This window comes from Candoia aspera, chromosome 1, assembly GCF_035149785.1.
Source record: "Candoia aspera isolate rCanAsp1 chromosome 1, rCanAsp1.hap2, whole genome shotgun sequence".
NCBI lineage: Eukaryota > Metazoa > Chordata > Lepidosauria > Squamata > Boidae > Candoia > Candoia aspera.
The window spans coordinates 146,942,080-147,014,168 of NC_086153.1; positions in this window are offsets into that span (position 1 = coordinate 146,942,080).

Below are 72,089 nucleotides of genomic sequence, written 5' to 3' on the forward strand. Positions count from 1 at the left end.
GGATACATTTAATTTTGATATTGGTCTAGTAGCATATGGCAGAGGGTGGTTCTCCAGATGGATGGATGGGACAAAAACTAGAGTGGTTCTTTCTCTCAGTATTGAGAACTGTTCAGTTGATGTGCTCCAGTACAATGTGATACTGACCACCTGAGCTGCCCATTTATAGGATCTCTATCTGCACCTTTCTAAAGCAGTAATCAGGTCAGCTGGCAGGATGACACTGTTCATTTGGACCATGTGCTACAGTGATATGAATCTCTGGCATTGGAGCTGTTCTTGAAAGAGGAATGATCCATAGGAATGTGCAGATCATGTCCATGATAAGAAAGCATGTTCCAATCCATTGGGGGGCTTAATCATAATCTTTTTCTTTTTGTAGAGAATTATGAAAAATCTACATTTATTTCCATTTGAAATTTTCCCTAAGATATTGCAATTTCATCAACTGAAAAGTTTAACAGAAATTCCCATGTATTTTTTTAAAGTAAGCCAAAGATGTATATGATTTGAAGAGGAATCAAGTTCAGCTAGGTTCTAGGTCAGAGTCATTGTTAATGAGAATTCTTGAAGGTAGTTTTTTAAAAGAAACTTCAGTGTCCCCAGCGGAAGGTCTTTAAACATGTGACTGTCTCTTTTTGTACACAGCTTTCAGGCACTTGCACTGCTTTTCAGCTGTGCCTCTCACAAATGCTGCTCGTGTGTGAATTTTTGACCAGGGAAAGACAGATACTGGAAGACTTCATTCACTGTTGCCACCTGTGCTATGGCTGGCTCTTTCAAAGTCATTCCCATGGAAATTCATGGTACATGCTTTATATTCCTAGCTCTGCTTGCATTGATATTTGCTGCAGAATGTTGTTGAGGAAAGAAGCTGTGGATCCTAGCCTAATCTTTCTTTAATGTTGTAATGAGCAAGAGAGAAATGCTGCAGATAAAAAAAAAACAAACTTCACTTGCCAAGCTCTTCTTTTGGATACCGTTTTTCAGAATTGCCTCCAGGAAAGACTGACAGGCTTCCTGGGTACAAAATCATTAAGCTGAGAAAAGGGATGGCAGATGGCTTCATCAGGGAAAGCCATTTTTGATCACTGCTTGCCTTTACATTCAGTGGCAACTAGCAAAGAGAGCGATGGCGGAGAGGGAGGGACGTTTAAGGAAAATAGGACTCGCTCAAAGCAAAGGATGTATGAGCTGTCAAATATTCATATCTGGCTTTCAAGTTTAGTAGTTCTCTTTATTAGTGTTCATTTTTCTCTTTCCAACTATCATTGCGACTTACAAGAAGTTCTGGAGGCATTCTTAACGTCTAGGTAGTTTTGATAGGGGTTAGTTGGCAAGGGATGGTAGGTTAGGAATTCATCAATGAAAACAACAAAAACAACAAAAAAGAGATTACAGAGATATTGGTGGTGCTCCATCTCTCCCTCTCCCTCTCTCCCATTTCTCTTTCCCTTTTGGGCTCTCCCTACAACCTTTTCAGAAGAAGAAATGGTACACAGCTTGTTTGCTTCCCCGTCTGTGGAAGGCCAATGATCATCCTGGTTACTGTATTGTCAACAGATTGTATGAGCCCTTGAGTTTACACCTCCACATAATGAGAAGACAGGACACCCTGGAGAAGATGCTGATGCTGCGGAGAGTGGAGGGCAAAAGGAAGAGGGGCCGACCAAGGGCAAGGTGGATGGATGACATTCTAGAGGTGACGGACTCGTCCCTGGGGGAGCTGGGGGTGTTGACGACCGACAGGAAGCTCTGGCATGGGCTGGTCCATGAAGTCACGAAGAGTCGGAAGCGACTGAACAAATAAACAACAAAAAGAAAAACCAAATGCCACCTTTCCTGCGCTTCCTGGTAGTGATGAAACAGCATTCCTGCCTTTAAGCCAGCACCTTCAGCTACAGAAAAAAGACCCATAGACCACCACCACCCCTCCACCAAATCATTTTAGGGAAGTGAGCAGTGTTTCTCAACCCTGGCAACTTGAAGATGTGTGGTCACTGGGGAGTTCTGGGAGTTGAAGTCCACACATCTTCAAGTTGCCAAGGTTGAGAAACACTGGCCTAGATGATAATATCAGGGGAATGGGAGGGTGCTTAACCTATTTCAGATCCTGCCCTAGGTTCAAGGGCTTGGGGCCGATTTCAGGCTGGTTCAGGGATTTCCAATGGTGGTGGTGAGAATCATCTTGGAACTCATCAATTATAAAATGTGCTTTTTCAAATTGATTGCATGGTATAACAAGCAACAGGGATCCTACCCCATGGGGTTATGATATACCTGCACTGGGATAGGTCATAGAGCTTTCTCCCACGTGGTGCTCTTTAGAAGTCTAAATTTTCCATTCTCAGAATTCCCAGCTAGCTTGCTCAACACCTGCTAGGGAGCTATCAACTTGGAGAAGATTGCTACCACAATCATCCCCTTTCTACTCCAATGGAAGATTTATAAGGTGGTCCAGTATTTAGACCTCTGGTTTCCCTTCCTATGTAAATGAAATTTCAACATCAATCACAAAATGGGAGATTTAACATGTCTAGGGGAAAAAAAAGAGGGGAAAAATGGTAGAAGGAAACTCACAAACAGCCCAGGTAAGGAGCTGTGGAAAAAACCATGAAAACTAGGCAGGAAAAGAATAGCATGGAGTATGAAAGAGAAAAACAGCACTGATTAATTGAAACAGTATAAAGGAGTTCCTTATTATTGCAGTCTTTTGACCTGAGTGGTAACCTTTTATGCATGAGAGGTAAATCTATTTTAAAATCTTTAGAACAAAGAGTGGTACTAAGTCTAACATTGGTTAAATGTGTCTACCAGTTGCATAAAAATACTGAGAGCAGTTTGGTCTAGTGGTTAAGGTTCTGGGCTAGAAACCAGGAGTCTCTGAGTTCTAGTCCTGCCTTAGGCATGAAAGCCGGCTGGGTGACCTTGGGCCAGTCCCTCTCTCTCAGCCCAACTCGGTGCAATGTAGACTAGCCTCTTCGTGGTGCACCCCGGGCAACGTGACTTGTCACGGCTAAATAGTCTACACATCTGGCTGCTGGACCTCACAAGGATTTCCCAGAAAGAAAAAAAGCAGCATTATCACTGAACTGCTATGCCATACGGTTAAATAAATAAATAATACTGCACACAGTCTACATTTTCTAATTTCTATTTTATGTTCATTCAGCTCCTATGATTATCTGTTTTTTTTCCTACTTTCTGTCACAATAAAAGGTTGGGATCAATTATCTCTCTTGTATTCGTAGATCATCAACTCACATTATTACAGTGAAAGAATGAGGAGGAGAGAAAGTTGGAGAAAAAATCTATTTATTCTAATAATTCTAATTGAAACCCATTACTTTTGGCAAAGCTAGTGCTAAGAAACAATCACTTATGGAAAAGAAAATATTGTATTTTGATGGTGAACAGGATGAATTCTAAGTTAAATGTTCCTTCAATGAGAAGGTCGAAATATTTTAAAATATATTTTTATCACTGGTTCTATTCTCTTATCACTAGGCTGGAAAGTTGTAAACCTGTGAAGACAGCTTGGAGATAGCACCAAATGTTTTCATGAAGGTGTTTCTTTTCATGAAGCAGTTTTTAACAGAAGATAAACCTTTGGTTGGTATTAGAAGGTAGAAATCTATGCAATGGTACCTGGCTAATCTCTCTGATACAAAAAGAACAAGCCAGGGCAGATGCCAGTGGAAGTTAAAGTCTACCTCACGTTCTAGGTTACATAGGTCTTGGCTGCATTTTCAATTTGCAGCACAAATTATAACATCTACTGCCTTCAGTTCCACCTCATGTTCTCCCCATTTTAGTCCACACACTCTGCTTATTCATCTCTGGAGACTACTTTGAAATCCCTCTGATTATATCAATTGTAACACAGCTGATCTTCAGCAAAGGATCGTTACCTTGTCGTGGTGCTGGAGCTTGAGCACCTCAATGATGCCATGAGCTAAACCGTGAAGGGCCACCCAAGACGGGAAGGTCATGACAGAGAGGTCAGACTAAATGTGATCCCTGGGGAAGGTAATGGCAACCCACCCCAGTATTCTTGCCGTGAAAACTAAATGGATCAGTACAACCAGAGATATGTCGGTATACCATCGGAAGATGAGACCCCCAGGTCGGAAGATGGTCAAAATGCTACTGGGGAGGAACAGAGGATGAGCTCAACTAGCCCCAGACGTGATGACGCAGCTAGCTCAAAGCCGAAAGGACGGCTAGCGGCCGACGGTGCTGGTGGTGAACGGCGAATCCGATGTTCTAAGGATCAACACACCATTGGAACCTGGAATGTAAGATCTATGAGCCAGGGCAAATTGGATGTGGTTATTGGTGAGATGTCAAGATTAAAGATAGACATTCTGGGCGTCAGTGAACTGAAATGGACTGGAATGGGCCACTTCACATCAAATGACCAACAGATCTACTACTGTGGACAAGAGGACCACAGAAGAAATGGAGTAGCCTTCATAATTAATAGTCAAGTGGCTAAAGCAGTGCTTGGATACAACCCAAAAAACGACAGAATGATCTCAATTCGAATTCAGGGCAAGCCATCTAACATCACAGTGATCCAAATATACGCCCCAACCACAAATGCTGAAGAAGCTGAAGTAGAGCAGTTCTATGAGGATCTGCAGCACCTACTGGACAACACGCCTAAAAGAGATGTTATTTTCATCACAGGAGACTGGAATGCTAAGGTGGGTAGTCAAATGACACCTGGAATTACAGGTAAGCATGGCCTGGGAGAACAAAATGAAGCAGGACATAGGCTGATAGAATTTTGCCAAGACAATTCACTCTGTATAACAAACACTCTCTTCCAACAACCTAAGAGATGGCTTTATACATGGACTTCACCAGATGGACAACACCGAAATCAGATTGATTACATCCTTTGCAGCCAAAGGTGGTGGACATCTGTACAGTCGGTAAAAACAAGGCCTGGAGCTGACTGTAGTTCAGATCACGAACTTCTTCTTGCACAATTTAGGATCAGACTAAAGAGATTAGGGAAGACCCACAGATCAGCTAGATATGAGCTCACTAATATTCCTAAAGAATATGCAGTGGAGGTGAAGAATAGATTTAAGGGACTGGACTTAGTAGATAGGGTCCCGGAAGAACTCTGGACAGAAGTTGGCAGCATTGTTCAGGAGGCGGCAACAAAATACATCCCAAAGAAAGAGAAAACCAAGAAGGCAAAATGGCTGTCTGCTGAGACACTAGAAGTAGCCCAAGAAAGAAGGAAAGCAAAAGGCAACAGTGATAGGGGGAGATATGCCCAATTAAATGCAAAATTCCAGAGGTTAGCCAGAAGAGATAAGGAATTATTTTTAAACAAGCAATGTGCGGAAGTGGAAGAAGACAATAGAATAGGAAGGACAAGAGACCTCTTCCAGAAAATTAGGAACATCGGAGGTAAATTCCAGGCAAAAATGGGTATGATCAAAAACAAAGATGGCAAGGACCTAACAGAAGCAGAAGAGATCAAGAAAAGGTGGCAAGAATATACAGAAGACCTGTATAGGAAGGATAACAATATCGGGGATAGCTTTGATGGTGTGGTCAGTGAGCTAGAGCCAGACATCCTGAAGAGTGAGGTTGAGTGGGCCTTAAGAAGCATTGCTAATAACAAGGCAGCAGGAGATGACGGCATCCCAGCTGAACTGTTCAAAATCTTGCAAGATGATGCTGTCAAGGTAATGCATGCTATATGCCAGCAAATTTGGAAAACACAAGAATGGCCATCAGATTGGAAAAAATCAACTTATATCCCCATACCAAAAAAGGGAAACACTAAAGAATGTTCAAACTATCGAACAGTGGCACTCATTTCACATGCCAGTAAGGTAATGCTCAAGATCCTGCAAGGTAGACTTCAGCAGTTCATGGAGCGAGAATTGCCAGATGTACAAGCTGGGTTTAGAAAAGGCAGAGGAACTAGAGACCAAATTGCCAATATCCGCTGGATAATGGAAAAAGCCAGGGAGTTTCAGAAAAACATCTATTTCTGTTTTATTGACTATTCTAAAGCCTTTGACTGTGTGGACCATAACAAATTGTGGCAAGTTCTTAGTGGTATGGGGATACCAAGTCATCTTGTATGCCTCCTGAAGAATCTGTATAACGACCAAGTAGCAACAGTAAGAACAGACCACGGAACAACGGACTGGTTTAAGATTGGGAAAGGAGTACGGCAGGGCTGTATACTCTCACCCTACCTATTCAACTTGTATGCAGAACACATCATGTGACAAGCTGGGCTTGAGGAATCCAAGGCTGGAGTTAAAATCACTGGAAGAAACATTAACAATCTCAGATATGCAGATGATACCACTTTGATGGCTGAAAGTGAAGAGGAACTGAGGAGCCTTATGATGAAGGTGAAAGAAGAAAGTGCAAAAGCTGGTTTGCAGCTAAACCTCAAAAAAACCAAGATTATGGCAACCAGCTTGATTGATAACTGGCAAATAGAGGGAGAAAATGTAGAAGCAGTGAAAGACTTTGTATTCCTAGGTGCAAAGATTACTGCAGATGCTGACTGCAGTCAGGAAATCAGAAGACGCTTAATCCTTGGGAGAAGAGCAATGACAAATCTCGATAAAATAGTTAAGAGCAGAGACATCACACTGACAACAAAGGCCCGCATAGTTAAAGCAATGGTGTTCCCCATAGTAACATATGGCTGCGAGAGCTGGACCATAAGGAAGGCTGAGCGAAGGAAGATCGATGCTTTTGAACTATGGTGTTGGAGGAAAATTCTGAGAGTGCCTTGGACTGCAAGAAGATCCAACCAGTCCATCCTCCAGGAAATAAAGCCAGACTGCTCACTTGGGGGAATGATATTAAAGGCAAAACTGAAATACTTTGGCCACATAATGAGAAGACAGGACACCCTGGAGAAGATGCTGATGCTAGGGAGAGTGGAAGGCAAAAGGAAGAGGGGCCGACCAAGGGCAAGATGGATGGATGATATTCTAGAGGTGACGGACTCGTCCCTGGGGGAGCTGGGGGTGTTGACAACCAACAGGAAGCTCTGGCGTGGGCTGGTCCATGAAGTCACGAAGAGTCGGAAGCGACTAAACGAATAAACAACAACAACAACACAGCTGATATACTCTGATTCCTTTAGCAAATCAGAATTATCTCCAACCTTTCTGTGTGAAGAAATGTCAAAGGAAATTACACAGGAGGTTTGGGGGAGACGCATGATGGTTTTAGATTTTAAATTTGGGATTTTTTTTTCTTAATATTGCTGGTTGTTTCTTTAAATATGGTTGAAAACTGATTTTATGAACTTGTTGCATGGGAAGGCTTCATTGAAAGGTGGATAAGTAATTCACCCCAGGTAGGAAAGAAGGAAGGAAACTGGGACAGAAATTTCATGTGATGGAGAGAGTAGTAAGTTAATCTGTAGACAAATTCAGGATGCAGAACTCCTGTTCATATACCCGAGGGACAAGAGCTAGGCTTCTCTGATGGCTGCAGCTGATGGTCACTGTTTTTCTACCTGCCACCACACCCCCACAATAAAATATAGCTTTCTGTAACAAAATAGCAAAAAGGGTGTGATGAGTATCCCCTACCTGACTGAATCACAGGCTATTGAAGCTTGTGCTTGTGTATTTCTCCTCCTGAAATGTTTAGATAGAAGCTGACCACCTGATTTAAAACATCTTGGTGAATTAATGGGATGAGCATACACGTTAGGTGCCATTGAGTGGACTTTGACTCCTGGGGTCTTCATCAGTAAATGTTTGTCATCTCAACCTGCCTTCAGGAATAACCTATAGCTCTTCCATGGATGCTCCAGTAATCTCTTTGAATCTATCCACTCACCTTTTCCATTGCCTTCCCTTTCTTTTGTATCCCGCAACCTTCCTAAGTACTGTATTGCACTGTATTATACATATACATATACATATACATATACATATACATATACATATACATATACATATACATATACATATACATATACATGTATATTCATTCTCCATCTTTTACTTGTAATACATGCTAAAACCTACTGGCTAAAGAAACTTACAGCAGTGCATGAATGCCTAGCAACACAGATGCTGATCATGAAATACCCCCACCAGGAAACAGCACCGTCCAACTACTGGCCAATAACCTGCCTCCCCACAACATAGAAAGTCATATCAGGCATCATAGCCACCAAGCTACAAGTACCACCAATGGATAAGACAGGTCCTAAAGAACCAGCTCAATGGGAAGAACAGGATCCATGCCATCAATGTGTATTCCCTGCCAGTCATCAGATATCCTGCCGGTATAGTGAGCTGGCCAAAGGAGGACATGGAGGCTGCCGATGTGAAGACCTGGAAGCTCCTCACAATGTTTGGAGGCCTCCACCCCAAGTCCAACACTCAGAGACTGTACACCAGCTGGAAAGAGGGAGGGCAGAGTCTGGTGCATGTCAAAGCCACTGTCCTGGATGAGACCCAGAGCATCCAGGAGTACATCAGTAAGATGGCACCCAAAGATGAGCTGCTGAGAGAATGCCTGAGGCAGCAGCAGACATGGAAGGAAGATCAAGCAGAGAAGTGCCATGGCAAGACAAGGCCCTGCATGGGATGTACCATCGACAGATAGCTGAGGTGGCTGACATTGGGAAATCCTACCAGTGGCTGGAAAGGGCTGGACTAAAAGACAGCACTGAGGCACTGATCGTAGCAGCACAAGAACAGGCACTAAGCACCAGATCCATAGAAGCAGGGGTCTACCACACTAGACAGGACCCGAGGTGCAGACTGTGCAGAGAGGCCTCAGAGACAGTCCAACACATAGTGGCAGGGTGTAAGATACAGGCAGGAACAGCATACGCTGAACGGCACAACCAAGTAGCTGGCGTTGTGTACAGGAACATCTGCTCAGTGTATGGGCTAGACCCTCCCAAGTCCAGATGGGAGATTCCGCAGAAGGTCATGGAGAATGACAGGGCTAAGATCCTGTGGGACTTCCAGATCCAGATGGACAGGCAGGTACTGACCAATCAACTGGACATTGTGGTAATAGACAGCGGTGGTGATAAATGTAGCGGTGCCAAGTGACAGCAACATCAGGAAGAAGGAGTATGAGAAGCTGGAGAAGTGCCAGAGCCTGAAGGAGGAACTAGGGAGGATGTGGGAAGTGAAGGCCAAAGTGGTCCCAGTGGTGGTAGGAGCACTCAGGGCTGTGACTCCCAAGCTGGGAGAGTGGCTCCAACAGATCCCAGGCACAACATCAGAGCTCTCTGTCCAGAAGAGTGCAGTGCTAGGAACAGCCAAGAGACTGCGCAGAACCCTCAAACTCCCAGGCCTCTGGCAGAGGACCCGAGGTTGAGGAAGACACGTACCACCCATAGGGATAAGATGGGAATTTTTTTCCATCATCCACTTGTAATATATGTTAAAAGTATGTGAATTTTGACTTACTGTTCAACTTCTCAGGGACGCAGCCAGCCTTTATTTTGCCCAGCACTGAATTACTGGTTCTTCCTGTAGTCCATGGTAGTGTTAGTAATCACATCCATAAATTCAATATATGTATCTTCTTTCTCTCACTCTTTCTCAGTGTTCAATTTCCAAATATATTTAAGAAAAAATAAGAGTTTCCCCTCTCCTTTAAAGATAGACTCATGTTTCCTTGCAAAGATCACTGTAGGTTAAGCTGTATGTTATATTCAAAACTCAAAACTTTTAAAAAATAAAACACTGGGATTGTATCATGGCTAACCTTAAACATTTTGCCTTCTCCTGACATCCTAATCTGGATCAGCAGCCTTGTGCCTGCAATTTATATTACCCAAAACTTCTATTAGTCTTATTATGGCAGTTTTTTGGCAACTTGAATTCCAGGCATAGTGGAATTTGAATTTGAGTCTCAGTGGAGCCAAGAGGGAAAACTCTCTAGTTCTGTATATTAGAGTCCTGATCAAGAGCTGTGATTACTTCTGAATAAAATTTAGACAAGTCTGTGTTTTAAAAATTATTTCATTTATATAGACACCCACTTGCTAAGTGAATAATATTTAGTTTTGCCCTCAAAAAAGCCATTCCTGTGCCTTGAAAATCCATTAGGATTTTCTGTTGGGGTTCTCCTTTGACTGTTTTTATTACCTGTGGTGTGGCAGCAAGCTATCAGGACAAATGTCTATGAAGCTTTGCCCAATCAGGGCTCCTTCAGATGTGTTTGGCTACAACTCTCAAGCTTCCCAACCAACATGCAGATTGGGAATTCTGTAGTTGCAGTCTAAACACATCTCAAGAGAATTAGATTGAGAAGGTCTTGCCCGTTTGGAACTGGCACCCTGGCTATGGAATACGCTATCCAGAAAGACTTTTCCTGAGCTTTTTAATCTTTGTGTGTGTGTGTTGTGCTTTTAAGCTATTTAGTGTGGATTCTTAATTGCGTTGACTGGGTTTTTTTTTGCAACAGTTCTTCTTTGTTGCCAAAAAATCTTGTTTGAGAATGCTTTATTATTATTTCAACTTATTTGTTGCTCTGAAATCTTTCAAGAGGACAGAATGAAAGAAAGCAAATATATGACTATTATTATTTATTTGAATTTATTATAGCTGCCCACTCCCATAGACTCTGGTCAGCTTACAAATACAGAAACAAACCAAAACAAACAAACAAAAAAAAAAATTAAAAAACAGTTAAAAACATGCAACCCCATAGGCAGCCCAGACTTAAACAATTAAACCAAATCAGGGCCCACTTAAACACATGAACCTCAGGCCTGAAGCCAATTTAGTAGCCTGCTAAAACCACTGAAATGGAGCAGAGCTTATAACACAGCTGAGAAGCTGGCACAGAAAAAGAATTATCTTAAAATAGTTTCAGTGAGCATGCCAGAGAAACACACGTTATTGCTCTTACACGTTCAGCCCTCCTGAGCATAAAGAATCACATGCTAAGACACATTAGGTTGAGATAAGTAAAAGGAATTTCTTACTGACTTTATTGTTGCTTCTGTTACATCCATCTTGGTGGAAAAGATGAGGTTGCTTTGTTCTTCTTTTCTTTCTAAATACTTAGTTTTGCCCTAAACTCTCAGCCCTACAGCTGCCAAGAGCTGCCTGGAAGAAAGGGGAATTCCAGGCCCACCACACGGTGCCCAGAATGGAGGAGAGCAGCACACATCCCTGTGCTTGCTTCTGGTGGAGAAGAAGGAAGAGCGAAAGAGGAAGTGGGAGTGGCAACAAACAGCTTCCTCAGAGTTGCATCGTGGGACAACTTAATTTACATGTTAATTCACATGCAAATGAGGCATGCTGGATTTGCCAGAACTTCCAACAAGACCTGAGACCAAAACCAGGTCTCACGTGCTTTTCAGAACCCCAGGGGAGATGCCACTGTCCGTATCTCTGGGGGGATGCTGTTCCAGAGGGCAGGGGCTGCGACAGAGAAGGCACTGCATTTTGAACCAGCGGAGGCTTCTGGATGGTCTTCAAGGGCAGCCCCGTGTACAGCACATTGCAATCATCTGCCATCTACAATTTTGTAGGGGCTTATTTACTTGTTTACAATCTGCTGCTTAATTTATTAGATACCTTTTTAAAAAATTGACTGTAAGCTTTTTAATCTAGCAAAGTTACTAGTACATTCAGTATGATCAGATGTGTTTGTACTCCAAATGAAGTTTCGCTATTTGCAGTGGGTTTTTTCTCACTGATAAGCAAACTAAAAATTGCAACCTTAAAATTGCAGCCCTAGTTAATACGGATTATTTTCCCATCTCAGGGGAAAGGGCACATTTATGGGATGTGAAGGCATCTATTGAGTTAGCCTGCTTTTGCTTAATAATGGTTATTTTATTGTATCTATAATATAATAGTAGTAGTAGTAATAAAAATGATGATAATAATAATTAAAAAAATGTAATTCACAGCACTGCACTATGTTCTGATTCAGCTACACTTTGTAGATCTCTCTATTTCTGGGAAGAATGATCGGAAGTGAAAATCTTTTAACAGTGAACAAATGATGTCTTGCAGTTGGAATCACTACTCATATGGGACTTTCATTTGCACTAACTGATAGAACTATCACTTTGATTAGAACTATCACAGTTCCCTACACAGGTATCTGGGTAGAAACAAAGTTGTGCTTTTCCATCTCAACTACACTTTGCATTACAGAACTATTCAATCAATCCTTTCTGTAAGAGCTGACCAATTTCCCACTTTGGACTTCAGCACATCAATATTCACCCTCACCTCTACAGTTGCCAGCTTTTGAAGAACTTTAGCTCATTCTGAGTTCCTTTTTTATCTCCTCAGCTTTATTGAAATGTCATGAACTTTACTTGGGTGAGACCATCTCACATTAGTTCCACTTTAATCATGCTTCTACCATAGTTTCCAAGTCATTTGCAGGAGAAAAAGCAGTTTTAAAATGAGAGATGTGGAAGTCTGGTATGGCATTAAGTTCAAGCAGAAAGATGCACCTCAAAAAGTCCTCTTTATTTTGTAGAGCAAGCCAGGAAGGTGGGTGATGCCAGATATGTTTCTTGGCCATATTTTGAGGTTCATCTAACTTTTTCTGGATTGACAGGGATGTTCTTGTTCGTAAGGACTGAACTGACACACTTAGAAGCCAGCAAACTGCAAGTAGCCCACCAACCTGATATGACAGCCCAGGAGCTTGACCCACTTCATAAAGTAAATTGAAGGAGATTATTGGATCATTAACTGAAGACAGAACCTCTTGAATGGTTTGTTACTTTTCCTGATGGATGCACACCTTGTGGGATCTCTTAAGATAACAAGCCAAATACAGTCTATCAACTTTGTGCTATTGCAAATCTGGTATGTGAACTGAACTTCAAGGCTGCCATGACTACTTGCTAGGCAAGTTTATTATTGGGGAATGGGAAAAGAAAAATCCATAAATTTTGACAATCCAAAGAAAATGAGTAGTTTCAAAATATTACTAAGAAATGTAACAGGCATGACAAATATATTTGTTTCTCTAAATAAACTTTTTTGACTAGATGAACCTCATACTCCCTTCCATCTCCACACTTCAGTGATTCTATTCTTATCTACTTGAATGCCATTTTAGATTTTCTCTGTCTTACCAAGCAAGTATTTTTTTTTTTAATCCATTCAGTCCTGTCCAATTCTCAGAGACTTCCTGGACAAGATCCTGCAGTTTCCTTGGCAAGGTTTTTCAGAGGTGGTTTGCCACTGCCTCCTTCCTAAGTCTGAGAGAAACTGACTGGCCCAAGGTCACCCAGCTGGCTTCATGCCCAAGGCAGGACTAGAACTCCCAGTCTCCTGGTCTCTAGCCTGGTGCCTTAACCACTACACCATACTGGCTCTCAAACAAACAATTACTTGACCAATATTGCCCTATTTTTCAATCCCATATCTGCAATAATTCTATCAAATTGAATGAAAGTAATACGAAAATGCAAACAAATTAATTAATTTAACCTCCTAGATTTGTTGGAGATTAATAAAGGAGCTCCAATATCCTTCTGGGATCTGGTCAAAACAGATCTGGAGATTCAATCAGAATCTCACTAAAACCTAATCTGATTAGTGGACATGCCATTAATTGTACGTCTGAACATACAAACTGATTAAAAACTACATGCCACATAAAATTTAAGTTTGTTCCCGGAATAACAGGAGAAAATGTCATATTCTAACAACGGCTTCTGGGAGAAGACATATTGCATTAGAAAAATAATTTGAGGAAAGAAATAATTTAAGGAAACAAGACCTGAGACACAAAGCAGAATGTTTAGATTTTTCTTTCTTTCCTTCATCCTGTTAGGGATTTGCAGTATGAAAAAATAAGGGACAGAAAAGATAAGGAGGGTGTGAAGTGAATGGAGAAATATTGAAAAGTAAACCCCATGCTGTGGGCCAAATTCACTGAACTTGCTTCAAAGAAGTGTAAATTACTTTTCTATGCCCAGAATGGCAAGGAAGATTTGGGTTCATTAAAATGAGTCACACAGTGACTTTTTCAACCAAAAGCTGTGAAAATATATAACTTCTCCATCTTCTGTTATTGTCATGTAAACAGTTTAAAACAATATTTGGAGCTAGAATATAGACTAATACCTTTTTTAAAAAACGATCTACTTTGAATTTTGGGCTGATTTTACTCGTTCCTTAAATTATACAAATGTGGAAGAGAAGGGATGTAAGCCTGAGTCACATTACTTGTGTTATTGCTGAAACAGGGACTTGTTAAAAGTCACTTATCCTTTATGTAAAGGAAAATCTGGGAACTACCTGAGCTCCATCCTTTACTTTTTTTTTTTTACTAGAACTCATGGTCTCCTAGTTTCTAGCCTGGTGCCTTAACTGCTACACCAACCTGGCTCTTTACTCTAGCTACCCCACAGTAACGAAAATCAAAGTCCATTGCCAATTTCTGCGAGGAGGTTAAAAAAAAATCTACTATAATTTTCAGTGGGAGCACCGTTGGCCCAAACACATCACCACACAGCCCAGACAGGGAATATTGACTAGTGGCCATAGATGCTTCTCTTTCTCCATTCAAGAGCCCACATCAAAATGCAGACCCTGTGCTATCTATAGGTTTCCAACCATTATTTGGAAACAATGTTGACCAAAATTGCCTGGAAATTGGATGGATGGATAAGTGGATAAACAAACAAGCAAGTACGCCAACAAATAAAGTTGGGGAGAGACAATGAGCATTTAGGGGAAAGCAATATACAACAAAAGCATATGTAATTTTTAAAGTGCACATTAGGAAATGGTGCATCCCAAACTCCATAGATTAGTGAAAATTGCATACAAAACGCTATGTTAGTAGAGAAAATTGAGAACACCAATGAATGCTAATTTTCCAGTTGTAATGTCGCTTTTCAAATTAAAAAAAAATCTTTAGATCCCCAGAACAATACATAAAATCTGGACACGGAGCAGATTCAGATTGATCCACACAACCCTAATTTATGTTTATGAGACTGAAAACAACCTGGTTGCTCAACTGATGATATAGTCCAAGTTCAGAAGGAAAAAAAGGGAACTCCCTTAGGCAATGAATTTCCTTTATTTTTCTAAGCCACTTACTGTATGTGGTTCAGTGAAGGGAAATCTACAAGTAAGTGGCAGAGGAGTGTAATGTTAACTATCCCCAACCTATGAAATCCAGATCAGGGCCCTAAATATTTTTCAGAATATAAACAAACACAGAAAGGATGCTGCTTACTATGAATATTATGTAATGTATAGTGTGACCCCAATAAAACATCAGTTCTGGAGAGAATCCATCAAAGGAACTTAGCGGAAGGCATTTGGAATTAGATGGTGTTGAAAAGGAGCATGAAATGTGGATGTCTTTCCTTTCCACATCATGATGCAGCTGTTTCTTACAGGTACGAGGTCTTCATCCTGGTGAATGTAGCAATGTATACTCTCCCTCGTTTCTTGGGGGAGAACTTCCTAGTTCTCTTTAATAGAAAGAAGGAGTTGAATGTGCAGCAAACCCAAACTGTGAGCCAGTTCTTCTCCCCCAAATATGAGGAAGGTAACCCAGGCAAGCCGTAACCCCGTATCCACATGGAAGCATATCTAATGCCCTTATTATGGGCAACTAACTGAAATGAACACATTCACATTTATAGACCCTTGAATTATGTTTCAAGGGAGGAGATAACTACATTGTCTATGCATGTGCAACCACTATCCATTACAGGAGAAACCCAGTGATGTATTTATTCATTATCATTATGGATGAAAAATTGTAGTAGTAAGAACCAGGCGACCAACCATTAACAGTACCATTATATCATCTGCAGTAACAATGATAAATGAGAGGGGATGATCCAGAAATATTAAGTGAAGTCTTGGGTTGAAAATGGTTTTAGATAGATTTTTGATGATCCACAGCAAGGTAGATCTCGTTATTGACAGTGTGATAATAAAGCAATTACTGGGAGTTTCATTTGCCCATAATTATGGGGAAAATTTACCTCTATGTGGATGTTAAACAATTGGGGCTAAAGCTTTCCTTGAAAGAAACTTGGAAGTTGCTTCCCACTTGATATTAAAATGCTCTTTCCTTTTTTTTTTTTTTTGGCTCATCATTAAATGTGTTGAATGCTGTGTTTTTATCTGGGGGGAATATGCAAGACCTGTAATATTTATCAACTGAACAGCTACCCATCTCAGGGCCATTTCTGTTATATGTATTATTTATTTCCTGGCCTTCCTCTCTCATCCTTCCGTGCAAATGTTTCCTTAACAATCATGATTAATAAAACATACAGTATCGCTATGAATGGGGTGAGCCCAGTTCCCAGCCGTAGTTATTTCTATGCAACTGTCACAGGAGAGAATTCATATTGCCCAAAATCACAGCAACAACAGCAACAGCAACAGTTCAACAACTTTTGTCTGGGCTGCAGCCATTTTTATTAATTACATGTTTTTGATGAATTTATTTCACTGCTGACTCTCCTAACCAATCCCTAAGGGATTTTGATGTTCCTGAATGGAACACTGCAGCAATTAAAAAGACATTATACCTGCCATTTTTAATAAGGAATACATACAAACTGCTCTACTCCCCTGCTCATTTTCTCTTTTGTGTTCTGTCTGATTATTCATCTAAAAAGAGAAGAGCAGAGCAGAGCTTAAAAGGTTTTATAAAGCTCTGCTTTATTTATCTAACAAGTAGCATCCATAACATAGTCATTTGAAAACCCAGAATACTAAAAATAGAAAGAATTATGAAAAGCAAGACCATGTTCCTAGGCATGTCTGCTCATCCGTTGTATGCAGGAACATCATTCCCAACTATTTGAGGCTGCAGCTTCAAAGGTCTAAAAAACAAAATCAACCAAGTTAAAAAACGGTTCAAATTACTAAAAAGTTACAGAAAAATTCAGCAGCAAAATCAAAATTTTGTTAACTCAAAAGGTTTTCAGAAAAGTGGCATCTTGAAGCCTGCAGGATGTGGTCAAAAAAAGTCATAATGGCATGACTGAAGCCCCACTCATTTTCATAGGCATCGCCTGGCAGATGTTTGTTCATACTGTACTGTGAGCAGTCACTATCCTGATTTTTTTTTACCACCCCCTGCAGACATTCCTATCTTAATGCCTAGGATAATGTTGTCTAGAGCCAACCCTAGAAAGCTGATAAGACACTAATGGAGCTGAATTAGAACTGGAGTTATGTTTTCTGGCGATCTTTACATAGCCTATTAAATCCAGGTGTTTATTTTACCAAAATGGTATGGCATGAGCCATACAGATCAAGACATACTGTAAGTCTCAAAGAAATGCTTGAATAATCTGATCCTTACAAATTCCAGTGAGAACCATTCAAATCTGCATCTCCCAGCCTTATTGCAAATTAGTAGTAAGACTAGTTATCCACCCACCCACTGTACTTTTTAAATAAAGTTAAGAAAAGTGCTGAAACACATTATTGAAACACATTTTAAAGTTAAGTATTAAAACATTTTTAAAATATGTAGAAGATGTATGTTTAGAAAAATGTAATGTGAAAGCCATTACCTTTGAAAGTCATGTTTAAATACATATTCAAATGCAAATTTTTGAGTAGGTAATGACAGCCATGATAATGATTTTGGCAGACAACTGTGAAAATGGAATGGTTGGAACAAAATATAATTGAATATATCCATAAATGACAGGGCCCAGAAATGGAACTATGACTTTCTGAAGTTATTTAAAGTCTGGTATTTGGTATTTGAGAATCCAGGAGCAATGCAAACTCTAGGAGTATTCCCCAAACAAGGCAGATGGTTCTTTAGGGAGAATGCAATCCACATAGGACATGTAAATCAACAACCATGATGTCAGCTCAAAGAACAATTGTGAAAACTGATCCTTAAAAATAAATACGTTTTTGATAGCCTGACAAAATTTTGTAACATTCTATTCAGAGTCAACATCTATTTCTGAGGACTGGAACAGAAGCAATCTGACTCCAGTATTTAAAAAGCACTTGAGGGGAAGTCAAGAAGATTATAGGACAATTAGTTTACAGTCTGTTCCATAAGTTAAGGAATAAAGAATTATTAAGAAAAGCAATCCTTGCTAAAAAGGACCCAAGATAGCTTCTACAAAGATAAGTCTTGCTTTACTGTCTAGATTTTTTTAGGGTCTCCAGAAACATCTTGATGGGTGATCCAATAGTCTTTGGATATTTGGACCTTCAAAACCATTTGACAAAGTTCCTTACTGAAGGGCACACTCAGTAGTTATGGGATGACAGATGTTCTCACAGATTGGAAACTGGCTGAAGAACAGAAAAAGAAAGAATGAATGCACTGATAATTTTCCAATTAAAATGATGTTCAAAATAGGGTGAAATGGCCAGATATGCAGATGATGCCAAATTGTTCAAGGTAGGAAAAAAAAAAAAGGATTGTGAAGACCTTTAAAAATATTCCTCCAAATTGGGTGAATGGGCATCAAAATGGGAAGCACAATTCAATATAAGCAAGCATTTACTATGGCCTGAAAACCCTCAAACTTAATGTATATTATTAATAGGCCTGACCCCAAAATGACTAATGAGCAAAGATATTTTAAGAGATATTCATTCATTCATTCATTCATTTTTCAGTATCTTCCAATGTATTACATTAAAATGCCATGGTATAATATTAGTAAGATGAAATAATACTGGAAAATATGCATGTAACCAAATATATAACAGTCATTGCAAAAACCAAATAAATAAATAAAACTGATAAATAAAATAAATAAATAGATGGAGACACAATTTAAATGCCCTTCTAACTCTTTTAAAAGAGATTTACAAGATTTCATTAATATGAGAACTGATCATATTTCAGGGGGAAGGCTATTATATATAAACCAGACACCACACTAGAAACCACACCAGAAAAGCAACTCCTGTGAGCCTCCATCCCCTTTAACGTGTGAAAGCGGGGTATCATTAGCGAATTCTCCTGGGTTGTCCACATTAGGTGAGTTGAGACTGGTTGGAGAAGATGGCCCTGTAGATACCTCAACGCCCAGCCAGGTAGGACTGTACAGTTTGTTTGTTTATCACATTTATATAGTGACCCATCTCACATAGTGATTCTGGGTGGCATACATAACGAAACAATCCAAACAGATAAAAACCAATTAAAAGTACAACCAAAATAAATTAAAGAGATAAACACACAGTCTGAGAATGTACAGTTGTTGCTTTTCTCAATTCCTTTGATAAATTGTTCCCTTGATGACATATAACTTTGATCAGCAGTTTAAAGTTACTAAACAAGTAACAAAACATTAATATTTTATTTCCACAGCCAAAACTCAAGCAGGTATTTGTAAGAGTATATCTAATTAACTGTTGGTGAGTACTTTGCACTCTCACATAACCTGTTATCCAGTTTTAACAGGATGCATTAAGTAATGTGTTGTTTTAAATTCTACTACCTGGCTTGCATTATTTAAAGTAAGGAAAAACAATAACCAAGTTTCTATTTTCTTTTGGTCTTATAAATTATTAAAATGTATTTAAATATAAATTATGTATTTAATCCATTGCGTACTTTTAATACAAACTCTCAAACAGCTGAGGATACCATTAAAAAGGCACTCTATTTCAATAGCCAAGGAGAGACAGCCTCATTCAATAAGCAATTGTTCATATATATACTGTGTGTGTATATATGTATATATATGTATATGTATATATATATATATATGTAGAGAGAGAGAGCATTTCAAAACCCTGCTCATCATCATCATCATTGTCATGTTCACTGTTTCAATGTAGTTTATACATCATAACGTTTCACATGCCATGGCGCTGACCCGCGTTTCTGTTTGGGAGGGAGCTGCTGTGAAACCTTGTACCAAGCTCTGTATCTAGGTCTATTTCAATGGAATGTGTTTGGGTTATGTGCTCTGCTCAAGAACTTTTCCCGCGGACGATCAGAAGCCGTTAGGAGCACCTGGGATTGTGAACTTGGGAAGATTCTACGGGGGGAGGGATCTCGTTTGTACTGAGGGTTTTTAGTTTGCATTTGGCACGCTTTTATCATTCTCAGCTTTCTCTGTGGTCCCGCACACTATTCTTTAATAAAACAGATATCTTTGTGATCCTGCTCATGAGTCTGATGGTGTTTTAGAATAGGCAACCATTACACATCGTCATCTTCTAAACATCCAATGAAGAGGCAAGCAAATGCCATGTGCAGAGTTCCTTACATATAAGTTCTGCTGGTTATAAATTCAGAATATTTAAGTTACCTGTAGCTCTGTGCTTTTTACTTTAAAGTCTTTTATTGAAAAAAAAACAATCAAACCACACCTAGAAATTCTGCTACTATAGTATGTTGCATATCATTTTAAGTTGCATAGTTGGTGCCACAGTCATGTTTCCACTGTGGCACTTGCCTGCATGCTGTGCCTTTGGAATGATTCTTCATCTCATCTAACCTTTTCATTTTAACATCTATGCCTCTGAGGCTATTCCTATAAAAATAATGGGGAGAAGTAAGATTTATAGATAACAAAAGACTAAGCTGTTGCGTTTCCTAATATAATACGAAATTGCTAATATAATGGATGAGATTCTTGGTAGTAAAGTGAACAGGTGAATAGTAATTTTCCTATTAATGACAATGAAGAGATTTTTCACAAACTCTTGTGGTCAGTCAGCATTTCACAGCAGCAAAGAAGGTAAAGATTCTCTCCATAAACAGCAACCTGAATTGCACTTGGCACTCGGAGGCCAGAGTTAAGCCAGAACAGGCCCAAAGCCCCAAGGTAACCTGCTTGAGTGGGAATATGGCAGCCAGCAACTGGGCCACTGCATTCTGAACTCTTGAAAGCAGTGGAGTGGTTTTTAAAGGGAGCCCCATGTAAAACTCATTGCAATAACTCAGGCGAACGGTGATAAAGGCCCTGTTGTGATGTCACGGTAGAAACTCAGTGGGGAAAAAATGGCAAATCCCATGCCTGGAATGATTTAGATAAAACTGAAAATAAAACAGCTGTGCCACCTCCACAGGGAGACTACTTTTTGAGTGCTGGGCACAGTTCTCTCCAAGGCACCTCTGCTCCTAAGAAGGAGAATCCCACATTGCAGTTTTTTTGTTTGTTTGTTTGAATTACTCCCACCCTGAAGCTGTTTACCTCCTTAGTATAGAAAATGTGAATAAACAGACGTTTTCCTCTTTCCCTTGTAGTGAGAGTGCTCCTTCATTCAAACTGAATGTGAAGTGGTTTAAGGCTGACAGAGTGAAGTTCTGCAGTCAGGATACTGTTTAACCATGGAATTCTCTGCTATCAGAAGTGGTGATGGTCACCAAGTTAAATGGACACATTTATTTTTTAAATAACTTCTACTAAAAGAAGATTCTACAAAGATTTACAAAACTACAGAAACAGAGAAGAAGAAATAGAAAATGACAGAAATTATAAAGGGTAAAAGAAAAAGTGAAGGATAACAAAAAAGAAAGAAAAAGGAAGATATCTAAAGAAGTGACTTCCAATCTTCTTTGCAGCAGTTACAAACATAGCAACTACAACCTCCGCCCTCCCATATTACTTATCATGATTCCGTTCTTCCCATAAACAAAATGTTTTAATCAATAAATCCTGAAATCACCACTTCATTTTTATCCATTTTCTGGAAAAAGTCCTTAAAGGGTTTCCAGTCTTTTATAAAAGTAGTTGTAGTTCCCTTCTTAATCACACAAGTCAGTTTCGCCTTTTCTGCAAACTCAGCCATCTTCACAATCCATTCCTCCATTACGGGTGTTTCCGTAGTCTTCCATCTTTGTGCGTATAACAGCCTCGCTGCAGTTACCATATATAAAACCAATCATCCATGAGCCTTTTCTAATTGACTGTCCATCAGTCTTAATAAGAAAAGTTCCAGTCACATCTGAATGTTAATTTTTAAACCTATCAGCATCACCATATGTATTTGTGTCCAGTGTCTTTTCACTTTTTCACAAGTCTGCCATGCATGATAAAATGTCGCTTCATCTTTTTCACATTTCAAACAGTAATTAGAAGTACACCTTTATACATCTTAGACAATTTCTCTGGTGCCATATACCAATGGCACATCATTTTTAACAAGTTTTGCTTTAAATCTTAACACAATGTGAATTTTTCAGACTTTTTAACCACATTCTCTCCCATTGATCCATTTGAATATTATAACCAAAATAACCAAAAAAGGGGTGAGCAAGAGGTGTGTCATGGGTCAGGGAGGGCACGCAAGGGTGTGAGGGGGTGCCTGAGAGGTGCAACAAGGGCCATGGAGGTGTGTGAGAGTGCAACACAGGTTGGGAAAGGTGCACAAGGGTGTGGCACAGGTTGGGGAGGGTGTGGGGGGGGGTGAGGGAGGGAAGGAAGGAAAGAATAGGGAGGGAGGGAGGGAGGGAGGGAGGAAGAGGGAGGGACAGAGGGAGGGAGGATTTCTGATGCTTCCTGCCAGTTTCCCACAAGGAAACTCAATGGGGAAGCCAGCAGAAAGTCAGAAGTCACCCCTGCTCCCACTGCTTTTTTGCCCACCCATGATTATTCTGTTTCTCTGTTTAGGTAAGGAAATATCTTGGAAATGATGACCCAATGGGTCATGGGTTGTCTAGTTGAGACCTCCTAAAGGGTTCTCCAAAATTAAAACTATATCATCAGTGAATGCCCTTATTTTGCATGAATGGACACATTTATGAATGGATGATAATCTGCTTATTGGTGGTTTGCTGTTTCCAGAATCATAGATAGGAGGCTTAAAATACTAGAAGCTAGTATTATTTTTCTACCCATATTTGTGAGCTTTCCAAATGCATCCAGTTCGCCACTGTGAGACAGAGAATGCTGAATTAGATGGGCTCTTGTCCTGATCCAACACGGCTCTTATATTCTTATGAAAAACATGTATTCCAAGAACATGTATGTTTATTTTCTTTGACATACATTATAAATGAAAAAGGGCAAATATTGAGTAGTTTATGCCTACCTCAGTAGACTAGTGCATCTACAGTATCTATACATCCATCCATCCATCTGCATACATACACACACACACTCAACTGTTTGGGTAAAACAGAAAGATAAATAAGAAAACTGTAGTTCAAAAATCTGGGGAGCATCAGGTTGTCTCTCCCTGTTCCAGAATTTTAACAACCTTTAAACTCCAGTTAGTTTCTAGGTTTGTGACTCAACTAAATTAATTAGGTTTTTTTTAAAAAATGCAAGAATCTGTATTTTTTTTCCTAAGAAAATTAATCAAATGTACATAATTTATAGGCATTGTAGGGGTGAATCTCTGTAATCAAAATGAATATCCCGCCGAGGATGTTATTTTTATTTCAAAATATTCCAATACTATTAATTGACAAAACTTTTAAATTATGGCAAAAAGACCTCTCAAAGTTCATTTGGCAAAGGAAAAGACCAAGGATTAGACTCAAATTAATGCAGGATGCTAAAGAACGAGGAGGCTGGGGTCTTCCGGATTTTAAATTATATTATGAATCATGTGGATTACTATGGGTAAAAGAATGGAATAGTTTATAAAATTATAGATTATTAAATCTAGAAGGCCATGACCTGAAATTTGGTTGGCATGGATTCCTATGGTATAACAAATTGAAAGTAAATAAAGCATTTAACAACCATTGTATTAGAAAGTTCCTTCTCAGAATTTGGGAAAAATATAAATCTATTTTAACACCCACTCTACCATTATGGATTTCCCTGCAAGAAGCATATAGTAGGAGAGAAAAAACAGGAATCTGCAAGTGGCTTAGATATTTGGATCTAATAAAATTTGAAGGGGCTACATATAAAATGAAGAGAAGAGAAGAATTGGAAAATGAAGGACATCCATGCCAATGGTTTTTGTACTTTCAATTAAAGGAACAATTTAAAACTGATGCCCAAAGTTTCAAATTTACAAAAGATCTAACCTGGTGGGATAACTTAGTTTATGGCAGCAATGACCATATGATTTCTAAAATATATAAAATGTTATTACAAATAAGAATGGCAAATGTACACATTAAACAATGTATGATTAAATGGGAGAGAAATTTTGGATATCACATTGACTACGATGTTTGGGAAAGAATGTGGACCAAAGGGCTGAAATTTACTTAAAATTACAATTTAAAAGATTTTTTTTATAAAATGATGTATATGTGGTACATCACTCTGGATAAAATATCCAAAATGTTTCAGAATACTTCAAATGTCTGCTGGAAGTGTAAAAAAGAAACAGGAACATTTTATCATATGTGGTGGACTTGTAAAAAGGCGAAAAAATTTTGGACATCTATACACAATATAATTTGCAAAATGTTGACTAAAGAAATAGATAGAACACCAGAACTCTATTTATTGGGCATCTTGGATAAGGATTTGGAACATAAACATGGAACACTTTTACGATATTTGATCACCGCAGCTAGAATTACATAAGCATCAAAGTGGAAGGAAGAACTGACCCCCTCAATGGAAGAATGGACATTTAAATCCCTGGATCTGGCGCAGATGGCAAAACTTACAGACCATTTAATGATAAAAATGTGGAAGATTTTCAAAATGATTGGACCCCTTTTTTCAACTATGTAGAATCGACCCAAAAATTAACATGAATGTGTAAAATATATAAATATAATATAAGATGTAAATATTATGTATTTGATTCATATAATTTTAATAGAATTGTAGAATTATTGAAACCAAATTAGCGAATGGTGAAAAGAAATTACTTAGTTAAGGTATAAAATTGTACTACTTAGGGAGTTGGAAATCCATTTCTTTTCTCTTAAACTTCTTTTTCTTCTTCTTCCTTCCCTTTTCCTTTTTTCTTTTCTCTTGTTTTTGTATTTTATGTCTATTGTTGATATGTCATTGTATGTCTGTATTATTTGTGTAAATAATTTAATAAAGACTATTTTTTAAAAAAAAATTATAGGCATTCTAATGTCTTGTTTTATCACTATAATTTTGTCCACTAATCTGTGTTTTATACTGACTGTATTTACAATAAATTTGAACCCAGCTTTCCATAATGTAGGGTTATTCAATTGCAAGTAAGCTGTAATATACATAATTTTCCACATACTTTCCCCCCAAATATGAGGTAGCCTTTATAAACTTCTAGTAAAGAATGAAGAATGGAGCTGCCTCCTCCATCCTCTTGATGTCTCTGCCAAGGAAGGCCACATTGGCAGATTATGACTTTTCAATTTACAAAAAATCCATGATGGATTGCTTTTGCATCCTGGACAATGACAATGCAAAACACAAGGTGTACCACATCTCTGACAGGCTTGTACACAAAACTGCTGGATTACCATTGTCTGATGAGTCAAAGGTCTAGCAGGACCTCTTTTTACTTTTAAAGCCAGCCCTCTGATGCTACATGTGCTTATTTTAATTATGCTGCTAAGAAATATTCAAGTGAACCAAATATGTAGGCAAACCATGATGCATCAAGTCATATTCAGAGGCAATCAGAGAAATCAGTCAAATGTTTGCTTAATGAATTTATTCATTCTTGAAACTTGATTGTACAAATTATATTCCTCATTTCAGGCAAAAGAAAGATGCCAGGTGACCCCAGGTATGTGATTAAGAACAGGTGGTATTCAAAATTCAAATGAGCTTCTCAGAATGATTAACCATCTACAGATTATATGCAAGCAAAAGAAAAAAGAAAAGCTGAGACAAATCATTATATTTTCTGAAATTGTGTCTTGCTTCCAAAAACAGATATTCAACTCATTAGAAAGAGATGGATATTACAATAGAGTTATAAATCTAAGATACTAGATAAATTTCCATAGATGGTATGCTGATCCTCATGTTTTTACCCTGCATTCACTCCGTAATACTAAAAACAAGCCTTACATAATGCTATAGCATGAAAAAGTACATATAGGACACTTGGATTCCATTTATAGCAACATTAAATTTGGTAATATTCTGATATTCAATTGTTAAAATAGTAGCATTCATTCTGATTCAGAAGCATAAGTCAATGGCAAGTTATCATCAAACACAAACACAAACACCACAAACACACTATAGTACATGTCCCACTAAACTATTCATATTTTGTTACTTCCTAAGACAATGTAGGAAAAGATATACTGACTACACAGTGAATGCTATCTAATACTCTATATACTGCATGTGTCAGTGATACCCATTTTAATCCTTTTGGGCTAAGGATTGCATTTTTTAATTTAGGATTACTTCAAGGGCTGCAGAGGACATGGTAGTGGGGAGTGTCATCATTGTAGTGGCTATGACTAAGTATATGGCTCTTTATTTTCCTGACCTTTTTGGGAGGGTGACTTTTATCTTTTACACAAAATAAATGGATCAGGTCTCTCAGTATGGAATCATACTGAATTGACTAAGATTCATAATATTGATAGAAGTTCATACTGAACCTTTCTAAAAAATATACATGTATCAAGACATTTTACTATATAACTTAGAAAAGAATGGATGCAGTTTGGGGTATGATATGTTGGCATCTCTTTATTTTTGCTCAGACCAAACCACTAGGTTACCATGGTAATTGAGTACTTCCTTAAGTATCGGCAGGGTGAAGAGGTCGAACTTAATTGTCCTCAGTTTGGGTGTTAATAGCTGCATTGCCTGGGGGAGGGCAGCTTGCCTGGGCTTGTTTAGTTTCACTTTTGCAGCCTCTCAGCTCGGTCCTCTCTGAGCATGGGTGAATGCACAGCTTGAAAATGTTTTTGTGCTTTCTGTAAATAAATTTATTTTTATAGAAATGCCTGGTGTGTGTGATTTTTCTGATCTCTCAGGCCAAATGATTTCCAGCACACTCTGACAGGTTATGGGCCCAGTAAGCAGCCCAGTAAAACCCCAGAGAGAGCAGAGAGATCAGCTCCACACCTCATGCACATTTTTAAAGGCAGGTAACAAAGACCTGTGAAGATTTTCTTTGGAGCCGCCTGGAGATTTTCCAGCTACTGCCGGTCTGCAGGACAAAGAAGCCAGCTGAGGTGACTTGCAAAAGAAGGAAGAAGCCATGGCTGCCTCCCAGCCCTCAGTGATGCCTCTTGAGCACCTATCAGAGACCAACTACTTGACTTGGGCCCTGAAGATGGAAATGTATCTTTGCAGAGAGAATCTTTGGCTGCCAATTGGTGAGCAAATGTCCCAAAATCCCAGTGCTGAATGGCTTAGACAGGATGAATGGGCTAGAGCCACCATTATCCTGGAAGTTGAGGACAATCAGCTAGTGCATGTGCGAGGTATGCAGTCTGCAAAGCACCTTTGGGATGCTTAGTGAGGCTTGTATGTAAAGGCAACAGCAGGGAGTAAAGTTACCCTGACAAAAAAGCTGTACAAAGCCTACCTAGCAGAAGGAGATAGCCTTCCTGATCACCTGCATCATATTCAGCAGCTGTTTATTGAGTTGCAGAAGAAAGGAATGGAATTTACACCTCTCACAAAATCCTATATCCAGCTGTCCTCATTGAATAGAATGTGGGACACACTGATTTGTGCCCTGAAGGCTATGCCTGAAGCAGACCTCACCCCATCATATGTTACACAGCACTTACTCGCTGAATGGGAGAAGAGAGAGGAAAGATCTCCCCCATCTCTTCTGGAAAGCTGCAGCACCAGAAAACAAGGGAAAAGGAAGGAAAAGAAGCTGAGGCAGCAGCACTAGCCAGCCAGCGATGTTTCAGCTGTGGTTCAGCTGGACATTTGCAGAAAGACTGTGCCTTGAGACCCAAGAGTAGGAAGACAGGGAAGAAGAACACAAGAGCAACACAGAAGAAGGCTCTTCAGACAACCCAAATTGCACAGGTTGCTGAGAAGGGTAATTCTGATGTACGGGTGTTAGATTCTGGGGCCAATTGTCATTTATGTAATTGTAAAAGCTCTTTTGTGTCACTGTCTAAAACAAACAAAGAGTATCTTTGGCTGATGGGTCTGTGACCAAAATTATGGGACAAGGTGACTTGTATTTATCCTGCTTGGGAGAAACTGTGAAAGGTGTGTTGTATGTTCCAAATCTACAGTCAAACCTTTTATCTGTGGCACAATTAGCTGCAACAGGGTGTGTCATAACATTGAAGAAAAATGGTCGTGAGATATGTAAAAATGGGAAATTGTGTGCTACTGGTCTGTTAAAAGACTCCTTGTACATTGTGCAAAATGCAAGGAAGCCAAGTTGCAAGGCTGCAATTGGCAACACTCCAACTCATGACCAATGTGTACACCTGATGCACAGGAGATTTGGTCATGCTAATTTCAGGTATATAGCACAAATGCCACAGCTGTGTGCTGACTTAAAGATAAAACAAATACTTAGATTGTGTAGCTTGCAAAGAGTGCAAAACACTAAAAGCTCCTGTGAGTAAGCACAGTGACTGAGTTACAACTAGACCTCTAGAAATTGTACACTCTGACATTATTGGTCCCTTTGCTCCATGTTATGGACAAGCAAGGTATGCAATGACCATCATTGACTATTTCTCAAGATACACATTTATCTACATCTTAAAACATAAAGATGAGGCATTTGAGAAATTTAAAGGGTTTGTGACATGGGCAAATGGAAAATTCCCTAGGCCTGTATCTGCACTCCAATGTGATAGAGGAGGAGAGTACCTCTCTCACAAATTTAAAAGGTTCCTAGCTGAAAAGGGGATAGAACAAATTCTTTCTAACCCTTACACCCCTCAGCAAAATGGTGTTGCTGAAAGAAAGGGCAGAACCTTGCAAAATGCAATGGAATGCATGCTTAAAGCTTCCAGGTTATCATTCAGATTTTGGGCAGAGGCAATGTCCACTGCCTGTTATGTGCGAAACAGACTGTATAACTGTGATTCAGGACACTCCATTCCATTTGTTTTATGGTGTGAAACCAAAGGTAAACCCTCTTAGGGTGTTTGGTAGTACTGCATGGGTTCATATTCCAAAACAACAGAGAAGGAAAGGAGGCCCCACAACAAAGAAAGCCATCTTTGTTGGCTATGAACAAAGCCAAAGGAGCTACAGGTTCATAGTGGGAGAGACATTGATAATTAGCAAAAGCGCTTCTTTTGCTGAGCAAAACTGGGGGAGATTAAATTCTCCAGTTGATCTGACCACCACAAGAGAACAGCAAGGACTTGCTGGTAGTGATCTTTTGCTGATGAGGACATTAAGCCAGAAAAGCAAACTGAAGATCTGTCTGATGAGACAGATGCTTCTCGGGAAAGTGATAGGAGTCAAAATTTAAGCCCTGTATTACCTCGCAGATCTCAGAGGAGTAATAAAGGTGTTCATCCATCACATTTTCAGGCTGAAACAGTAAAGGCTTTTCACATATTCACAGAACCTGAGTCCTTAGAACAAGTGAATGCTTTACCATCTGAGATTGCACAAAATTGGCATTCTGCCATGCAACAGGAGTTAGCATCCTTGAAAGAAAATAAAACATGGAAACTGGTGATTCTACCTCCCAATGAACGCTGCCTGGGTTGTAGGTGGGGTTTCAAACTAAAAAGGGATGCTGATGGAAGAATCCAAAAATATAAAGCAAGGTTGGTTGCAAAAGGGTTCATTCAAAGGAAAGATTTAGACTTTGATAAGACTTTTGCACCAGTTACTAAAGGTGAATCAATTAGATTACTGTTAAAAATTGCTGCATTCAAAGGAATGTCAGTTCATCACTATGACATTCAAACTGCATTTCTCTATGGTGATTTAGACCACAAATTATATATGCAGCAACCCCCTGGCTATGAAAAACAGGAGAATCTAGTCTGTGAACTGCAGAAATCAATCTATGGGTTAAAACAGTCTGCTAGATCCTGGAACCAAAAATTAGATGAAAAACTCCAGAATTTTGGTTTTGCAAAAGGAAAAGCAGATCCATGTGTATACATGAAGAAAGACAAACAAGGCTGTATGTATCTGTGCATTTATGTTGATGATTTGCTGCTGTTCACATCAACAGAAAAACAATGGCAAAATCTGAAGCCTGCAAGAATAGGACAAAACATATCAATATTAGATATCAATATATCAAAGACATGATAGCTAAAGGGGAAATAATGTTAAAATATTGTGAATCAAAAGACATGATTGCTGATATTTTAACCAAACCTCTTGCTCTACCAAGACATACAGAGTTGACAAAGAAAATTGGTTTGTGTCTTACTCCTTAGCAAAACAAAGGGGAGTGTTGGCATCTTTTTGTTTTTACTCGGACCAAGCCACTAGGTTACCATGGTAATTGAGTACTTCCTTAAGTATCGGCAGGGTGAAGAGGTCGAACTTAATTGTCCTCAGTTTGGGTGTTAATAGCTGCATTGCCTGGGGGAGGGTAGCTTGCCTGGGCTTGTTTAGTTTCACTTTTGCAGCCTCTCAGCTCGGTCCTCTCTGAGCACGTGTGAATGCACAGCTTGAAAATGTTTTTGTGCTTTCTGTAAATAAATTTATCTTTATAGAAATGCCTGGTGTGTGTGATTTTTCTGATCTCTCAGGCCAAACACTTTCCAGCACACTCTGACATAATATCCCTGGTTTTAGTACAGCCAACATCTTATAACAGCCATCCACATCTGGAGCATCCTCCAAGATTCTTCAAAGTTTAAGATGCTGAAAATACTTCGTTCAAGAACCTCCACATCTACAGTGATCACTGGGCTCCTGGCAACAAGAATGCAAAAGAGCCATGACCTAGGCAGGGTTATGGGTTATATGGGTTATATACAGCCAGAATTGGTACATAGGAATGATAAAGAAAGCAATGTAAACCATACTGTGACCTGGACAGCCGGAATGTATCATCTAATAACAACATGGGGTGACCTGACTATGGTCTGGCTCAGTGCCTCTGAATTGTACATTCCTGTGAGAGCTCCAAGCCTGCCCCCTTGTACTGATACTAGTATCTGCTGACATAAATAAGGTCCTTTATTGAACCCATGTAGCATCTCCTTTCATACCAGGGAAAGAGCGAAAATCTGGTTTCCTTCCCCTTCAAATTGTCAGGCTGTTCCTCTGTTCTCTCTAATACACATTTCAGAACCATAAGGAAAGGTAGGATATTATTTGCCCTCCACACACACTTTCCTCTGTTTTCCATTCAGGACGAGGTGCAAGCAACTAAGGAGGGTTTTGCAGATCCACCCTCTCTCTTTCTGCAGCTCTCCGAAGCGCTGAATTTCTGATCTCTTGGGGGAGAATCCCACTGTGCTCCTGAAATTCTCCAAACCGCCTCAATTCACTCTAGGAATTACATGTCATATCATTACAATTTTATGTATGCTTTTAAATTGGTTTTCTTTACGCCATTTTATTGTAATTTTACTATCCAACCCTTTTATTGTTGTGATCATTGTGTGTGTGCATGTGTGTATCATAAAAAAAAGGCTCAGCTTTGGCTAGCCCACTGCTTATCTTCCATTGTGACTTCACAGCTCCATAGCCTACATCATCTTTCAAGGCCTTTTATGGCCAACTTCCTGTTGCAGGATATTGTTTTTGTGCTGATGTTGCATTTCTCTTCCATTTCTTGGCTACTTGGCCTTTTGGATGGTTGTATGTCATCTACTTTTTACCTCCTCCTTAGCAAATGCCTGTTGGTGACCTTGAGGTGAGAGGAATTTTTATAGATTGCTGTTTCCTTTCTGCTGTGCCCTTTTGCTATTCTCAGTGGATCTGCACTGATGGGAGCAAGCTTTCCTTCCTGCTTTGATCTCATCAAGGCTGGACTGTAGTTCTTAAAATACACTGATGCAAAGGGATGCAAGGCTATCTCTATTCTCCATAAATTCAGGTAAAAGCTAGACAAGAGCCTAGGTGGCATTTCCATACAATCTGGCTCTTTTCCCTCTACTGATTCAGAGAATGAGTTATTTTATTAAAGACTTCTGGGCCCTGTGTTATCTGTCTGCATAGGTGTACTGGTAATCTCTTTGTAGCTATGGGTTGGATCCAGAAGTCCTATGAACAGAGTTAAACTCATGGCAGTGCTGGTTATGGAAAGAGGACATGCCAGCAATGCAACAGGAGCTGAAAGGAGAATAAAAGAAAACGGTATCTTTTGTGAACATCAACCTCCATTAAATCACTGGCCTTGCTGGAACTGAATAGTGCCTCTGCATCCATGGGAACGCTGTTCTTTATGCAAGCTGTTATGGTGGAAGCTAGAAGGATCAGCTTTTAGAGTGTTTTCTCTTCCAGTGAAGAAGACCTGAGCTGCTGGTGTAAATATTCTGGGCATCTGGCTATGAAAACTCATATGCAGAAATTACATCTTCCAGCACGCATTGGCCTAGTAACCTCAAGATTTGTATAAAATGAGGTAGGTTTGGTGGGGGAGGGCTGTTAGCCAAAGTGCTAGGTAAAATGGAACAAGAAATTGCTTTCATTAAAAGCATATTTTTGATCTACCTCCTACCAATACAATCACAGCTTCTCTTCCTCACCCAAATGCTGCAAAAAAATATTTTTATATTGGAAGAGACTTTTGAACTTTTTAAAACAGGGAAGACAAAACACTTTCAAAGAGCTGATTAAATAATGGAAATCCATTGAAAACCACAGAGTAGCCTCCGTATTTGATGTGATCCATGGCTTGCAGGAGACAGACAGACATCAGTCAGCTTCATTATGATTCCAGAAAGTAAAGCTTTTTGTTCCAAATGGAAAAATTAATTGGTTGCTAACTCACTTTGATGACATTTTGGTGCGCCTATGCAATATATTGTTCCATGTGATATTTAGATGGTCCTTTGCAAGACATCTTTGAAGCTGTCGTTTGGAGCTGACAAATTTCACATTGCTCTGCATAGACAAACAAATGTACTCATTCTTATAATTATAACATTGCAGGCAGGAGGGCAATGTAAACAAATGAAATCTAGGAAGTGAAAAGAAGCCTGTTAAATATGGAGCAATTACTGTATAGGTAGAGAACAATGCAGCAGTATGGAAGGTCTTTCTCACAGTTTGCAGTGGTGCAGCTAGGTCATTTTGTAAGCTCCCCTTTCAATTGCCATGTTGTTTCTCTTCCTTTTTGAAGCATTCAGCCACCTTTTCTCTTCATTATCCAACATTCTATTTTTTTAACAACTGCTTTTATGTTCCCATTAAATTAGAGAAGAAAAGACTTTGTATTTTAAGGTCACTTAAAATGCCTGATTTGAAAGAAGTAGCATTTCATTGTAGAGAACGCTACCTTTTATTAACAAAATAATAAAATGTGCATAGATACTTATCTACTTATCTACTTATCTGGCCAGCTAGCTTCTAATAATAAATCTTTCAAAAATGGCTTTGGTGAGCAGATCCAGCCTCATGACCTTCAGGCTGCTTCATGTTGTTGTTGTTCAGTCGCTAAGTTGTGTCCGACCCTTCGTGATCCCATGGACCATAGCACACCAGGCCTTTCTGTCCTCCACTGGCTCCTTCAGTTTACTCAAATTCATGTTGCCTTCAGTCTTTCCTAGCATCAGGGTCTTCTCCAATGAGTCCTCTCTTTGGATTACATGGCCAATGTATTTGAACTTCAGCTTCAGTATCTGTCCTTTCAGTGAACAGTCAGCGATGATTTCCTGTAGGATAGACTGATTTGACCTCCTTGCAGTCCAAGGGATTCTTCTCCAGCACCACAGTTGAAAACATCAATTATTTGGTGCTCAGCCTTCCTTATGGTCCAGCTCTCACATCCATACATCACTACTGGGAAAACCATAGCTTTGGTTATACGGACCTTTGTTGGCAAAGTGATGTCTCTGCTTTTTAATATGCTGTCTAGGTTTGCCATAGCTTTCCTCCCAAGGAACAAGCGTCTTTTAATTTCATGGCTGCAGTCACCGTCTACGGTGATCTTAGAGCCCAAGAAAATAAAATCTGTCACTGCTTCCATTTCTTCCCCTTCTGTTTGCCAGGAAGTGATGGGGCCAGATGCCATGATCTTAGTTTTTTTAATGTTGAGTTTCAAGCCAGCTTTTGTACTCTCTTTCACCCTCATCAAGAGGCTCTTTAGTTCCTCTTCACTTTCTGCCATTAGGGTGGTATCGTCTGCATATCTGAGGTTGTTGATATTTCTCCCGGAAATCTTAATTCCAGCTTATAATTCATCCAGCCCTGCTGCTTCATACCAACCCAGATATCACCCCACCCTGATGCCATTCTGGAAGGCCTTAAAGACCTAGTTGGTCTCCTAGGACTTGGGCCAAGGTGGATGGAGTCCCTTGTTGGGTGTATTTGGGACATGTTTTTATGTCAAATAGCTGGATTCCCATCTTGTTTATCTATTTTATATTATGTTTTTTTCTTCTTTTTATTCCATTGTGAGCTGCCAGTGTCACTCTGGAATGGGGAAGTGCCCATATTGAATAAAATAAAAATAAACATTAATGGTTGGCTTGTTAGATACTCCCCTCACTACTTGTCACTCTTTGGATGTTCTTTGAGCTCTTCCCCCACCTAGATTTCAGATTCTTAGATTTTAATCCCAAAGCCTCAGCCTAGGTATACCCCTGCATTTCAAACAAATATTCACATATTGTCTTGGTGTTCTGTCATGAAGCCATTCTTTCCAGTAATATAATAAAAACCAGTCACATTTCTGAACTAATGCCTCCAGTTGCAAAGTTTGAGGGTACATTCCTTGGTTAATGACAGTTGAATTGTTGCTATTTAGTTTATTCCTAATTCATAAACTAAGGGGTTTCACTAAGATCATATTCAAACTGATTAGCCCTTTGAGGGCTCACCCAGAAGAGCCCTGAACCAACAGGAAATAGGCAACCTCTATATTTCAGTAACAATGTAAATAAATGAATAATCAACCAACCAACCAACCGACCAACCAACCAACTCCTGGTTATCTATGTCATGCATGGAATAAATTATGAAAGATACATGGTGGTCTGGATTTAAATGAATCTAAAATAGATCCATCAGTACTATGGAGACCAGATTGTCATGACAGATTACAGTCTTACTGATTTCATTGTGTCTATTCTAAATGTGATGCTTCCTGCATATAACCTGGGGTAGTGAAAAAAGGCCTGTTCTGAACCATGAGAACACAAGTCATAGGTTGAACTTCAAAAGATTCATCTCGAGTATCCCATTTTCCATGAATCTTTTTTTTTCACTGAGGGCACACAAACATGAGCATACAGCCTTCTGTTATTCTCCACATTGCTGGATCAAAATCAAGGACCAGTTATGAATTTTATGGGGTTTTTTTCAGAAAACTTCCCTACCTTTCCAATGTTGTTTGTGCTCGCTATAGTTCAGCTCATTTTAATTAGTCTGCAGTGTACTTCTATTTTACAAATATTAATACCCATCTGCCTGTATTTTCTTCAGTATTGCATGTTTTGATTGCCAGCTGATGTTAATAAGGTTAATAAAAGAAAAAAATACTTTATTGCATATGTTACAAAAATTATTTCATGTACACTTTTCATCCTTGGAGAATAATAAATCACTGGAAACTCTCAATTACACTATGGATGTTTGCATAGCAGACTTATTAACCTCAGTGGAAACAAGATAATTCAAAGGATAGCAAGGGCAAATATGGATGGAAAATGCTAGGAATCTGCATATCAGAATATGGTCTACTTTATTGTCCCCATTAGTAGGGCAGTTCTTTGGTATGTTGGGTATTTAATCAATTTAAAAAAAAATCTTTTTAAAATGCATTCATTTTTATTCATAACTTTTCCCAAGACATGGAGTGTTTCCTGAATGTATTGAGTAGTAAGGTAAATTCACTGAGAAACTCTTTTTAAATGCAGAGTTCCAAGATCCCTTTCTTAATGTAAGTTTTTCCAAGAATGGCTTTTACAATGTATTTTTGTATAGAATCGTAGAGTTGAAAGGTACCACTGAGGTCATCTAATCCAACCACCTGCTCAGTGCAAGATCTACTACAACTTCTCTGACAGATGACTATGTAGCCTCTTTCTGACAACCTTTAGTGAAAGAAAACTCACCATGTCATGTGGAAAGCTGATTTTACATTATTATCTCTTTTTCTACAAAGACTACTGAAGCTGTTTCTGTTCATCTTCATTTCTCACAACCATATTGTGACCCTGTGTGTATAGATCTTTGGAAGATCATGGAAGGACAGCTCTCTATACTTTGTTGGAATCCATCATGATAGCTCTTACAAATCTGCTCCAGAGGTATCCATGCCAATTTTCAAACTTATGAATAGAAAATTTTAAAAGAAAGCAGAGTCTGGAGAAAGCACTCCAACTAAAAACCAAGACACCATACAATGAGTCTATCGCCCATTCTAATCCAAGGACTGTTGAGGCCTTGAGGGCTTGTTTAAATAATGGCAGGGTGGAGGGCCATACAAATCTCAGGGGAGAAGTTGTTTCAGAAAGCAGGCACCATAATAGAGAAGACCCACTTTCTAAGGTCCCAACAGATTACATTAGATAATTGATGGGATCTGGAGCAGGCAAACTCTGTCAGAATGTATGGGATGGGCAGAAACTACAGGGGATAAACAGTTCCTTAAATAACCAGGCCCAATGCCATGAAGGGCTTTATGAGTGGTAGCCAGGACCTTGGATTGTGCCCAGAAGCCTACTGGTCACCAGTTCAGTTTCTGAAGCAGAGGTATTACACAGGAGTACTGTAGCATGCCTGCAACTGTCAGTGCTGGTACAGTCTGGACCAGCTGTAGTTTCCAAGTGATCTTCAAGGGCAGCCACATGTAGAGCACACTGCAATAATCCAGACCTGAGGTGACCAAAATGTGACTGTTTTAAGGGCCTCTCGACCCAGCATAGATGCAACAGATATGCTAGGTGAACCTGTGCAAAAGCCTTCCTGGTTGCATCTGCCACCTGCTGCTCAAGCAGGAGCTGTAAATCCAAGAAGATCCCCAAATTGTGTACCAGTCCTGAAGGGGAAAGTGCAACCCCATTCAGAGCTAGACATGGAACCACTCCAGGCTCAGGTGGTCCACACATCCACAGCCACACAGTCTTGTCAGAATTGAGCCTAAACCTGTTCTTCATCATCCAGACCCACATAGCCTCCAACCAGTGGGACCAAACCTTGACAGCATGACCTGTTTGGCACAAGGGCAAGATGTGTAACTGGCTATCATCAATGATACCAGACCTCAAACTGACAGATGACCTCACCCAGAGACCACATGTAGATGATAAATTCCTAGATGAATCCTGTGTCTATACCACAGCCATTCATACATGACACAAGTTTCCTTTAAAAACACATATTATTTACAGCTATCAGATGCAAAAATCCAGAAGACCACTAGATGGTGGTGGAAATATTCAAGAAAACTCCTAACTGACCCTTTGCTGCCATGTAGTGGGTCTGTGGATTTTTGCAGCCTGGAGTTGGTAGCTATACTCTGCTTTGTATTTAAATTCAGAAACAAATTGATTGTGATCATCATGTCAGTTTTACCCCAATCATACAATTTTGTATAATTCATATACACTGTTTACTGGTCTAATACTCTAGAAACATTGTTTCTATACCTCTCTATATATCATTATATATCTATATATCATTGGACCATGGTAATCAAATGAGAGATATCTAAGTGAAAATCTGTAGTTCGTCATGCATTAAGTACGGTATCTGCACATAGACCAACTCAGTCATTACAATTCTGGGGACAGTTTTGGCCATAGTTTTCCTATTTCATGAGTTAAACTATACCACTGTCACTGCATGTGGCTAAAACTATACTTGCCAGGAAGTATATCTATGCTATAGAAATAACAACAGAGGTAGGGGCTAGAGGTAAAAGTATAGATTTAAGGAACAATCATATGAAATGAAGAGCAACTTCAACGTTTCAATACTTTGGGACAAGACATCAGTGAACAACACTGAGGTTTGGAAGCTGCAAGTTTAGGTGGACGGATTCAGTGAGGAACCATAGCAAGACTTAAGTAAGACCATTAGTTTCAACAGCCCCTCTGAGCTATGACCAAGGAGGGAATTGCATGGAAGGCAAGCAGCCACACTAGCAACAACACTCCAGTGGTGTCAATCTTCACTGCATTGATTCAATTCAGTGCAGCTTCAACAATTCAATGCCTTGAAAAACAATGAACAAGGATCTGGACTCTTCTGAATATGTAAAAATATGATCTGCTCGTTCAAATTGATTTGATTATTTCCCAAACAAACTGATTTGATGGATTGATTGAGCCCAATTCACACGGATCTAAAGGATATCTCTGAATAACATTAGATATAGCACTGCTAATAATTCAAAACTCTAATCACCAAGTTCAGTACCTCACACATGGGAGCATTATAATCCACAACAGGTTTTGTGTTGTGCTTTTGTTGTAAATTATTTCACCTGGGATCCATTTAGTATTGGGCTTGCTGTTTACTGTTGTTTATTCATTCAGTCGCTTCCGACCCTTCATGACTTCATGGACCAGCCCACGCCAGAGCTTCCTGTCAGTCGTCAACACCCCCAGCTCCCCCAGGGATGAGTCCATCACCTCTAGAATATCATCCATCCACCTTGCCCTTGGTCGGCCCCTCTTCCTTTTGCCTTGCACTCTCCCTAGCATCAACATCTTCTCCAGGCTGTCCTGTCTTCTCATTATGTGGCCAAAGTATTTCAGTTTTGCCTTGAATATCATTCCCTCAAGGGAGCAGTCTGGCTTTATTTCCTGGAGGATGGACTGGTTTGATCTTCTTGCAGTCCAAGGCGCTCTCAGAATTTTCCTCCAACACCACGGTTCAAAAGCATCGATCTTCCTTCTCTCAGCCTTCCTTATGGTCCAGTTCTCGCAGCCATATGTTACTATGGGGAACACCATTGCTTTAACTATGCGGACCTTTGTGCGATGTCTCTGCTCTTAACTATTTTACCGAGATTTGTCATTGCTCTTCTCCCAAGGATTAAGCGTCTTCTGATTTCCTGACTGTAGTCAGCATCTGCCGTAATCGTTGCACCTAGAAATACAAAGTCTTTCACTGCCTCTACATTTTCTCCCTCTATTTGCCAGTAATCAATCAAGCTGGTTGCCATAATCTTGTTTTTTTTGAGGTTTAGCTGCAAGCCAGCTTTTGCACTCTTTGCTGTTTAGTAACAGCAGAATATTTATTCAGGATCTTTCTGTCTACATGTTGGAGAGCAGTCCTTTATATTTTAACCACCTTGTAAAACAGATTCTTCCCCCATTAATCCTTTCTACAGGTATGCCTGAAGATCTTCAGTTTCCAGGATTCAGGCAAAGTCATTAAACTCATGATGCAATTTATTGGTTAAAGACTAATGTGAACTTCTCCAATAGGGCCTCCAGGTCTGTTGGTGTAGAGTTCCAGAATCCTCAGTCAGTGTGACTAGCCAGCTCTGGGAAAACTGGCTTAAGAACTTAATTGAAATAAATAATAATTTTTAAAATGTGTGTCATTTTCTGTGTGTAGCTTGGGTTGCAGTCATGTGTGTATCCATAAATGAGTGCATGTGTATAATCTATAGAGACATCAGGCTAGAACCTGGGAGAGTTCTAGACCTGCCTTGGGCACAAAGCCAGCTGGCTGACCTTGGGCCAGTCCCTCTTTCTCAACTCTGGGAAGGAGGCAATGGCAAACCACTTCTGAAAAACCTTGCCAAGGAAACTGCAAGGATGCGTCCAGGCAGTCTCTGAGAATCGGACACAATTGAACGGAATATACTGTGTATGTGCGTGTGTGTACACACACAGAGAGAGAGAGAGAGAGAGAGGAAAGGGTTGCTTATTTACAGGGCGAGAGTATTAAACTGTATTCCTCTGTACACCACATGTGCAGAAAGGAGAAGGGAAGGAAGTAGACAAGTGGGCAATCTATGTTGTTATTTGATATGACACTAGAATGGCTTTTTGCAGTGTAAATTACAATACACAATTTCATTTTCTATTTTTTAAAAATATAGCAATTATTTGAAGTTTGGAGCTTGAGAATACCACTGCAAATGTGATTTTTTAATATATTTAATCTTACAATAAATACCAATGTTGGAACACAGTAATCAGATTTGACAAGAGTGAGTGATACTACTTTTATTTATGCAGAGACAAAATAACTATATTTTGTTTCAGAGTTTAGAATATATATCCTCCGTTTAGGATACTTCTAACTTTTAAAGCTTAATACTTCAAATATATAGTTGTGCTGTTGGCAACTGATGGTCTATAACTTTCTCCCTGAAATTCTACTATATTTTTACAGACACCCCTCCTGCCCTCTGCATTCCTCAGTTCCTTTTATTGATTTTTTGCAGTCCTTGGGGCTGGCACTGTTGAAACAAACCGCACTGTAATTTTTCATTTTGGGCTTGCTTTTATTACTTTACCAGACTCTCTGGCTCGGTTATTGCATTTGTGCATCATTTTGAAGTTTACATCCTCTTTAATTGCATTTTTATTTTTATTATTTTTTTCTTCTTCGAATTATGTCAGGAATATAGCCTTGGGCAGGATTTTAAGGAATACATGTTTTTTTTTTCTTCAAAAGAAGCCAGCGAACTGGCAAATAGTACTATCATATACATGTTTACTCAGTAGTAAGTGATATTGAATGGGCTTCACTTCTAATCTTCCATTTGGTGACTAGGCTGCATAGGATTATAATGAACTGCATTACCATATTAATTTCTTTTTACCAATAGAAGAGAGTATCTGTAGCTCAGGGCTGAACTGTGGAGTCCTGGGTGCTCTCTGAGCTTGGGTGTTCACTGGGAGACGTTTCATTATCTGACTAGGTAACATCATCAGCGCACTGAAGATGTTTCCTAGTCAGCAATGAAATGTCTGCAAGCAAACACCCAAGCTCAGAGAGCACCCAGGACTCCACTATTTTCTTCTTACCCAGGGCAGTGGATTATTGGGGGGCGGGGGGGACAGGGAGCTGTTATTGCTTGTCTTTGAATGATAATAGTATTCCTCCCTCCTCCAAGTCTGCATCCTGTGATGGGGACGATTCCACTTCTTCTCAGAGTCAGGGACAATGAGGCACTATGCACAACAAGACAAGACAACAAGACAACAAGACAGGACAACAAGACAACAAGTTAGCACCAGGACCACTAGAGAGGAAGTTATAGGCACCTTTTTGTAATTTGTAGTCCATCCACAGTAGGTGTGGTTGATATTTCATAGCCCCTTCTGTAATGCCCTGTGAAAAGAAAGGGGATAGTCAAATTACCACTTGTATGTATGTATGTATGTATGTATGAATCAATCAGTCATGAATGGTTTCCTAAACATGCTTGGTGAAGATGCCAGGAATTTCAAAATGCATGGAAATATGTGTTCGTTCACAAGGTACAACTAAACTGTAACAGGGTCAGACATTGGTATTTTTGCATTCAGTGCATTCAACCTGCCCTTAGTTTGACTGGGAACCAACAGATTTTCAGAGATAACCAGGAAAAAAGGACACACCTTTTCAAAAAAAAAATTCTATCAACAATTATATTTATCTAGCTGGCTGGTTGCAAGCCTAGCTAGTTAGCACATGCAGGTATGTGCATGCACACACACACACACCAAAATTAGAAAATGTACCCTTTATCACTATATGAATGAGGAAATGAGAAGTTTTAAGTTAACAGGGCAGAAATGGCTTTTCCAAATGTATCCACCAATTCTGTACACAGAGAAACTGGGTGGGTTTTTTTTTTCCTCCTGAGTTTCTTCAGAGAAAGGAAAACATTCTTCAAAATTCCTTAAGAGCAGGGCTTTCCTTGTGTGGTAACAGTAGTACCATTATTGAAAATGCAATGGGAGAAGTTCCTACCTATTTCCCTCCTTTGAATTAGAGGAAATCTAACCCTAACTCAGAAAGACAGAACATTTACAAGCACACTCTCCAATCACTTCACAACTAAACAAGTGCAGGAATGCCACATCCCATCCTTAGGAAATTTTCCAGAATTCTCTTGAATTACTTGAAAGGAGGGTTCATCAGACTGGTTAAAAAAAAAGTTTGCACCTCTCCTGTTGTGACCTCATCACGAGCCTTCCTCCTCTACGTAGTCCAAGTGATTAGCACTAGGGACAGATGAGGAATGTGCCAACTGGGAGTGGAAAGGAAATGAATGAGTGGAAAGGGGTGGGGGGGAAGGAAATGGAATCTCCACAGGCCACATACGGAAGTCTGTGAGCTGTCAAATTGGGCTTAGTAATGAGATTTGAATTTCCAGGTAGAAAGACAGATTGAACATAAGACAAACACTACTGGAAGCTGAGTCAGGTAGGTAAGTAGAGAGACAAATGAAAGATGGAGTGTGTATATGTGTTGCTTTTGATTTAGATTTCTCTCATGACAATCTCAGGTCTAGTTTGATAAGTGCTAATGAGTCACATGCCCCTCCTCCTGGTCCTCCACCTCTTCTGCTGCTGGAGATGCAGTTCAGGGCAAAATAGTGGCTTGCTCAACTTCCCTACAAAGTTGCTACGAAGGATGGAAACGAATGACAGGCTGTGGTGAGTTGTGGGCAACGCTCAGAGCATCAGCTAGAGAAGATTAGCTGGGAAATATGACAGAAGAGTTGATTGTGTACTGGCCTTGATTCCTCCTGCTAGGTGAAGACTCCTTGAATATATGACACCTCAATCGGGTCTTATACTTGTCTTCTCCAGCTTCAGTGGGGCCTGTTCCAAGATATGTGGCAGAGTGAAAAACTTGTGCTTTCCATATGTTGCTGAAACACTGTATTACCAACAGTTGCAGCCAGCATAGATAATGGTGATGACGGCTGGGACTTGTAGTTCAGCAACATATAAGGGACCATTGATTCCCCAAGCAGACTGCTTTTTTGTAGAGATCTTTGGATTTTCTGGGAAGGGTGTGCATGGGCAAATTTTAATACAACCCCCCCCCCAAAGTTCTGTTAACTAGCTCTTCTTTTTAAAAAAAGCATTATTGCATCATGAAAATGTGATTTATCATCTGTTTGTCCCATGCTGATCTAATTAAGTCCGAAAGGTGATTTTTGCTTTTGAACATCTGTCTTTCGCTTGCAAATTCTTCATGCTCTGCTGACTGGATTATGCTTTGCATTATTTCAATGTCCACAATTGTGACAAAAAATGGAAGAGTGCTCAGATGAAGTGGGGATCTGAAGTCAGAAGCAGTAGTTCATTAAAAAAAAAATGTAATAGCATATGACAGCTCCATCTCTGAATAAATTGTTGGCTGTGGTTTTGGAGGTCTGAGTTTGTTGCTGAGTGGAGTGGCCCTTTCTTCTTTTATCTGTAACCCAAGGGCAGTGAGAGAAATGTTACAAAAATAGTAGTGCTAATCAGTGGCTTTTGCCATTTTTGAAAATACAGTGCCTTGATTGTCAGAGGAAGCATCTCACAACAATAGTTAACTATGGATTCATCAACAAGGTAGAAACATCTTTTCTGACCTAATGCCCTCTAATTACATCAGCTCACTAGGAATTCTGGGGATTGTAGTCTTAACACAACCAGGGGCATCACCCTAACATGCTCTGGATGCACTTTATTAAAGAGAATTAGCCCCTGGTGAATGAACTCCTGTCCTTGCTCTGACAAAAAAATATGTTTGTATATTCAGAAAATCCCATCCACACTGGCTTCACTCAAAAATGTCTGTACCAAAAAGCAGGTCTTATGTATGCACATACAACTTCCTTCTGTAGATATAAGGAGAGCAATATCAGCATGGTTATCCAGAATGCTCAATTATTGAGGGCATCAAGTATTAAATATAAAAATGTTGCTCTAGACTTCATCAGTTTCTGACATAAACTGGGGAAGCAGCTTCTGTCAAAAGTATCAACCTGTCATATTCATAATACACTGGGAATATGGGATGTGTATCTTGCGCATCTGTTCCAGAATGTGTATGTTGTCCACGACTAATGATAGCTGATGCTATCTCTATTTAAAGTGGCTTCATTTAAAGAATTGGAGCAGAAGGCTAATACTTTAATTACATTGAAAAGAACGATAATCTCTTCCACCCTGCTTTGTATGAAGAATATGCCCTAGTTCCACAATATGTCTGCATTTTTAAAGGTGGGAATGTCCTCCTTTTGCTTCTGTTCTTGATATGGTGGTAGATGATCTGCCCATTCATATTCTGACTTCCTTTGGGGGCTTCATTAGATTATCTCAGTTTTTTACAGAAATGGTTAACGGTGGGAGTGTGTCTCTTTTTTCTTTTTTTCCTGACTGTACACTGTTGGATAGACTCAGTTTTCTCAATTGCTAGTAGTTACAACTAGCAGGTTCAGCATGAGCAGGAAGGAAAAAGAATAAAAAGGACAATGTTGAGGGCTTTGAGGCACTACATAGAAAAAAGAAATTAAGGTTTACCAACCTGAGATGCAAAGAGTAAATCTGGAGGCTCCTACATGTTTATTTGTTTGTTTATTTATTGTTAACATTTATATGGCTGCCCATCTCACACAGGGTGACTCTGGGTGGCATACAACAATGAGATAAAAACAATGAATTAATAAGAACAATCATTTTAAAAAATAAAATGATTATTAAAATTTTTATCACAAAATTATAAAATCACTATACAATATACCAACCCTGTGGAGACAGCGAGAATGTCTGTTATAGGGGAGCCGTCTAAGAAGGTCTCCCGTTCCTGAGGACCCCCAAGCCTGACAACACAACAGCTTGAGGGACTTCCTAAATGATAGCAGGGAAGGATCTAGCCTAATTTCACCAGGGAGAATGTCCAACAAGGAGGGAGCCATGGCAGAGAAGGCCCACCTCCTGGGACCCACTAAATGCAAGTCCCTGGTGGATGGAACCTGTAACAGGATGGAACCTGTTTGATCTAATGGGATGGGCTGATGTAATCAGGGAGAGGCAGTCCCTCAGATGTTAGTGTTTGTTAGTGTTAGGGTAAACATGTTAGAGTTTGACTATGGGATGAGATGTTTAGAGTAAAGGACTCTGGACAAAACTTGCAATCAGGGTCAAAAACTAACCAAGCGTCAAAGCTGAAGAACATGTTGGAAATCATAACTGTATCGGAGATCAGAATGAATCAACCAGAGCTCAGTGAGAACGTTTCAGTGTAGTGGCTAGTTTGGATGAGGTGAATTTGTCCAGCATCTGGTGTTACCAAGGTCTAAGAAGTAAGCCAGTAATGCAATGTGCAATAGTTCAGCCAGATGAGCCAGTTGCAGACAAACCCTGAGCCTTCTGTTTTGAGACTTAGCGGCTACTGACACTCTGTTAAGTATAGTATCCTTTTCCCTCAATGCAAGTAAATGATCCAGATGTTCTATAATAACAACTAATCAAAAAATCAATCAATCAGTAAACAGTGGGTGGTAAATCTCTTACAAATCCTGAAAGTAGAAAGACCAATGATCTGTTTTGTAGGTAGGTTTTCCCAAGTCACAATAGGAATATTCCAATATAAAACACAACTAACCTTGGTTTGATTTGGTAGGAAACTAATGGACAAGTGCCATTTAAAGGTGCTGTAGTCATCATCTCAACAGATGTACTGTTTGCCAATACTAAGCTGAACAAAAACATTTTCCAGTGCTCCACTGAAGGGTTACTCACATGTGTTGCCTTTGTATCATGATATGATTATAATCCTACAATAATCAGATACTTAATCAGTGGACATTGTAGGAGGAAAGCTGTGTTGGTTTGGGGTAGAGGATTCTGGTAGCAGCTATTCAGACTAACTAATTTTATTAAAAGGCATAAACTTTTGTGAACTATATCTGATGAAGTGAGATGTAGTTCAAAACCTTCTGCCTTTTAATAAAATTGGCTAATAGACTGAACAGTTAATTTCTACTGTAATCTTGTGGAGATAGGACAAGAATACAGACCAATGTATAATAATGGTTAAGGTATTGGATAAGGACTGGAGTGACTTAAATTCAGATCCAGCTTCAACCATGGAAATTCATTGGGTGATTCTGGCCAAGCCAGGATTGTTGTTGTGGAGATACAATGAAGGATGTTCCTCATGCAAGCCAACTTAGGCTGCTAGAGGAAAGGCAGGATATAAATCCAATAAATATGGCTATGAATATAGCTATGCATGCAATAAGATTAATAATAAGGCTATTCAGGCATGATATTATCCATTGAAAAGGCCATCCTCATGTATACAAAGAAACATATAGGGCCAAGTCATGCATGTCTATCAACTGACAACTGATGACATATAAACATGTGTATATCCTCAGGTGCCTGACTTTTCAGTGAAATCCATCACATTTACCTTAATCTTAATTAATTATTGTAGGGTTTTTTGTTTTTTGTTTTTTGTTATTGTTGTTATCCGTATTTGGTGTTTTTAAGCTGTGTTACCTGCCCAGAGTTCCTGTTGTGAGACGGGTGGCCATACAAATTGAATTAGGCAAATAAATAAACAAACAAACAAACAGTTACTGGTCAGTTATTACAGGAGCCCCTGGTAAGACAAAGATTAAATGCTGATCAGGCAGTCAAGATTTATGCCAACCCTTCATATTTCTAAAGTAAATCTGATACAGAATTTCATTCAATTTGGAACCTGTTTTTGTGCTATAACTGTATATAAAAGCCTGTACCACATCCAAAATTTGGGTTTCTCTTAAAATAAAGCCTATAATTGTTTGGATGAAAACTTCTGTAATTCTGTTACAATCTTGTTTTTACATGGATTTTAATAATGACTGGTTGTTCTTTAAAACAATCTAGCATATTCAGCTACTTAAATCAATTAATGAAATATTGATAATTTTAACCTAATCCTGTGATGCTTGTAAATTCTCCAAGTATCTACTTTGTGTTTTAGTTTTTCTTAATTGCCTTTTTTCCATTTTTGGTTTGTGTGTGTGTGATGATGATGAGGCAAGCCATAATGTTGATGTTACTGAAGGTATTCCATAACTGTTATGACAGTGGAGCTTTCTGCTTGTCCACAGCCACCTGCAAAATCCATTATCTCTGAGCATGTCTGATGACAAGAAACATAATTATTTGGGGTGGTTAGCAAATATAGTAACTAAAACTAAATAAATAAATGCCCCATTCTGATCGTGAGACATCACTCTGGGGCATTAACAATCCATTTTATTTGTAGATCATATGGTGGACCACTTTTGGTTTCCTTTTAAAAAGGGTATTTTCCAGAAGCGGTTCCTATCTCTGGTTTACTGAAATTTTGAGCAGCAACATTTACTGCTCTTCTTAATAAGCCAATTTCAGGGGCTTGAAGCTCAATTTCTTTACTGCAGCATACGCAGAGATAGCAGCAGCATTAAAGCTCACCTCAAGGTAAAGTTATGTTAAGCTGTAATTAACCATTTTATAGCAGATCATAATTGTTTTTCCTTGAAGGGAGAAAATATTTTGATTTCTGCAATAATTATAGGAAAGCAACACAGTTAGCAATGTCAGTGAGCTGACGCAGCATATAGGGGTTTTGATCAAACTGAAAATACTTGTAGTTAAATTCTGCTGTATGCCTTAGAGTGTTTTAACGATTAGTGGCAATCAAGATTTCTCTTATGAAGGAATTATAGAATGAATCAATGATCAGACATTCAACGTGGAAGGACACATATCCTCATTTGTTGGCTTCCTTGCTTCTATTCCTTCTTTTTTGAGATGCTTATGCCATTATCTCAAATCTATTTAAGTCCAGTTCATGTGCCATTTGAGGACACTGTAATGCAGAAACCAGTTAACCCAAATGCCCATCCATCCATCAGCTTGTAGTAAACTGTGGGGAAACAAGCATGCATGGGATCCCTCATCTCCAGCACCTAATTTAGGGGGTCTATTGTTTGATTATCCTGGGCCCCACATATGGAGAGGGTCTCATCAAATATGGTTGAGCTTTTGAGATGGATTGATACATTTCATCTAACGACCATTGGAGGGAAGCCAAGAGTTTGACTTTCTGGTATCTGTTTGCTGACATCAAATGGTGGCCTGGATTTGTTGCAGCCAGTTCGGGAAGTCTTACTCTACTCAGAAGATCTCACAGAAGGAAAACAACAACTCAGGAGAGAATCAGAGTGTCCACTTTATGCCAGAGAACATTCTCCCTAATTTGTGAAAGGCGCCTCTAGAGTGCTACTCTCCCCAAACAGCATGGAGAATTAACACTGTCTTAAAGAGTGAGCTGCTACTAGGAGAAACCCAGTCTGTTCAATTTGCTCTGTGCTTTGTCCCTAAGTCTACTTATCAGTAGAGTTTGGAATTGTGGAAGTCAGTCTGATCAGATTGGGTAAACTTATGCCTGTATTTCTTCAATACAACCTCTGTTTCTACTAAATATAAATTCAACTAATGGGGACAAGCGCTGATGATTTACTTCATGATGCAGTCTCAAAGAACAGGTCCCAAACGTATGAGGAGTTCAGAAGATGCTTACAAATTTGTTCCAAATTAGTCCTGTATAGCAATCAGCCAGCACATGCAAAAGCTAAAATTTCATCCTCCATCTCTACAAGCATATGCATCTTTAGCATTAAGCTCCTGCCTATAAGCACATTCAGCTGCAGTCAGGAACTCTGAAAAGGAAGAGTTCCTGCATACAGGGGGATTTACAAGCTCATCTTTCTGTTAGAATTTTCCTTATCAGGTTCATTTCTGAGCCAGGATCAAAGACAGGCAGTTGCATGAAATTAAATTCCATATTCTTCACACAGGAGTAAAAGCAATGACAGCAAGCTGTTGGGTGGGTGGCCGCCCAGGACCCCCTTCCTACGGCACATTATATAGATTCCATTCAACTTCTCCTTCAGAATACCACCCCTTACTCAGTTACCCATACTCCACCTTAACCTTATTCCATATTAGGAATTTCCTTCCTTCCCTTTATCATCATTCCATATAAGGGACTTCCTTCCATCCTTGCTAGGGCACCTTGACCATTATTAAACAATGTCTTTCCTCTGGAGAAGCCATCCTTGGAATGTACACCTGATCTTGTTTCTATGGGCACAGCTATCTATCAAGGCCTGCTAGAAAGGAAGAGGAAGAAAGTCAACAAAATTCTTCTAGGAAATATAACACAGCTTCAGGGCCATAATACAAGTGCAAAGGTCTCTAATATATGGGCACTAAATATAAAATATATGCAAATGAAATATATTCATATTTAAGTTCTATATATGTAAAATCGTCTATCATTTCCACAATATTTTTTAGCCAGATCTTTTAGAATTTTTGCTTCTTGTGTTGCTGGGTTTGCTACTTTTGGTAACTGATGGGTTTATCTTTTCTGTGGCTTAGTTTTACAGTTTTATAAGCCACTGGGATTGGAAGGCACACAGGATTGTTAAATGAATAGATAAATAAATATTTTCTGTCCTTATTGCTAAAGGCAGCAGAATATAAAAAGCGGCCAAGTATGCAAAGTTGTGAAGAGCCTGCCACTTTTTGCCCTTGTGTGAGAATCATGGCTTGATAACAGCTGTAAGTTATTTCTAAACAGTTCTGAACTGAACACAGGACCCTGGGCAACCATGAGCATTTCTAAACATACTGTCAAAAATTAACCCCAAAACTCTTAAGTGGAAGCAGTCATTTCCCTAGCTTCTGGAGCAGAACAAAGGAAATTAAAATCATCTACAAATGCAGAATAAATGCTTGGTATTTGCATGCAAATGAAACTACCAAGTATCCTGTTTTGATTCCAAGATCTGCATATTCTTTTACAACGGCAGTGCAAGGCTATTTTAAAATGGAACAGAGGATCTCCTCTCTCTCTTCCTCTCTCTCTTTTTTTTAAGCCAACCTAATTATAGATTTGGAAAGAGAGAGGGGAAAAGTGCCCTGGGAAAGTGCAGGCTGCTGAACAAATGATGCCATTTCCACATAACTGATTCTTGTAGGAAATAATGAGCTATTGGAGATGAGAAAGAGAGGAACCAGTAATGCAGTTCTAGTGCATATGAGCTAGTACAATACAATGCACTTCAACTTTATTACTTGACGTTGACAACAAGCATTTTCATCTCACCAAAGATGGGATAAATATGTTCCATCCTTGGAACGGGAACCTTTGCCCAAGGTTTGTTTTCCCAGTGGGAGGTGCCTCTATAAGTGCTTCACTGGCAGAAAAACAGCGAAGAAGAAAAATAATTATTCAGTAGTGAAAATCACGCAGTCATGAGTGTTTCCAGAATCTGGCACCTATTTGTCTCTTCTATTTGGGCAAAACCTTTGAACATATCAACCTTGGAAGGATGCTTTGCTGTTTCTAAGCAGGAAGCCTTCTGGCCTGGAGAGAGGAAGTGAACCTTGGCTGGATTTTGCATTTTTTGTCCGATCCCATTAAATGGGCAAATATTGCAGGATACTTTTTCTTTGAAGAGCAAACACTCATGCATCCACTCACACACACACACACACACACACACCATGCAATACACAAAAATAATTTTGGAAACTTCTCTGAGCTTCTGAATTGGTTTTGGCATGCAGGACAATAAAAACCCAAAGTTCATTTAGATGAGTAAAGTAATAGTAAAGCCCCCTTCAAGTTGAGTTTAGCATCCTTGCAGTTTTCTTGGCAGCAATACAGAAGTTGGTTGGCACTTCCTTCTTTCAAGATGCTTTTGCATCTTCCCAGACCTGTACAGTATTCCCTGGAGACATTTTGTCCCAATCTGACTCAGCCCAGACCAGACTGGCTACCTCCTTAGGGAAGCAGAACGTTAAACAGTTCTACAGACCCAGGCCTATAGTTCTCCTGTGGTTGATTATAGAATGAACAAACGTTACCTATATGTAATGGCTATCTCTGTGTCAGGCCCAGCCCAAGAACAATGAGGAGTCAGTGCACTCAGAACTCCAGTTCTTTGTTTGCTCTCACCATACAGACAGAATCTTGCCGGACTAAAGCTATCCTAACTAACCTTGGGGGAAATAACCTGGGAGACTCTAGGGTGGGGCTACTCAAACTCTCTTTGTCTCCCTGCCAAGGCTCTCCAGACTGCGAGTCCTCTTATCTCCTTGGAATGAGCTCCCTCCTTCCTGAGAACCCACGGCAGCTCCGAAATCCACCATACTTTGTTTCTGTTTCCATTCTCTGTTCTGTCCAACTATCAACTGCTTTTTCTTCTCTTAGCCTCACGTCACCCTTCTAATTTCTCTCATTTTCTGGCTGCCTTCCTTAGTGGCAATTAATGCTTTATTTGCATTCTAATAGGATAACAACCCCCCCTTCATCATCGCAATAAAAAGAGAACGATACTAGAATCAAAACTACATATATTAGGAGACGTTGCATATAAAAACTCCAGGTGTGAGGTTAGGTTACACCAGACCCTACCCCCCCCTCCCAGCTTCCAACTGCTAGGATACATTGGAAAGATAAAGAGCATCATGCCCCAGGGGCAATAGGATGCTCCTTAGTGAAGCAAAGAAACAATACAGTTTGCCTTAATAAAGCACTTTGTATCACCTTCAGGTCTCCCCTGTCTCAGGCACCTGTGTCTCCAAACCCAAAAGAGGTCTTTCTGCTGGCACTATGAAGCCTCTTCCAGCCTTGGCAGGGCCCCCTGGAGAAGGTAGAAAGGAGAACTCTGCCATGGCGCTCCCCTCAGCATTCTCCAGCCAGGTCAGCCCTCCCAGGTAAACCAGACAGGAAACACAACCAGATGAGCTAATTCTACTTTACTGAAAGGTGACATTAACAGAATCTTGCAAGTCTGAAAGTACAAACCTCCCACTGTCCCTATTTACTGCCTGAGTAGTTAGGGCAGGTACTTCCTAAGTTTCTTTTCTGGCCATTTTTCTGTTGCGGGCTCCTTTCTCCTTTATCTGATCCTTCCCCAGGCAGTATCTCTTCCCCAAGGTCACCCTCACATTCCATCACAAGCCAATGCCAAGAGTGGCTTCTGCAGAGGTGCTATGCTGAAGGTGGGCTATGCAGCAGACCAAAATGAAGCTATGCGATCCCTTTGTTCTTAAGACAAAGGGCTCTGTTGCATTGGGGGGCAGCTTTGAAGGAGTGTCTTACTTGAACCTTTGTTGAAGGAAAAGGCTCTTTTGAAATCCTGCATAGTGCTGGAGGCCCCACCGTGTTATGCTCTAGATATCATAAGGTGGAACTCACGATATCACAATGCCTACAGCAGATGAGCATGAAGTGTGTCCTATCTTTGTGCTCAGGACCTAATCAGGCTTATTTTTGTTAGGACAGCTCAGAAGCTTTGCATAGGTACCATATTTAAAATGTTTTGTTCTTCATTGAATACCCATCTTTCTGTCTGGTTCCAACCAATGGTCTAATAAGGAGAGACTCACAGAGTCTTTTCCCTATATACTACCCCTGCCCCAAAGTGCTGAGTGTAGAGCTTGGGGCTTAGTGTGGAGGCAAAAGAGGTATGAGCCTTAGTGTGGTTTTGCTTTTTTTCCATTCATGGAATTTGGACACATAATAATGTGGGCTATTATCTTCATAAAAACATATGGCTCATGTTTATAGCTCTGTTCAATAATCCTTGCCTCCAAGTAACAGACACATATTTGGGGGGGGGGGAGGAGTAAACTGAACAGTTAAATAAATAAATAGCCATGCTCAAGCAATACAGCAATTAATTAGAAAAAATGATTTCCTAACTCATAAATCAGCTTCCATGTCTCACTGGAGCATATATTGATTTCCTTCAGCTTTCCTTCTGGTCAAGCTGAAAAGATAATTTTTAATGCTGGTTTAAAAATCCAATCTTTTGGACTGATGGGCCTTCTGCCCTGTGTGATTTTTAATAGTGCAAATGATTTTTAGGGAATAGCATAGTTAGTGGGATAGAAGGAACCAGCGGGTTGTACTGTGGGCATCTCCTCAGTCAGAGTGAGGTAGACTTGCTGGCAACAGCTCTAGGAAGTCATCCTAGGATAGGGTTGTGGGTGCCTGAAGCTACTGATGCTGTCACTTCATTGTGACAAGGATTCTGCCTCATTGCTAGTTATAGAAATAAGACTCAACTATCACTTGAGCTGATTGTGTAGTTGGAGTAGAAGGGAAACAACAGATTCTTTTTCACCTCAGGTAGTCAAATGTCTTGCACTGGTTCGGCATCTCCTGGACCAGGAATAGGCAGCCTAAAGTATGCCTCTCAGATTAATGTCAGCTATGCCTTGTCCTAAGCTCCAATGGCAGCAATATTATGCAGCAGCAGTAAAAATGAGGCATCAATTATTGCAAGGTCTCCCACAGTTATAATCTAGCCTATGTATTATCCATTCTAATGTTGGTATGTAATTTTGTATAATCTTGTTGCAGTTTGCAGGTTTTAGTTGTATCTTATGTTTCTGGCCTTTGGCTGTAATAATAAAAAATGTACAAGGGATAAGAGCTGGTAAGAGCTTTTCTGCTGCCTGCTGCCTTGAGGAGAGACAAAAGAGGATATGAGAAGAAGAAAAAATAGGTGTCATAGAAAGAATGAGTGCTCTCCCCTTGCCTGAAACTCTGCCCCCTCCTTTCTTCATCTATGCTCATCTTGTAGCCCCAACAATTGGCCTGAGGTTGGTCATTTCTGTCCTCCTTCTAGATTATAATTCAAGGCACATAATAGTATGAAGGATGGGCCCATATTGTTTGGGGAATTCACTGTGGGTTTTTTAACAAAATAAAAACCAGTATATAAAGTTTTAATAACATCAGTAAAGTACAATTCAATGAATATGCAGTCTTTCCATCTGTGTTGCCTTCGATCTGTTTGGAAAAGTCGGTTGTGTGGGCGTTGAGCCCTCTTCAGTTTAGCAAATGTGTTGGCAGTCACATGACAGTCTGGAGTCAGAACAGCAGATTGACTGACACAGTACAGCAAAAGAACGTGTCAGGCATCTCTTCCTCCAAGCTGGCTTATGACTAATGAAGCTGGGGTAGTTCTGATGGTCAGGAAAGAGCTTGGCCCTAAAAGCGTTGCATTCCCTAGGACCATTTCCCAAGATCTGGGGAGAAGAAAGGAAAAACCAGCATCTCTTTGCTCATTTTAACAAGTCTAGTGTAGAGAATGGAGACTTGTCTTGGTTAATACTTCTCTTTCAGGTATATAGCTATAGAATCTGGGGGTTTCGATCTGAAATACTAATAATGTGGCACAAGAATTTAAATATGTATGTATGAAAGTGAGTGGATCCCAATATAAAATAGGGCTGGGAACAAAAATCTTTGATGGTAATACAGAGTGTCATTTCATATGGAAGGGAGAACAATTACAGGACATCACCTCTTTTTCATTTAAAACAAAAGACCTGAAAAAATAAAACCTCTCATTAGAAGGAGGACTGAGAAAAGAGAAGCTGCTCCAAATGTCGGCCGCTTAACAGAGACTTGTTAGATATTGTGTGTTTTCATTACTCTGTTTATTTTTGCTGTGACTCATTCACTTGTTGGCTAGGCAAGGTTTTACTTATGCAAGAAGGTCCTCTGCACATGAATCCTACCCACCATCATTTCCTACACTGCAGGAACCGGTCAGGAACATTAATAACGTATTAACTTTACAGTAATGATAGATACTTATGTAAAGCCGGGGTGTGTGTGAAGAAATCTTCGAAAAATATTTCTTAAAAGCATTTATGGGAGGCGTACTAGATTTTAAACCAGCCTTCCCTAGCCTGATAATTTACAGTTTTACTGGAAATGCAGCTCTAAGAATTCCCAGCCAGCAACACCAATAACCACTGTGCCAGATGCAAACATTGTACTGTATGTTGTAGTCCTCATACAGTATATTTGAAGGGAGAAAAGTACAAAGACTCCACTGAATGGCTGAAGCTGGTGGACTTGGATGTGCTTCAGTCGTAGGAAGAGATAGAGCTCTTTCATGATCACGATTCCAAAACACCAGATAAAATTACTGGAAGTTTTTAAAATTCATTTTGTTTTTATTATTTTTATTTTTAAGTTTTATGATTGAGTAAGCATTGTACAGAAGTGAAAGATCAAAAACAGAGATGCAAGGACTTTGGGACTTCCTGTGGGGACATGGTGGACTGAACAGCTGTGCCCATGGGATCAGTGGGCAGAACTGACAATGCGGCAGCTTTTTGGGGCTCAGGCAGGTTTTTCTTGAAGCCCAGGAGTGTTTTTCTGGAAAAAAGAAAACACCTGGAATCACCCCATCTGTCCTTCAGACAGCTGCTTGCAGCCAGAAGATCACACACCGCAGAAGTTCGTGTTTGACTGGTAAGAGCAGCCGGGTGGCAGGGATGTCACCATTTCCAAGTCATGCTGTAGCCTTAAAGGGTCACTAAGACCAGACACCCCCTTTCTAAATCACCCAATTTAGATTTCTTTTAAGTACGTGTACCCTAAGAGAGGCCTTCTTCAGCAAGGAGAAGCGGGTTCTCTTGGTGCTTATTGTTATTTTGGGGATTATTTTTTAATGTTTTGGACTTTGTTTTCCATCCAAATAATAAGGAGGATTGAGAGTAAATAATTGTCTCCCTGTTATTATTTCTGGACTAAATTTGAAGCCATTAGCATTTTCCTATACGTTGAATTGGCTGTTTTGAACTTTAAGTTTTCTGCTTCTACTTTCCCTGGGGAACTGTCTGCATATCTCACTTTTGCTTATGTAAACACATTTCAGAATTCTTTTGTATCTTCAACTTTCACTGGTTAAGCTCCTGAGGGCATCACAATCTACTGTTTGAGACATGGAGGATTTTAAACAGACTTTCTCTGACTTCCAACAAGATTTTAAACAGATTCTTTCTGACTCCTACAAAGTTTTTATGCAAGACATTCAGGACATTGTGGAAAACATTAGGTCTAAAATGTGTCATCTGGTTGGGGATGTTGGGGATGAAATTGAGGAATTAAACAATGACAGAAATGTCTCTTCTAAGAGTAAGATTAGGACTTCTGTGAAATGCTGGATGAAGATCGGATAGTCGAGTTGGAGAAATTTAAGGGAGAGAGCGAGTTGCAAGCCACAAATGAAATTGATCTTCTGCTGAAACACCATGGAAAAGAAGGGGTTATTATGTATGGGAGGTCTCCTGAAGAGAAGTCAGAGTTTTTGAGGGGGGCAGTTGGGCTGTTTGATTTTTTTAAGGAACAAGCTCTGTGCACATTGTGGGGATATGTAAATGCTCTGGTTTATTGGGATAAGGGTTTGTCATGAGTACAGATGCTGAGCAGGAGGGGGCCCCTATCCAGGGGGAAAATGCATGCGTAGTTTAGAAGCTTTGAATCTTCCTTTGAAGAAACTCAGAGCAGGCCTGCCTTAGATTTCTGGGTTTTATCTGTGAGGGTTTTCCCTTGGCCTTTCAGTTTAGCAGGATTTTCTGTCTAGTCGAGTAGAACAATAAACACTAGAGACCTTACCAACCGTCTCAGCATGGTTCTTCGATCCAAGTTAGGACATCATTCCTGTTAAACTCAAACTCCCATCAAAAGAGGGAGGAAGAAAAAATTTGGGCAGAATGTCTTCAGAAACTCAAGAACTACAACAAGCTATACAACGATTAGCAGCAGCCTTGCAACAGCACCAACAGCAAGCAGATCTTCAGGTCGACACTTTACAGACAGCTATGCCTCAACAGTTACAACAACTAGCACCAGTTGTACCCCAACCAGTGCCAGCAGCAGCAGCTCTGCCAGTAGTTTAGAGATCACAGGGCAGCTTGCCGAAGAAGTCTGGGGGAGAAGCTGGACAGCTAAGAACCTTCCTCACTCAGTGCACTATGTTTTTTGACAGCAGGCTGGCAGAGTTCCCAACAGACTGAACCAGAGTGACTTGTATTTTAAGCCTGCTGAAAGGACCAGCAGCAAAGTGGGCCATTCCAATGGTGGAAAACAACAACCCAATCCCCAGTGAATTTGGGGGAAGGTTCTGAGCTCACTTGGACAACCTGATCAGAGAAGTCACTGCCAGCAGGAAATTCAGAAACTCAGGAAAGGCAACAAGAGAGTGGGGAATTATATTGCCGATTTCAAACTGTTAGCACAGGATCTGGACTGGAACAAGAGTGCCTTGAAAGATCAATTTAAACAGGGGCTGGATGAGGAAATTAAGAGTGAACTGGTGCACCAAGGCACCCCAGCTACATTAGAAGGTTTATATCAGCTGTCTGTGGTCATAAACGCCAGACTTGAAGAATTACAGCAGCTACAACCTGGGAGAGGCAGAGGCTTCAGAGCGATGCTTCCAGGATTTCCAGCTCTCCCGGAAGCATCTGCTTACCCAGGAACAGAGGAGCCGATGCAGATTGGAGCATCAAAGAGGCTTACTTCCGAAGCTGAGAGACGGAGATGGTGGGAGAGAGCCCTCTGTTTTCACTGTGGAGCCCCAGGGCATATGGTGAGCGCTTGCCCAGCAAGAAGCCAAGCATATCAAGCAAGAGCACCAGGGCAAGCAGCAGAGCAGAGACCAGCTCCCGCCTTTACTTCCAACCAGAGAACTCTGTTGGTCTCCCTCCCCAGAGCTCAGCAGGGAGACCATCAATCAATTTCAAAGAGCTCATTCCAGAGATTCCAAGCAGATCTTTTTCTGCATATCGGTCCCAGTAAACCTAAACTCAGAGCACCAAGTCAAGCTAGAGGCTCTCATTGATTGCAGTGCAACCTCTAACTTCATAGATGTACAGACAGTGCAGAACCTGAATATCCTAACCATGGAATTGCCACATCCCATAGAAGTCGAGACCATCAATGGCCAGCCCCTCAAGGCTGGTCCAATTCTAAGATCCACAGAATCAGTGCAACTAATGACCAGAGATCATAGTGAGTGGATTCAACTTTATGTCACAGCATCACTCCAAGTACGTATAATCCTGGGCATGCCTTGGCTGAAATGGAATGTGAATCTGGAGGGGAGGGTGATGTCATGAGTACTGATGGTGAACAGGAGGGGGCCCCTATCCAGGGGGAAAAATGCATGCATAGTTTGCAAGAACTGAGCAAGAAACTCAGAGCAGGCCTGCCTTAGATTTCTGGGTTTTATCTGTGAGGGTTTTCCCTCGGCCTTTCAGTTTAGCAGGATTTTCTGTCTGGTTAAGTAGAACGATAAACGCTAGAGACCTGACTAACCATCTCAGCATGGTTCTTTGATCCAAGATAGGACAGGGTTTAAGAATATTTATCTGGATTGCTTTTGGGGTTTGGCTGATTTCATTTATCTTTAACAATTTGGATTAAGATTGTTAAGGTATAATAAAAAATAATAAATGTCTGGTTTTGGGTTTAATATGATTAGGATTATTAAAATTGTTGTATTATTGAGTACAATGGCAAACAATTTATATGTTTTTTAGTTTGATATTTATTATAGTAGACAGGAATGTATAGACTAGTAGTAGGAAGGAAATAATTAAATAAATGTTATCTTTGGCGGGGGGAGTTGATTAGGAGGTTTATATATCTTTTTTTCTTTTTTTCTTTTTCCTTTTAATATAAGGGGAGGGAGTAACTGTATTTAGTGATTTTTATAATGTGCCAATGGAATGATTTCTAGAAATAATGTGATTTTGGTTTAATATAGAGTAAGGGATTGATTATGGAAATTGCTGTATAACCTTGCTGTTGAAAGTCAGAAGTCACCCCTTTTTGTAATTTTGCAAAAATTTCTCTTGTGTTTCTACACTTTTTTTAGTTTTTTGTTTATTTGTTGTAGGTTTTTTTTTTCTGTAGCTTTTATCTTTACTTGAAACTTAATAATTTTTTTTGGCATAAAATTCTTATAAAATAAAATTCTTATAAAAAACAGATGCAAGAAGATCTAGTACAGTATACTAAAAAAAAAAATGTAAAAAGAACCATTCAATAGCACACTCTCTCCCTTCCTTTTGTTTTTCTTTTTCCCAGGCACTAGCTGCTACTTAGATATTTATGCTTTGCTTTAAACTTGAATGGTTATTGCTCATATCTATTTGAATCATTTGTTTCCAGTAGTTTTTAAATCAGTTTCTCTCTTTCCTTCAAAAGCCATATTCTAAATGTCTTAGCTTGTCTAGCTGTGTAATATGTTGTGTGTAAGGGAGCTATTCCTGCTTAAGTTTAGTTAGATTTATATTGTGAATATATACAGTCAATTTCTCCTTTGCCACATATTCTCCAATTTTGGTCTCCCAATCTTGTATCATTGGCAGGGTTTCTCTTTTCCAATGTTATGCCAAGTTTATTCTTGCCGCTGTCACCATATAACTCAATAAATTGTGATATTTTTCATTTATGCCTTCTGGAATCATTCCTAATAGAAATGTTTGTGGTTTCAATTCAAATTTTATTTTCAAAGTTCCCGGAATATTTTGGTCTATTTCTTTCCAGCACTTTAGATTTTTTTTGCATGACTACCATATATGATAGAATGTTCCTTCTTTGTAATGGCATTTCCAGCATTTATTGTTACATGATTTGCCCATCTTGGCAATCATTGACAGAATTATATACTATTTATAAAAGATTTTATAACAATTTTCCCTTAAATTATAATTTGGAGTAAATTTTATTGAATCCCCCCACCCATAACTCTTCCCATTGACTCTGTGATTACTTCTTTAAAATTTTGCATCCATTTTATCATGCAAGTGTTTATGTGTTCTGTCTCCATATTGTATTTCAGTAACAATTTATAGATACAACCTAATAAGTGATCTTGGTTGTGAATATATTTTTCAAATTCTGTCATCTTTCTCAAGGTCTCTTCCTTTTAAAGATCACCTCTATCTTTCCAGTTATTTGCAAATAACCATGGTAGGTTCTTTCCTTCATGGAACAATTCTTGTGCCTTTAATCTGTTTCCTGAATCCAAATATATCATATTGACATATGTGATTACATCTTTCTTATTGTAGTTGTCCTAAGATTAAAAAGCATTTAATAGTGATACTAATGGTGAGCTTGCTATACAAACCTTGTCTTACAATATGTCCCTTCAGATTCTTTTCTTCTTCTGTTTCTGTGTACCATAGATATCCATGAAGTCCATTAGCTAGCCATGCTCCTTCTATAACTGATGTTCTACTATTCAGAAATTTTATCCATTCTGTTATCCATGACAGACAATTTGCTTTGTAATACAGTCTATGGAAATACTAATCTGCCTCTTTCTTCTGACCCTTGCAAGATTTTGAATCTTACTCATTGTTCCCCATTCCATATACTGTAAATCTATTGATTGTTCTTTGTCAATCCTGCAATATTTCATTAAATCTTTTATTATTTCACACCAGTCTTTTTTTTCCCATGAAGTCTTCTTCTTAAGATGTTAAATGCCTTGTCACTATCTTAGTTTTCTTTTCATTAGTTTTGTATCCAGAAAGGAAGCCAAAATCTTTTATGATTTTAATCAGCTGTCATATAGAGCTTTGTGGTTGCCTAATTGCAGGGACTAGTTGTGGTTGCGCAACTTTGTGTTGTGTGCCAGTTATGCCCTTTCCTGGACCGAGAGGCCCTCTGAATGGTCACTCATGCTCTGCTCATCTCCCATATGGATTACTGTAATGTGCTCTACATGGGGCTACCCTTGAAGAATATCTGGAAGCTACAGCTGGTCCAGAATACAGCCGTGCAGACAATCTTGGGTGTCCCAAGATTTGCACATATAACACCTTTGTTGCATGAGCTGCACTGGGTCCCAGTATGCTTCTGGGTCCAATTCAAGGTGTTGGTCATCACTTTTAAAGCCCTACATGGCATGGGACCAGGATATCTGAGGGACCGTCTCATCCCTATTACATTGACCCGCCCCATCCGGTCATGCAGGGAGGGCATGTTACGGACTCCATCTATAAAAGAATTCCATCTAGCGGGGTCTTGGAAGCATGCCTTCTCTGCAGTATCTCCCACCCTTTGGAACATCCTTCCCCCAGAGGTGAGACAACCCATCACTCCTGGACTTTTGAAAAAGATTAAAGATCTGGTTTTGTCTGCAGGCTTGGAATGGGAGGGGGAATAATTACACCTGGGGATGGCTAGCTCTGTAAAGTGATTCTGAGGGGCCTATTACACTCAAGGACTGATTAAGATCTTTTCTCCATGTAGATTTTATTATATTTGTATTTTTACTGCATTTTGTATTGTAATGGCTTTGAATTTTAATCCTGTTTTATTGTAAGCTACCCAGAGTCCCCTTCTAGGGGAGAGATGGGTGGTGAATAAATTTATAAAATAAATAAATAAATAAAAATAATTGTTAATACTATATCATTTGCATAGCATTTCATCAGGAGTTTTCTTTTTTTTTTTAATTCCAAGGAATTACTAAAACTGAGACTCCATTCATTCTCAACCCCATACCAAGTTTGCCTTTCTCTTTCCCTTTCTCCTCCTTTCCATGATTTTAATTAGACCTCTCCAAATGCAATTTACTAAACATGGCAATGATACTGCTATATAATTATAAAACAAACATTTTTTTAAAAAAAACCTATCTTTTCTAGATGTAGTAAGTATCGCCACATTTAAAATGTTGGTCCATATAGCCAGAAAATGCTTGCTTGTTTTCCTTTTTCAATACATACAATCAATACTATGCTGAATACAGAGGACTTTGGTCTGATTTCCCATGACTCTTAAGATCTTATGGCCAAAATTCAGGGAAGAACATTCTCTGATTCTGGAGAGAATAATGCACTGCCTTCGTATTAGTACCCATACCTATACACAGGGTTACGTATTCCAAAGAAAAGTGGCAGACCTTATGCAAACAGGGCACCTCTCTGCTATTATTAAAGCAACCCGACTTTTTTTCAGCTTTCCACCCACCCTGGAAAAAGATGTAACTGTTATAGGTGTTGCTTTCCTGTCCTGTTTCACAGACTGACTCAGAATCTGAATACAATTTACATTTATTAAAATCTGAACAACAATAATTAGAAGCTCAATATTAAATAAATTGGAACTTATTAATTAATGATTAGGAAACTGAAGATCTATATGGAAATTGGAATACAACAAAAATTGATTAATAAAACTAAGGTAGTTAATTCTGAGATAAATTGATTCTCAAAAGTCAATCGGAAATTGACTTTTTCCTATTATTTAATGAAAAATAATCATTAGCAAACAGGAAATTACGTTTAAGGATCAAATCAATTGATGGTGCAGTGCTGAATTATCAATTGGATCAATTTAGTAGAAGTCATTAACTCAAGGCAATCACCGGCAGCTAGGAATGGATTGCACTACGTTGAATCAGAGGCAGAGGAACATCCGGTTAACTGATTAGAAAACGGGATTGATCTGTGGTATGACAGGAAGAGTTGAAACGAATAACTGTGAGGTAATGACAGTGGCGATTTTGAAGGAACTGGATAAGTATACAGAAGCTGAGGCGGATATTTACTCCTAATTGTTTTGACTATGAAGTCAGATATGTCAGTGCTGAAATTACATCGCAATTAAGGTTTTGAAGGCAAATGTATGGCCGTGACAGCTGAGGTAATTTTTAAGGGATTGCCGAATTAAAGTCTGATGCGCTGGAAGAAGTGGGCGATTGGATGTTATCCGTTACCGGTAGACCGGATGTACCCATATCAATAGGATTTTCTGAGTCCAGCAACTGTTCAGGAAGAGGTGAGGTGAATTCGCAAGGCTGCAGAGAGGCACGGTTGTCTCCAGCGCCCCTCCTGCAGCTTTCATAGTCCGCAAGACCGCACCGTCAACTGAGCCAGCCGGGCTTCTCGTTGCTCGGCTCTCCTTAACAACCGCTTGGCTTTGCGGTTTTTCCAGGCTGCCCTCTCCACTCTCTGACTCAGTCTCAATCCTAACATTTCCTTTGAATGAATGGATTCTGTAAAGAATTATCTTGAAGGCATTTTTATTTGAGATTTTTCTAAATGCCTGGAAAAATGTCAGACTGCTTTAATGGATTACAGAGGTGCTCTGCTCTGTTCTCACTCTCAGGAGGTCCAAAATGTCTCCTAAATCATGTTTAAAATGTGCATTCTGCTAGTAGATTGTTCATGTAAACCAGGATTACTGATTTCAAAACACAACTGGCCATGTTTCTTTATTATAGATTGGGAATAAACTTTGCCCCAGAATTCCAAGGGAATGGCAAGAGAGTCAGGTCCACACAAGTAATTTCCTTCTGTCCAGGCTTTAATGAGCCTTTGTTCAGAGAGCAGAGGCACATGGGCATTGCATGAACTTATTAATGGCAAAGTATATCAATGTAAATTGAACATTTACAGCCATTTTAAATCCAACCTCTCATGAATCTTCATAGTAGCAATGAAGAAAAGCAACTCCCCCTCAGCTTTAATTATCCCCCCAGTCATTATAACATTTTGGAAATCTTCAGCATCTCTGGAGTCTATTTGAGAAACAGAAACTGCAGCCTCTGTAGATTTGTAGCCCATGAGTAAGTACTGCAAAATTCACTTGCAAGATCTCTTGTGGCTTAGTTTAGAAAAGCAGAAAGATCTTTTGTGTTCATTGAAGTTCTTGATGGAAATTTATACACGTTTAATGATAAGAAGATGCAGCACCCTACCCCTAAATTCATTAATATTGAGAAAGACTCCTCTGGAATTAGAGCTAGTTTGCATATAGAGGCAAGAGGAACTCTAATGGCAGGAGCACCAGTTCATGCATTGGAGATCTACAACTCCCAGGACCATCAGTCAGCATGGCCAAAGTAAAGGATGGTAGAAATTGTAATTCACCATCCACAGAATGGCCACCTCCCACTGTCAATTCATACCTCTGTGCCTAAAATGGAATTTCTTATTAGAATTAAACTAGGCAGAACATAATCTATGTTCAGTGCTGTTCTGCTCATCCCTAGATGCAAGAAAAGATGCCTGGAGGTCACATTTGCAATGGGAGGGGGTGAGTACAGAGTGATATTGTCCATTCCTACCTTCCAGAAATGGTTGCTGGCCCATTCTGGTGACAGAGCAGCTAGGCAGTGTAGACGTGCTCCTTGGATGAACTGGGAATGAAAGCCAGTTTGAGATAATGGTGAAGGTGCTGGCCTAGAAACCAGGAGACTGTGAGGTCTAGGCCTCCCTTGAACATGAAAGCCACTGGGTGACTTTGGGTCAGTCCCTCTCTCTCAGACCAACCTACCTCACAGGAAAATAGGAGGTGGGAATATTAGATATGTTCACTACCTTGAGTTATATCTAAAAAAGGCAGGATAAAAATATCATCATCATCATTGTAATCACCAATAATATTATTAAACAACAACATCTGCTTATCCCATGTCCTTGGGAAGGACTCAACTGGTGGACAAAAATGCCAGATCCAGGCTAAACATCTGGCTGACTGGCTGACCAACCATAATAATGTAATATTTAGCCTTGAGAAGAAATGCCCTCTGGAATGAGATTCCCCCTGAGAACTCCTGGTGTTTTGAAGGGGCTTGAAGACCTGGCTCTTCTCCCAGGCCTTTGGCGAGGATGACTGAAGCTCCCTTTGATTGTCTGGTCTTTTTCTTTTTACCATTTCTGTCCAGTTTCTGTCATCTTCACCATGTTTGCCATCCTTTATTCTTTTATTTTTGGCTGTCACTGTATTTTTTAAAAAATGTTTTTACTTGTGAGATGCCCAGATGCCATTTGTGGCATACAAACATTTATTTTTTAAAAAATGTCTTCTGATAGCACTCTTCAAATCCCTGAAAGGATGCATACAGAACATCAGAACCTATTTTTTTATAATCCTTGTGCACAGGACCAAAGATAATGGATTTAAGTGACGCTAAGGCAGGCTCTGATAGTTTGTTAGAAAAACCTTAAAACCTTACTACCAATAAGAGCAGTTCACCAATGAAGCCAGTTACCTCTAGGCTTACCTTCCACTTTCCAGCAACCAACAGAGGCTGGACAACCATACATCAGGAATAATTTAATCTGGACTCTGGCACAGAGCAAGCCTTCTACCTTTATAAGTCTAAGATTCTGGCAACTTCTTTTTTTTACAAATGCCATTATTGCAAACTATATGCAAGGAAATAAGCTTTTTTTTTTTCTATTTTTAAACCTGTATCAGCATAACTGGGCTGTAAATTTTATTTTCATCCTACTTTGCTTCTTAAAATATTCTTAACATAGAATATTTTCAAGTGGAATATCAGAACAAAAAGTATCTGGCCACATTTTTCTTTTCAGTCCTGCCCTTTCTAGATAAATTTGTCCTTTTGACATTTTGCTTGGGGCAATCGCAACTTCTTTTTCTTTGCTGTAGTGTCCCTCACATTATCACAGGTAAGGCTCACGCTTCTGGTACATTTACAATATAACTGTCATGTGTGTTTCAGGTACATGTGTGATGAATCTGCTTGCTTGAGCTTGATGATATGAAAAAGAGCCACAGCTATCAACACAAAGAGAAATAAGTGAGAAAATAGACATAGGGGTAGACGCTGCTTCCTTAGGAAATGTAGAGAGGTCAAGAATAGGCCCATTGAGACATGAGAGCCAAAACTTTGATACAAATTAATCAATGATTTCTAAATAGTGTGCTTTCCCAAAGAGACAAATAAAATAACTTTCTTATATAACTTTCCCAAAAATTTGATTTGGCATCAACTGAATCTATGGACTATTGCAATAAAGATTTTCTCTATAATCACAGTTTTACAGACTACCATGACAGATAAATCTATGCCAGATCAGTGTCATTTGTCATATTTTACCTATAACTTCATACCATTTCTATGTTTATCTGTTTATTACTTTTAAGAAAAGTCCTGTCAGAATAATATATTAAGAATAATTGAATCTGTATTACATACTTAAGGAATATACAGAATGGTATCACAGCTGTCTGAACTGAAAGAAAATATTTTCCCCCAAGCATGAATCCATAGAGTCCTCATTAGCAAACTTTATTAAGCAGAATATAGGAGTATTAGAACAACTCCAAGAAATGAACTGTTTTCTCTTTGGAACCAAAATATAACTGTGTATATTAGAGGGAGGGGACTTTTCTGAGTCTTTTTCTCACAGTTTTTTAACAGTGAGAAGGTGGGTCTTTCCTCAGATGTGGGGTCTGGGCAGCTGTGGGTTGTACTGGAAAAACAGTCACTTGAATCTTTATTAGTCTGAGAACTAACTCTACCGACAGCATTCAGAGAAATGTTGGACAGATGTCTAAGTTTCTCATTACACCTCAGCTCCATTAGGGCATTCAGCACATTAGGACTTTAGTTCTGAAAAGAAAAAGAAAAAATAATCCCAGTAATTGAATTTGTCAAGCATCTCCTTTTAAACATTTCTTTTACTGATGGTCTTTCCATTCTTATAATCAAATCTATGGTTGAGCTGATGGTTGGCTTGCCTCCTGGGGCCATTACATATAAATATGGCCAGATGGAATAGCTCAGAAGAAACACTGTAACAAAGTTTCTCTCACTTAGAGAATGGTAATATCCTTGGCCTTGATCCTCTGGACATCCAATCACATGTTTTGCTAGTAGTTCTTATCAACAGCATTTGCAGGGAGGGCAAGAGGGGTTGGGTGAAGAAAGCCCTGCCATCATACAAGCCCTGCCCCAATGGGGTGGAGCTTGTGGCACGGCACTGCAACATCGCTTTCATCACGCTGACAAAACCAGTGAAAGCCTGAGGATACTGCTGGTCCTTATCTAACATTTGACAGAATTTATAGTCCCTTTTCATGTCTATTTAGCATTTTTGGTTTCCTTGTTGGAAGAAATGACCCAACAGGGTCATGGAAGGAAAAAGGGATTTTGTAAAAATGCCTGCCTTTGAGATCTTCAGCAATAAATCATCCACTGGACTGTAGTAATACGTAGTTATGTATATTCTAAATGCATTTTGTTTTCTGGTACAAAATCATAAAATGTTTGATTTTTCTAAGACTCCTTTATGCACCTCACCTTTCTCCCCACCCCTTTTTTTCTATACATTTTCTGTAAAACTCTTCAATGGAATTGTGGCAGAAAACAGTACTATGTACAGCCAAGCCACTGCTGTTCAAAAATGCTTTGAGTGCTTGAATTCAAAATATATTTTCTTCAACTCATGAATGAATCTATTTCTCTCATCTATGCAGTTATGTATGGTTCTATCTGTAAGTGTCTTATAGTACATTTCCACATTAATCTGTAATTTAAAAAGAAAAAAAAAACGTTCAAAATGTGCATCTGTTGAAACTGTGGAGAACCACATCTCAAGGTCTGGAACAAGGCAAGATAAAATGTATAGTGACTTCCAATCTCCATAATAGTCTCAGGGGTCCCAGATTAGATCATACCATTAACTTATGATGTCCAGATTGTTCATGTGTCCCTTCCTGGCCATTTTTTCTCCTTGCAACTGCTTCACTGCTTCACAAGAAGGGAAGAGTAGAATGTGGTTTTCTCCAACAGATAGAGATTGACCTTCTAATCGGGTGGGTGGTGATATAAATTTGAAAAACAAATAAATAAATAAATGAAATTTTAACATTGCCAGCTTCCTCCAAGACGGAAATGTAAGCATCATTCTCCTAATTGCATTTGAAAGCAATCCACAAAGTTCTCTGCAGATTTTATGGCATATTTATTAGTGAGTATACATTCTTTCTACTTTTAACTGAACGATATAGCCATTTTACTGACTGAAATGTATTTCCAGGCAGGCAGCAGCACAATTAACAAGGATAATAAAGACGATGGATCATTTTTCAGTGAATAGGGCCCATTTAAAAGATCTACAGTTATTTATCACCCTCTGCACTTGTCCACCAACCTTTAATAATAGTTTTGGGACAAATTCTTGCATGCTGATTGCTTCCTAAAAGGAAAAAAAAATCCTTTCACCAACCAAACAGACCTCCCTGGTAAATTGACCATTTATTCTTTGACAAAATAATTTCAAGAAAATATGCAGCCAGACGAGAGCACATTAATCGCCTTTACCTGAAGGAATCTCCAAACACAAGTCCTGTAAAGACGATGGATTTACATTTGCTTAGTCTTAAAACAAGTGCCTGCTCAGATTGCAATGCCAACCTGGTAAATAAAACAGGTGGCTTGCAGTCCTCTTTTGCTTCCTGACAGGGGAAAAGCTTGAAGGCAGCTCTGACAATTGTGGCTTTTCCAGGGGTTCCTGTTTGCATGCTGGCAGGCAGAAAAGTCTATGTGCTTGTGAACTGGCTTCCATTAGGAGAATAAACAAACCTCGGGTGGTAAATGATCTGCCAATCAAATGCACTGAGCCAATAAGAGAGCAGCTGGGCTTCTTCACACAATCGGCAGACAAAAAGTTTCACTCAGCACTTTCTCAAGTTGGTCCATCTATTCAGCCAGAGTTAGAAAATTATCTTAGGGATATAGTGCAAGGTACTCTGTTTATCAGACTCATTGCCATTCACCAAAAACTTCTGTTGCATTCTGTTCTGTTCTATTCTTTTATTTGTTCTTGCTTATCGTGATCTTTGAATGTGTGAATGGATTTGCATAGTGTTTTGAAATCTAATAGACTTCTAGAATCCAAACTGGTAAATTCAAATCAATTACTTTCCAATGAAACCTTTGAACTGCACAACCCTATCCATCACTGCAGGCCAAGAGAAATGGAAAAAGGCATATATTGGTGTGAATCTGGGCTTAAGGCAGCTGCTACTGCATTCCACCGATACTCACAAGCTCTTCTCTTCTTATTTGCCAGCCAGTGGAACCCTACTGTGGCTTTTTCCAGAACCATTCTCACTCTTAGACCTACTTTGCCATTCCTGATAGGCTGAGAACTATGGCTCCAGAGTGCTCTGTTGATTAACTGGCATCGCATTATCCCTTCCTTGTGCCAAATTAATCTTACCCTAATGACTCAGAGACCATCGCTGCTGCCTCTGAGGTAAAGCCCCCTCTGAGGTGAAGCCCATGCCTTCTCTCTGCCAGAATCCAAGGTTATGGGCCATGCACTAGCTGATCTCTATGCCTGAAGTCTCCAACTCTGATCAGCTGCTATTGATACTTTCGCCCAGCCTCAGACTGAACCAGAGCTCATCTTCATATGTTGGTCTGTCCAGCCAATGACTAGCAAATATCTACACCCAGTTAAAGCACAGCTTAAAATGCCTGGCAGGGGGGTTGGGTGATGGGTGAGCCAAACAACGGGTTGGTGAAATCCTGCCATTATAATAAACCTCTATTCTTCTCTTGTAAAATAGTATCACTTAGAAAATTCTGACAACTTAGTTGTTCTCCTGAGAATGCTCAGACATTGAACAGAGTGTGGGAAGGTATGCCAGAATAACAATAAGTAGATATGAGTGGGTAATTAAATGCCCACAAACCACTATTTTATAGTAGTTAATATAGCATCTTTAGCTGAAAAACGGTCTCTGTCTCCAATAATTAAAATCGAAAAGCTGAATCATTCAAGCACCTTCCAAGCATTAGGTGAGACGCCTACATAGCTAGAGAACAATTGATAAACTTAATCATTGCTATTGTTATACAGGGTTCTCTGCTCTTTCTTTAGATTGTTAAAAACAACAATGGGAAAAGATGCCTTTTTTCTAATTAACTAGAAGATGTTCTGGGAAATATTGCTTACCACTAATTAAAGAAGAAAGGGCAGCTCCCTAATAGGCAGTACAAAAACCTTGATGGTGGAAGAAAGGGGTTGTGAACAGATCAACAGAATGTGTTTTCCTTTGGGATCACTTACTGAGCTATAGTACATAAAGAAAGATCTGTAATCTATAATGGTGTTACTTGTTTTTACTGTAGCCTTTATATTTTAATACTTTTTTCTTTAAATCAAGTATGCATTAGTTAACACTGACAGAACTTCAATAAAATCCATACAGAAGACTTTGTGGGATATTGTTGAAGTTTGATGCATTTTGATTCATTGTAGGGACTACCACATGGCTGATCATATCACCCTAAATCTATGGAAAAGTTATTATTATACAGGACTTTCCCTACCATTAGGCAAAGTAAGGTGGTTGACTTAAGCAGAAGATCTTAGGGTTAACCATGAGACATTAAAGAACTGAACTATGGTACTTCTGGCCTCTCCTAAGCTACCTTCCTGCCGTCAGGAATGTACTCCCATTGCCACACCAAAGAAAGACTAAATTATCACTTGGATTGGTTTTTGTATGTGGAGTAGGGGAGATGTAGTATATTATCCTTCACCACAGGAAGTAAACAGCTTGAGGTGTGCATGGTTGTACAAATCACATTCGTTGCTCAATTATCCTGTTGATAGCTCTGCTGGCAATACCAATACTTTATTGATGAAAAAAAAACTAAATTGGTTTAATGGTGCATCAGAACATGTTGACATGATAAGGACATCAGACATGTTGATATGTTAATACATCTGAACTTATTGACACATTGGGTGCAATGGAGCTGCTGTAACTATATTTTTAGATATCCTTCTATTTTAGCATTGTTTTATACCTGTAATATATTGGCATGTTTTAACATGCTATGAAACAATTTATATTGGGAGAAATAACCATGAAAGACAATCCATAGAAAAATAAATTAAAAGATCTATGAAAGTCTCAAATGAAAGAAGAGCTGGAAAGTTAGTGTTTTTATCCCATTATACTGATGTTTGCATGAAAAGGTTGAATGCACATTAGCACATTTTAATAGGTAGAGAATGCATGCAGAACATGGCTTCTAGCATTTTTTCTAGCCCCTTTTCCAGCAGTGGCTGTAGGAGGCATCCGCCTTATCTTCTGTGTAATGAAATAATGTGTTGTGTCTGTGTCTGCATGTTTCTTCTTTCTCCACATGTGTGCGTACACTGGGAAGCACAGGGCAGGCTACCTACATTCCATTCTGGGTTACCTGACCAGGAAGAAAAGGCAAAGGGCTTAGAATGGAGCAATCACCAACATTCAGAGTCACTACCCAGTTGCCTCTGCCATAGGGAAGCATTGCTCATTAAAGCATGCCCATGCAAAACCCCTTGTCAGCAGAAGCAGCAAAAAAACTGTAATGCGCTCATTTGGGACAGAACCAGCGATACATCTTTCCCCATGTAAGATAAAGGGGCAGATAGATCAATATACTGTATGGATCTCAGACAGGTCTGCTAGTCTTTTGAAAGACTGCTGAACATGGATTTAGAATTCCTTCAGAGTAGGCTGGGGGGTGAGACAAAGGCTGCATTGTGTGGGCCCACCCTCTTAAAATGGTTAGTGGGGTACCTTCAAGCTGCAGATAGCAGGACATGAGGATGAGCCATCAGATTATGACAAAATGTATTTATGGAACATCATTGTTCATTCACTCACTCACTTACACACTTACACTTCTAGCCTGCTTGCATTTTGAGATCCTTTCTTGTAGGATAGTCTGGCCCATACATTTTCTAAAGGTTAGAGAAATATTCTGCTTCTGATCTTACATAAACTTATTGGCTCAGAAGTAACCTGGAAAATAATATATTCCTGATTTTCTTTTTTTTAAAAATATCCAATTGTTGTAAATTAAAACTGGTCCCAAATGAGGCTCTCAGGCTGCCTACCTGTGCAAGTTACCAGAATCATATGATCTCTGAACGGAAAGATTTACGCTGGTTGTCAGTTGTCTGCTGGACACAGTTTAAGGTGCTGGTGCTGACCTTTAAAACCCTCTATGCTTAAGGCTGGACTATTTGAAGGATGACTCTCCCACCATGACTCTGTTCAGCTGGATCAGTAGGAGAGGGCTTCCTGAAGCGTCTGCTTCCAGAAACCCATCTGTTTGAAATGTGGGAGAGGTCTTGTTTTGTGTGCCCCCCACCCAGGCTATGGAATGAATTTCCCAAGAAAGTAGATTCTACCCCCGCTTTCCAGTCCATACAAGAATAATAAAAACAGATTTCATTCCACAAGCCTTTAACTGGTAATTTTTTTAATGGTATAGATTTTAATTTCTGCTTTTATTTTCTGAGATGGATTTTCATTGCATAGATTTACTGTTCTGTTTTATTCTGTATTGTGTAGTTTTTAATTCCTGTAAGCCACCTTGAGAGAGGTGAATTCAATAAAAAAAGAGAGAGAGAGAATTCAGTAAAAAATAAAACATATTTTCAGGGACAACCTGACATTTTTACAAAAATGGTATTCAGTTGCATTCTGAATTTTGGAACTCATTTCTTTTTGGTGACATCACTTCTGTAACCAGATGCAGCGTCTTCTTTGACAAGAGACCTTGGATGTTTATTTGGTGTATCTATTTTATTAGTAA